At 40.8% G+C, this 72,089-nt stretch overlaps 2 protein-coding genes across 4 annotated transcripts; both read right to left on the bottom strand.

Moving 5' to 3' along the window:
* Nucleotides 1-34,658: 34,658 nt before the first annotated feature.
* On the bottom strand, nt 34,659-42,417 carry SOD2 (superoxide dismutase 2). 2 transcript variants are annotated; one of them, XM_058836771.1, is made up of 5 exons: nt 42,259-42,417; nt 41,004-41,206; nt 37,285-37,401; nt 36,515-36,694; nt 34,659-35,170 (listed from the first exon to the last, which is right to left on the bottom strand). In XM_058836771.1, the coding sequence occupies exons 1-5, from the start codon at nt 42,285-42,287 to the stop codon at nt 35,025-35,027; spliced, it is 675 nt and encodes a 224-aa protein (XP_058692754.1). In that variant the 5' UTR covers nt 42,288-42,417; the 3' UTR covers nt 34,659-35,024. The 2 variants fall into 2 exon arrangements, with proteins under 2 accessions (XP_058692754.1, XP_058692756.1); XM_058836773.1 differs by having other exon boundaries at nt 41,004-41,203; nt 42,259-42,375.
* A 3,043-nt stretch (nt 42,418-45,460) lies between these two features.
* WTAP (WT1 associated protein) lies at nt 45,461-70,919 on the bottom strand. 2 transcript variants are annotated; one of them, XM_058836769.1, is made up of 8 exons: nt 70,777-70,913; nt 66,607-66,644; nt 66,464-66,519; nt 61,644-61,702; nt 59,847-59,974; nt 53,384-53,562; nt 48,497-48,651; nt 45,461-46,680 (listed from the first exon to the last, which is right to left on the bottom strand). In XM_058836769.1, exons 2-8 carry the CDS (start codon nt 66,634-66,636, stop codon nt 46,097-46,099), a joined length of 1,191 nt encoding a protein of 396 aa, XP_058692752.1. In that variant the 5' UTR covers nt 66,637-66,644; nt 70,777-70,913; the 3' UTR covers nt 45,461-46,096. The 2 variants fall into 2 exon arrangements, with proteins under 2 accessions (XP_058692752.1, XP_058692753.1); XM_058836770.1 differs by lacking the exons at nt 45,461-46,680; nt 48,497-48,651 and adding an exon at nt 49,481-53,173 and having other exon boundaries at nt 70,777-70,919.
* Between the last annotated feature and the right edge of the window lie 1,170 nt (nt 70,920-72,089).

Below are 72,089 nucleotides of genomic sequence, written 5' to 3'. Positions count from 1 at the left end.
CTACATATCAGCTACTCTTTCAAAGATGAATCCAAGCGTTATTCTTAGTTTTCCATTACTATTTCTTGCCCTCCCAATGGGTTTCAAAAGTTAATAGAGCTTCTTCAAAATGACGATAGTGTTCCTTTTTCTTGAATAACAGGAAAATCTGATACTCACAGTAATGATTTATTTGAAAAATCTTTCCACTCACCTGCAGTTATGAGTAATACTAAAACATACTGTAAGATCATCAGTCTGAGACATCTGAACGAAAATATTCTTCTTTCTATGATATTTTGCAATCCAACTAATGGGGCTAATGGGATTTAATAAAGACATTTATACAAAGTGAGCAGTGTTGGAGGAGAGTGTAAGAGCACTTTACAGGTGCAAAATATCTGTCACCTGGTCACCCTTTCAGCAGATGCAGGTGGGTGGCTCCAGGGATGGAAATGCTTATAAATACAGCACTCTCATTTCCTGAGAGTCAGAAAAAAGCAGGGGTCCATTGCCTTCCTCTCAGGCATTTTTCTTGTAGTTGTTAATTTCCTTTTTGTTTCTTGCGAGTTATTGAAATAACACATTTAATCTGGAGTCAGAAGTGGTATTTTCTGCCATACTATGGAGGCTTAGTTTGATTCTGCTTCATTGGGTGAGAAACCAGACTTCCTTTTTTACACTAATTCATTCCAAAGCCAAATAATTTTTTCCCTTCATCTGGGAAATCTTGACATAACCTCATGAAGAACAAAAAGCCCAGCCATGCCCCACATCACCAACAGTTCAAGTGCAAGGGGAGAGGCAGGAGATGAGCACAACCCTCTTGACTCCTCCTGTCTTTGAAGAAGTGACAAGAGTAGACAAGTCTGTCCTAGTCCCCCAGATTTATGGCAAGGACTGCTGTTCCAAATGCTGCTTGCCTTGGGCTTATCTCATCCTTTATTCTATGATGAACCTTTGTGTGGTGTCTGACATCTCATGGGCACCTGGGATGAGACCATCCCTTTTCAGATATGCCAGAGACCAAAACAAAACTGGAATACTGACTGAAATAAAGAGGATCTTGGTAGTAGTTAACAAGTTTCTTACATCTCAGATGGCTGCCCTCCATCATCTCCATACCTTGGCATTTAACCCCACCACTAGTTGTTTCTCCCTTACAAGTGAAACACATCAATCTCAAATTACAAGGATGTTTCTCTGGTGCTTTGATGAGGAAGATACATCTCACACAAATACACAGCAGCATTACTTGCTGCTCAGCAGGTCTTGGTGTCCCAATCCCCTCAGGAGCTCCAACCACCCCAGTCTGCAAGGAGAACAGCCTCCACAATGAGCAGGAGGAACCACAGTGGCAGCATCCTCCTGCCAACCCTGGTCTTCATTCCAATTAGCTTGTGGGTATGTCTGCCCTGGCACAGGTACCCTGGTGTGGGCAGGTAAAACAGCAACTTCCTCTCTTGTGCTGCACATCTGGAAGCATCACTACAACCACCTCAGCTGGCACTGCAATCTCCTCCAGGCTGCTCAGGAGCAACACAGCCTTGTAGCCTGTGCTTAAGTGCAGGCATATCATATAGGGGGGCAAAAGCAATTTCCATGACAGTAGCCTGTCTTTTCTCTCCAGGGGAAATCTTCCCAAAATGCCTGTCTCAGGGTCTGAGTGCTTGGGATTTTGGTAGAGGGTGTGTAATTGATACTGAAGAGGTACAGTCAGTGAATCAAATGCTTGTGGCTAGAAGGGCAAATGGTTTGGCTGAGGCAATCCCCAGTAATTCTAGAGATCGCTGTAATTAGGAGGTTAGTTCTGTCCCAGGAGCCTGGAAAAGGAGCTGTCTTCCTGTAAGGATCAGCAAGGAATTTCCCCTGCCATTCCTCACCATGCAGCACTGCTTGTTCCAGGGGATGTGCTGACAGACATCCCAGCCTCCAGTCTGGGAATCTGGAAATTCACAAATTTCACATGAAATTCACAATTTTTACATGAAAAACAGCAAATGACCAGTGCTGAGCTCCAGCCCTCAAGGGAAGCATCACAAACTTGAGACATTTCCATGGAAATGAACCATGGAAAACCTTTGTCTTACACTAGAAACCACAGCCATGCCATTACAGAGCATTATCTGGGCTGTTCCAGCAGTGACCATCACAGCATCCTGCTGTGGCTGCCATATGGATCAGCATTGCTTGGCTTGTGGTGCATCAGTGCCCCAATCCTCTTTGCAAAGTCACTCTGATTTACCCAAACAGCAATTCCAAAATCCTCCTCTCCTTCTCTTCCTCTGGCCCTGCAGCAAGGCAGAATTTGGGGAAAGTGCAGCTGAGGCAGGAGATGTTTGTCCTACAGCTGCACAGGTTGGACTCGATGATCTTGAAGGTCTCTTCCAACCTGGTCATTCTGTGATTCTGTGGCAGGCTCAGGCAACAAAGACAGACCTGAAGACAAAGGTTTTGTTCATGGCTCTCCAGCTTACCAAGAGCTGTTTTTGGGGTGGGAGATGACAGTGAGGAGGATAGCAAGAGTTATCTGCAGGACTTCCTAGTCAAGTATAGAGCTATAAGCATGGGCAGATATGCTTGATTATACAGAAATCGTATATGTGTATATATAAATATATCTATATGTATGTAAATATATCTGTGTGTATGTAGAAGACATCTCTATACATGGCAAATCCATCAGTGAGCACTCCTACTGTTTGAGCATGCTAATTCCTTGGCTCAGATCACATTATCTATAAAGAAGTAGAACATTATTTTTCCAACCTGTAGGCTGAGGTGACAGGCTGGGTTTTCCTCCTTCAGCTGAAAAATACTGAAATATTCACCCTTCACGTGAAGGGTAAATGTGCCGAATCCATTAACTTCCTCAATCATTGTCACAGCATCACCATGAAAACACATTTGTCCAGAGGCAAATTTTTCCCTAATGGGATAAACAGAAGTGTCTGTATGAAGTATTGTGCCCCTTGCTCCCCCCACAGAAAGCTACATGAGAAACCAGCAAGGATGGGAATCTAATGAATCCAAAAGAGCCCAGTAACAAAAGCAAAGGTGATGCTGGTGGCCTGGACCCAGCCAAAACCTTCCAGCTGTTCAGTTTACTTTCAGCAAGCACAAACCTGGCAAGTAAAAATAGAGAAACGTCTTGGGAGTTGTTGCTTCGAGTTCAGGTCTTCCCTTCCTCATGCCCCTCATTCCTTGGGGGCACACCAACAGAGCTTTTGCTTTTTCCTGCAAGCCACCACCAGGCTCCATGGATAGGAGACAGCAGACAGCTCTCTGAATTAAAATGACAAGCAGAGTCTTCCAACCATGCTCCTAAATGCCCTTTTTTCGGTGCAATTCCTTCAATTCCTCTTATTAAATTATCTGTCTGCTGCAGCTAATCAAACAGAATAATGTTTTCTCTGTGAGTCAGGGAAGAGTCTGGTTTTGGTAACAATGGAAGATGACAAACCCACATTTTGCCTTTGGTAATTCAAGATGATACAGCCCAGAGCACCAGTGAAATTTTTAACCTGCCTGACAGTTACAGTCCAAATCTTCAACTGGGACTCTTAAAAAATGTGGGGACAAAATTCCGTTCAGAAAACATCATCAGTGGAATTGATGATCAATCCCACACTGTGAGATTGCTGCAGTATTACTCTCCAAACAGAAAATGGAAAAAAAAAAAAAAAAGCTGAAGTTGCTGAGAACCAATGGACACATGGTGAGATTTTACCAGAAAAGATCTGAGGGATAAATACAGAGGGATGAAGAGAACCTGCTTCAGGAGTAGCAGACGTACCACAGAGGTTCATGTTAAATGAAAATAAGTTGCAAGGTGAACAGTGGTGGAAAAGACAACACACAGTCTCCAAGGGGAGGCAGGTGGAAGAGGCTAATAACAGGACTTCAAAATATCCATATCAGGACTTAATGATATTCATATTTCTGAATTCCTGTTTCAGACACTGAGCATAGTTGTAAAATGTCTGTCAGCACATGCTCTAAGTCAAAAAATACATCTCATTCCAACACTTTGGCAGCACGTTACAAACAAGTTTGTTGTGTCAATGACACACATTCATGTTCAAATGTTTTATTTAATCTAAAGTTCACCTTTTACCCTCAAACAGGGATTAGAGTTTGAGCACTTTTAAACCTCTATAATAAAACCTTTTCCTAGAAACATATAAGTCCATTGCCCGACTGAACTTTCAGCTAAGCCTCAGCCAACCCAATAAAAGAAGTTATTGGCCTGTCACTAATGTTGATAGGAAATGTTTCAGGCAAAGCAGGTTCCCTTGATGATTTTGAAAAAAGAAAGCCCTAGAAATCCAGTTGCTTGCTGAGGTGTTCTCACCCCCACACTGCTGTGTCTCCAAAGAAGACATTGTCTCTGCAGAAGTGCCACGTTTTCAGAAATACAGCTAAGAAACTTCTTGGGCTTTCCTAAGTCTCTTATGTTTTGAAGCAAGAGGAATAATTTTTCTTGGCAAGCATTCTGTCCAAAATGTGCAGATAGTTCCTATACAGTAAAAATGAAAGATAAAATTGCACTGTACAAGAGGAAAACTTATAAAACAGACTTTCCTGAGAGGAGCCAAACTAAATGTGTCTAGCAGTCTTCAGGAACCTGCTCTGCTTCAGCTCCTGTTGCCCAAACCACAGGGTTTGGCAAGCGCTGGGCTTGGCAAAACCCCGAATGCTTATGCTGTTTACCTGGGGATCCTAGGAGTCTGCACTCCCTCCAGATGCACTTGGAAGCCAGCACCATCCTCTTTTCTGTGACAGGGCCAGAGGCTGCCCCCATCACACAGATTTGCTTGTAGAGCAGCGCTTCTGTACATCTCCAGGCTCATAATCTTTGTTTATTTCTAAAGTATCTCATGTCCTTTCTCTGAACAATTTATTCTCTTCCTTATTGTCCTTATGGGTCTTCAGATAAAAAAAAAAAATCTTCAAGCTTATCCTCCTTCCCACTTCTCCAGGGAGTCTATGGCTTCTCTCTTTCCTTCTTTCACAGGCCTCCTGCCCACTGTGCCTGTGACTGTATGAGCTCAAACACTGCCCAGGTCTTAGTTGCTCCATCAAAAAACTTCATGATGCACAATCCCTTGTCTGGCTACTGGCAAGTTTATTCCTGTCCTGTTTACTGTGTGGCACATGTCAAATCTGCCAAGGTGCATCTGATTTCATGAACCAGCTGAAACTGCAAGTTTTTCATCATTTTCTCATGCAACCAGCACCAATTTCTCTCACAAAAAGGCTTAAATTTATCCTAAGTATTCAAAGCAGAGCCTTTTAAAGAGTGAAGAGCATGAGGTCACATCAAAAGAGGTGTGACCACCAGGGCAAGGGACAGGATTCTCCACCTGTACTCTGCTCTAGTGAGACCCCATCTGCAGTGCTGTATCCAGCTCTGGGGTCCCCACCACTGGAAGGAGATGGATCTATTGGAATGAGTCCTGAGAAGGGCCATGAAGATGATTAGAGGCCTGGACCACCTCTCCTTTGAAGACAGGCTGACAGATTTGAGATTGTTCATTCTGGAGAAGAAAAGGCTCTAGGGTGACTCTTGAGCAGCCTTCCTGTACTTGAAGGGGGCCTACAGGAGAGCTGGAGAGGGACTATTTACAAGGGTGTGTAGTGACAGGACAAGGGGAATAGCTTTGAACTGAAAACAGACAGGTTTACATCTGATATAGGCAAGAAATTCTCTCCTGTGAGGGTGGTGAGGCACTGGGTTAGGTTGCCCAGTGGAGTTGCGGATGGTCTATTCCTTGAAGTCTTGGGGAGGTCAGGCTGGATTGGATTTCAAGCAACCTGGACTATTGGAAGGGGTCCCTGCCCATGGCTGGGGATTGGAACCAGATGATCCTTAAGGTTCTTTCCAACCCAAACCATTCTATGATTCTGTGAGTCCCATGGCCAGATGTTTCCACTGTTGTAAAGAGGATGGAGGACACACAGCTTGTTGCACAGCTGCAGCTCCATTAAGGCCTGACCCACCTGCTGCTGCACTTTGTGTTAGCAGTCATTGCTGAGTTAATTTGAACCATCTGGCTGCTGCCATCCTCAAACAGCCACACATTTTCTGCATATTTTCTTGTCATTGCACTGCTGTGTTCCGGTGTCTTTGACAAAACATCTGCCCTGAGGATTCCCCTTTTACAATATCTTTAAAATATGTCACCATCTGCTCACTCTTAAAATCTCTTCCTTTATCCCCCCACAAGTAACTGGCCCCTCGGTGACCTCCCATTTCATAGCAAGGTGCTTGAGCAGGAACATTCATTTCTTTTCTTCACAACGTGCAATACTCGGTCAGGTTTTGATCCATTGGTTTGTTCAGTGTATAGCACAGAAATCCCTCTGCCTTAGCAAACATCGCTTCTCTTGACTGTTGTAGGTTTCTCTGCTTCTTGGCATTGGTACAATGTCAGAAAGAAGACCTCCACCCCATCTCCCCCTGAAGCGACCCAACTCCAAGCAGAAATTCTGTTGCTATATTTTATATATTAGTAAAGGCCTGTATGCACAAACCAGCCTTTGAAATAAGTCGTGATATTAAGGGCTAAAGTCCTTGAAACCTTTATGCAGAAGAGAGAGTAAAGCAAAACAATATCCCTGTGTGTAAGAGAAAGAATGTAAACTGTGTGTGTTAACCAATAGTAGCTCACTCTGCCTGCAAACCCTGTAGAACCCTATAAAAGTGTGCTGATAATAGAAATAAACTGGCATTCACGATTACTTCTGTGAAGACTGGTGAACAGCTCGGGGGTTCTTCAATATTTGGCGCTCCGACCAAGGACACCCCTGCAGGCAGAGGGGCTTTGGAGTCAGCGGAGTGGATCTGGGCATTAATCGTCGCGGGCTCGGATCGGCACCAGATAGGCAGCCTGAGCGCGGTGAGACGCGGAGCGGTTAGACGTGGAAGGCAGGCTGCTGGGGGGGGCCCAGAGGCAAGTGCGTGTGAGAGGGATCGCGACCTTCCGACTTGCGGGTGCTGTCGGCATGGAGACAGAATTTGCGACAGCGAAAAAACTGCTTCTCTGCATCCTCGGTAAACGAGGCGAAGCAGCCCAGGAAAGGGACCTGGATATGCTCATTATATGGGCTAATTGTCTTGAGCATTTGCAGTGCTCACTGCTTCTTGCGGGGCAAGAACGGACTGATATATCGGCTCTGATATGGGAAACGGCAATTACGGAAAAGAGCAAGGACACTGTGCTTCTCAGTCGAACTTGGCAGATTGTAATTAATACCTTAAAAAACAGAAAAGTGAGATATGCTGAGGCTGTGAGTTCCATAATTCTACCTGCGTCACAGTGGCAGATGCCTTTACCTCCCACTGCTGGGCAAACTCTCCTATCTATATTGCCCATGGAGAGAGGGAGAGAGAGTTAGGAAAAAGAAAATAATGAGAAAAAAGTTCCACAGGGAACGCTGAAACAACGAACAGAATCTGTTCAGTTATGGCAGGATGTGATACATCCAGAACTATTTGCTTCATTTTTGGAGTCACTTTTAGCACTATAATCTTATTTAAGTTTCATCTTTACCACCCTGGAAGAAAAGAAGCCAGATTTAGACTGGTTTCCACCCGAACCAGGAAGATATGAGGGAGCGAGGTGAGCGCAGAGAACAAAGCCACCCTGAGGGTAGAAGCAGCACAAGAAAAGTTCCAAGGCCACTCTGAACAATTACAAAAAAAAAAAAAAACTGAGCAAAAACAGGTGGCTCAGACAGCTTCAAAGAGAGACAAACTAGTCAAAAAATCTCAAACTATATGGTATCTAGTTCAAAATTCATCCTTGTAATTAGAAGCTGATAAACTGCAATGATCACCGTTGTTAGCACCTGGCCGTGAGAGACTTTTCGTGTAAAATCGCCTGCTTTTGCAAAAGTATGCCTTTTTCCTCTATCAGCAAACAACAAGAGAGATTGAGAGAAAAAACTGCATTTGTTAAAGTTAACTTTGTGAGGTTTTTTTTTTTTCTTTCTCTCCGTTTTTCCTCGCTGCGAGAGTATGTGGAGAATGTGAAGAAAGATAAGAGCAGAGCTGCAGCAGCAGCAGAGTGGGCAGTCCACCCCCCCGCTCCCTCTCTCAGGGGGGGCACTGGGACGGTGCCTGGCTTGTTGCAGGGTTGTGATTTATTGGGTTTTCAAAATGTTTTTATATACCATTGTAGAGTTAATTTTGTGTTTTAAGTAATTATGAGTTTATGCAATTGCAGTTTTTAGGATTTTACTAAAGAAATTATTGTGGTTTTTTAAAAGTTAAGAAAAAAAAAAGAAAAAAAAAAAAAAAGTGTTTAAGGTGAATATTAACAGAAGTTGCCTTGCAATAATTGGTTTTAGAATTCAAGGTTAAAACATGGTATAATTTATAACTTCTAGGAAAACCTTCTTCCAATTAATATTATTTACAGAAAAGATTTGTGGTTTAAAAAATAATTAGTCAAGAGAATTTTACTGTATAAGATAAAGTTAAGTTAAGGTATATATTATCTATTTGCTTATTTTTTCTACAATTTTAATAAGGGAATTTTAATGTGAGTTTTTTGTTATATAAACACATATAACTGCATATTTACCAATTTGGATTTTGGGTTTTAGTTTAAAAACTGGACTTAATGTTTTTGAAAAGTGTTACAAAAGTTAGATGGCAACTTGCCAAATCCCATGTTGTTGTTGTGGTTTTTCTTTAGAAAAACTGCACTTTAACATTCTAACCAATTTAAACATATATTAGGCAAATTTTTTATTATGAATAAGTATTTTTAGTAACATTTGCAGTTATTGTGGGTTATTTTCAAAGCTAGATGACATAGAATTGTGATGGAATTGTTACATTTTTATAATCTTTATAGTGAATTTATGTTATTGTTATATTGTGTTTAAAAGGTATATATTAAACTTTTAGTTGCTTTTTTGTAGTAACAGAATAAGATTAAGTTAAGTTTTCATTTAATATAGATTAAGTGTTAATAGAATTAAGGATAGTCAAATTTTATAATGTTTGGGCTTGAATGCTTTTAAGTTAAGTTTTCTAACTTAGATATTCTTTTAAGGTTAAGTTTGTTATTTCCTTTTGTCATATATAATTATTGTGGAGTTTAGAACAGTTTGCTATGCTGTAAGCATCTCATAGCTGCTACTATTGAGAACCTTGTTTTAGAAATGAGTTAAGAGGCATCTTTCCAGTTTAAAGCCTAAGGCCCTGGCCAAGCCTTGACTTTACCTGGACAGAATGTTTGCCAACAGATTCAGATATTTTTTGTCCCAAATCAGTATTTGAGTCACTTTTTGACTCAGCAATTTGACCCTATTAATATGACAGCTGGATCAATTTTGAAGTGGGCTTGGAGAATCATTTCCGGAGGTGATTACCCAATCCTTCACTGATTTTTTGTTTCTGTTTGTTTGCTAATTATGGAATGCTAGTGCAGTGTTTTAGTAATTAATAGCAGTTTTATATTATATACCCTATTAATAATGTTTAAGATTTAATTGATTTTTAACTAATATAAGTTCTTATTAATTGTGCATAAGGTTTTGTGTTGCTGTTGATGTTTATAATAGAAGTACATCTCATTTTTATTTTTTTTTTTAAGAAAACGGGGGAGATTGATGCCCTAAAAGCATTTATTTAGTGTAATTCATTAACTTCAAGGAGAGAAGTGTCTGTGTTTTGTTGGCAGGTTCAAAAAGGTCACCTGTCCATCTGACCAGACTGTGTGCCTCTGAACACACGAGATCCAGTGAATAGAGATGTCATCACACAGCCGTGGTACTCCAGCCATGGATCAGAAGTGGACCTGTCAGGACACAGTCGTGTCTGAACACTATATAGACAGTTGCCAACAGAAATTCTATGTTGTTATTATGATGTTGTGTCTCTACCAATTTTTCAGGTATCCTTTGTTTTAAGATTTAGAAGGGTTTGAAGAACAACTTGGACATCAAAGCCCTCAGTCACCGATCAACTGCCAGCTGACATCATAGGAGCAGTGAACATTCCAGGACTGAATCGTGCTGGAAAAATTCTGTAGAAGATCTAAGAAGTGTAGAGACTCCATTTAATTGTATATAAGGCAAATTGTAGTTGTGTGTTTACCCTTTCAGCAAATTGCTTTTACGCTTAGACTACATATATACCAGAGCACCTGTGTTAAAAGTAGTTAGATAATAGTTTAAGTGTTTAGCTTGTGTAGTAATTGTTATGTTAGTATAAAGTATAAGCATTCCCCCTTCAAGAGGTAGTGTAAGCATCTTTGAAAGTTCATTTAACAGTTGAAGTTCTAGCTGTGAGTTTGCAAATATGGTGTCATTTACATGGTAAAATGCTTATGGTAATTGTGTTGTGTATAGTCATGACCAACTATCTGCTAACTAACATCCAAAAGTGACAGAATATATGGGTCACTCTGGCACATTGAACTGGCCAAAGGTCAATGTGCTTGAGCCTAGCCACACCTGGAGATCCCCTTCGCACCTGTCTCGTAGGAGTCCCTGAATGGGATCCTCAAGCATTTAAAGTTTAATTAGTAATGAGACTCAAATGAATCGATTGGCAGTGTTGCAAGAGTGCAGTCGCACTGCTGGCTTCACATTAAGACAACTTGAAGCCTGTTAGCAAGCAAAAATTACCAAAGTTCTTAATGTTACAACCCTCAGAAAAATTGGATTTGTTATGTTCCACCAATACCTCAAGTGGATGGATAATGTTTGAACCCCCGACAAAAAGTCATTCTAACAAAGTAATGCAGCACTGGGCTGTAGTCAGCCCTATAGCTGATCTCATTACTACCACTGTAAGTAAAGCCTTTATTCGTGGTGCAATCTCACAAGACAATTACCAAAGCGATTACCTAGTTCCATCTTCCTAATCTGTGGAGATAAAGCATGGAATTAGATTCTTGCTAATCCACATAGAAGACCTTGTTATCTTGGGAAACTCACTTTGTTCCACCCAAGCTTACATCAATTGTTGAATATAGCTAGCAAAATGAAGAACATCAAACAGTCAAAGCGAAGCCTGAATGAATTAAAGTTTAGCCACTCTAAAAAGGCTCGCTTGCTGGACTAGGAAAGAATTAAACTTAACATCCACAATGTTAAGTGAGCTTTCAGCTGATGTGAGTAGTGTGTATCATGCACTATTATGAAATCAAGTTGCAATTGACCTTTTGCTCTTAGCACAAGGACATGGTTGTGGAGAGTTTGAAAGCATGTGCTGCTTGGATCTTACTGATCATTCAGCTTCCATCCATGAGCAACTACAACAGCTACAGGATGGGTTACATGCCCTGAAAGAAGATAGTGATCCCATTGAAAGTTGGTTCGCCAGCTGAGGCATCACTAGATGGTTGAAGTCTCTTATGCTAGAAGGGGGACAGACTTTACTTATAATGTTAATTGGGATGACAGTCTAGGTTGTATGTTATCTTATCCAAAGCCTGGTTTGTGCAAAAAGAGAAAGGGGGATTTGTTGCTATATTTTATATATTAGTAAAGGCCTGTATGCACAAACCAGCCTTTGAAATAAGTCGTGATATTAAGGGCTAAAGTCCTTGAAACCTTTATGCAGAAGAGAGAGTAAAGCAAAACAATATCCCTGTGTGTAAGAGAAAGAATGTAAACTGTGTGTGTTAACCAATAGTAGCTCACTCTGCCTGCAAACCCTGTAGAACCCTATAAAAGTGTGCTGATAATAGAAATAAACTGGCATTCACGATTACTTCTGTGAAGACTGGTGAACAGCTCGGGGGTTCTTCAATAAAATTCCTTTGGTTTTTGTGTTGTAACAAACCATTTTTCTCACTGCCCCAAAACCCATCTGCACCACACAGCAGATACAACCACTCCAGAATCTTCACTGCTTGCTCCTCCCCTTGTCACCTTGTTTCCCCTCTGCTGTGTAGATACCACAACCCTGCTGCTCTCTCTAACAGCCCACCATGTGCTGTGTCCATTTGCTTTACCTGTTTTTATTTTTCTCAAAGAGTAAAATCCAAAATGCACTGCATGTCATGTCCTCTGGACACATCACAGAATGGCTGATTCTTTACACACCCCAGTTGAGTGAGCAGAGTGATTCTTCAATTTCCAATTCTGAAGAGAAAAAAATTATGAAAGTTGATTGTGAGGGCCCAAAAGCTGTTTTCTCATGCCCAGTGGGCTTGGTTCCCCATGTAACTGTTATTTTACAGCCAGTTCCTGATAAAAGCAGCTAATATCTGCTTTAAGATGAAAAAATTATCCCCAGGTTTTCTCCACAGTTCAGCTTTTAGCTGGAATTTTGTAATATTGCACAAAGCAAGCCACAAGGATGGTCACAACTGCTAGACAAATTTCTAGTAGTTTAGCTCCAGACTATCCATATAAAGAAACACAACCTCTTTTTCCATAGATTTGAGAGGCATGAAAATCTATCTTGCTAATCTGTCTTGAAACAGAGAACAAGGAGTAAACCTTCCCTTGCATCTGTCAAAACACATACTTTAAAAAGTGCTAAATGATTTGGTTTGCATGAAAATACAGGAAGATCAGAAAAACAGACTTTGATTTCCTCAAGCAAGTTTATATACTAAAGGCAATTGATTTAGCTAATTTGAAAATGTGAAGAATGGAAAGGATAAAACAGTTCTGTAAGAACATATCCTGGGCAAAAAACAGGGAAGAAGAACTGTCCAAAGAGAAGGATATCATTGACACCAGCAAAAGGGTGTCAAACTGGATTTAGTACAATTAGTTTGCAAACTGGGAGAAATCCCTGGACTGGAGTCCGATGAGGATGAAGGACAGCCCCTAGTCTCTGCTGGGACAAGCAGCTGACACGCAGAGAAGAATCTCCCTGGCTCCCCAAAGGGGTCTGCTCAGGCAGCTGTGACTTCACAGCCTCTCTGGCACCCCTCAGCAGAACCTGGAGCTAATTTGTGGCAGGTGCTGTCTTTCTGCATCTGAGAGCTGAGCCCTACCCCAGCACTCCAGCTGATCCTGGTTAACCAGAACACTGCAGAATGTGAGAGAGAAATTCTAGCATCTCAGAGACCCAGAGGACATCACTGCTGTCATTGGACATTATTTTTGTTTGTTTGAATGCAGCAATCTCGACCATTATCTGTGTTACTGTGAGGATCTGAAACTGGAATCTTTGAGATTAAAAGAAGAAATTGGTTAATTCTTTTCCTTTCCTTTTTTTTTTTTTTTTTTTTTTTTTTTTTTCCCATTTGCTTTTAATTTATTAAAATACTTGTGAATTTTCCTGGAGATTCACCAGGAATAATTCCAGAGGGACTAATACTCATCATTTTTCTGGATCCAATTAAATCTAACATCCACTGCCCTCATCACTAACATATGTTCAACAGAGCTAAATATTTCATCCTATTGTAAATAGCATATAATTTGGCTTCTTTGTTTTTCTTTTGTGGGCACTGATAGCTGTTTTCTGCTCTGAATTTGTCATCAGTAAACCAGAACTCACCCAGAGAGAGCAGTTAACTGCTTGTGTAAAGTAATCTATCAGAAGAGGTTCCCAAAGAATGTTTGTAATGGATATTACAGAGAGCTACAACCATTTCTAAAATGGGGAAAATTTTGCAGTTCCTGCCACTGTTCATTGCACAACTTGTCTTCTAAAAACACTGGCAAACAGAAATACAACACTGCCAACTTTTGCAATTGTATCATAGTTCCTAATACTGAACTTTTTTTATGAAGTCCCTTCCTCTGAAAGCATCTGGATTAGATGAAAATCTAAACTTTCATTTGTTATAAACACACTGTCTTTCTAAAACACACGGTTAGAAAAGCTTGGCAAAACATGGGTGTCATCTCATCTGGATATACTGTCTGTAACTTAAGACACCTCCTCCACTCTACAGTCCGTGAAAGAGGCTGGTACCTGCACAGATCATCCTGCCCTCTCTACTCACTGACAGCTCAAAGTGAGCCTGAGCTCAAAGAGGTGGAAAGCACAGGCTGCTGCACCTCCCCTGTGCTCACTGCCCTGCACTGACCCCCCCAGCAACTTGATTGAGCCCCCAATAACTTGATTTCAAAGGAAATGCAGCAGTGGAAACAAGAAACAAATCCAGGTGGCTGTGTGGCCCCACCATCACCAGCATTCCCTCTCCAAATGGTGGTCTTGGACTGAACCTGAGAATGGTGCTGGGTGTTGCCTGAGCCACAAAAACTACCAGCTGCCCTGGCAGAAAACTGAAAGAAAATAGGGGCGATAGAGCTGTGAGCCAAACTGGTCCCATGGGTGCCAAATCATATAGAAGACAAGAACCACAGAATGTGACTTGGGAGATTTTTCATAATATTAGAAAAAATGTTTTCCTCAGGAGGCAGTGCTGTGCTGGAGCAAGTCCCAGGAACACGGTGTGATTCCCTTCCTTGGGGGTTTCCCAAGGACTATCCTAATCTGCTGTCAGTACAGAGTAGGGCTGAACTAGCAATCTTTAGGGTTTCTCTCCTGCCGGGGTCAGGAGATGTCATGATATCCTCACCCTGAAAGAAGTGGATTTCCTGTGAGTGATTATGCCAGCCCTCCCTAGAGAGAACTTCTGACACACTCCTCAGGTGCTGCTGGGAGTCAGCAGAGAGCCCATTTTGAGAGGCATGAATTGTGCTCCATGTGCTGGAACATGCTCTCTTTTAATTTTTAATGCTCCCCTTTCATCTTCACTTTCTTAGAGCAGCTCTTAAAACATTATAAGACATAATGTTTTAAGAGCTCCCTTCAAAAAATGGTTGTGGCCCTCTCCTCCCCTCTCCTCCCCTCCTGAATGTTTTATAGCCCCAGAAGGCTTGTTTGAGAGTTGAGGATGTTTGATGATGACTGGAAATATTGTGTTAATAGAAGGAAATGCAAGTTCTGTGATGAAAAGTATCGTGTGCTATGCAAATTCAGTAAAAGACTATTTGAAAGACAGTTTATCATAGGTAAAAATTACTTTGAAACAAGTAATGGTTAAGAAAACCTAGCACTTGCTCTCACTTTCTAAGGAAGATTTAAAATTTTTAAAAAGCCCACCAGACAAGCTGGAAAACAAGACGTTTTTCTATGTAAGATATAGCTAGACATGGAAGTTCCTTAAGTATGCTACTGAAAGAGCAGGAAATGCCATGGGAGGAAGAATAGAGTAATTTCACAGTAATTTGAGTTTGAAGCTCAAAAGCTTGTCAACATGGGGAATGCCTCCCCATAGACCAAAAAAATCACTGTATTTCTGCTTCATGAAAACCCTCGATGCTCAAAATACTGTATTTAAAGAAAACCTAGGGAACAAGAAAAATGTCATCACAACACAAGTAGCAGGCATGTCTGGACCCCAGAAGTAGAAAGCAAACCAAGTTCTTTCGGGGATTGGAAGATCAGCTGCACTGGTTTTGGGGTGCAGCATCTGAAACACCATGAAGGATCTGCTGCAGAAACCATGCAAGGCTAGGAATAAAAGGAAGATTTTTTTTTCCAAGTCAAAAATTGGTACCAAAAAAGCAAACACAACCCTGCCCCAGTGGAGCAACAGCCTATCATTGTATGGTCTTACCTCTCACTTGGCATCTCACAGCAGCATTACCTCATCTTGGCTACTTTGGCTGTAGAAGAGCAGAGGCAGAAACATGCTCCTAAGGTCACATGCAGACTTAGAGGTTACATTACAGAGTACCTGCATTGCAGCCAGCAGTAAACAATCTCTGTCCATGTAAGTTTGCTTTCAAGTTGCCATGTGTCCAGCACATGGGGAATGCCCTGGGGGAATCAACACACTTACTGGCAGAATGTGCAGGAACACACACAAGAGAGAAGTGTCAAGAGCAGCGAAAAATTCCCCCTTAATCATCTGTGGTTTTTCCACAGGCTTGAAACAGGGTTTGTAAAAGCAGAACTCCAACACCCCAGCTGTAGCAGGGTCTTGGTGGGACATCCTCCCTCTGAAGAACAACTTCAGAGTGCTGCTGACTTCCTCCCTGCCCACGTCTGTTTGGCCTTGACTAAAATGGCTGGCTCAGTGTTAGCCCATGCTGCCCTGCATGACCAGGCTTTTCCATCTGTGGAAAGGTCATGAACCAAAATGATGACAGGACTTTTACACTCCCAGGTTCCTCACAACACTGCTAACTACAAGACCTGAACTCAGCAGAGAGCAGCACAGGGCAAACACATCCTGGGGCAGCAGGGAATGGTGCCCAGGTTGATGGCTGGGCAGGAAATTAGTTCAACCCTTCATTCCTGAAGCCACAGCATTTGCTCAGGAAAAAATGCCAATGGGATCCAAAAGCCCTTCAGTGGTTCTCATGGTCAGCCAGGACTTGTGACTAGGAAACAGTAATGCTATCCATCTTCAACCACAAAAGAGAGAGCTGCTGCAGCTTTGGGGGCCATTCTCCCCTTCTCAGAGGGATGGGGCAGAGACACCCTCGGGATACTCACATGGACTTTCAGAGAGGAGCAAAGAGGAGGTCAAGCCACTGCTGGACAATGAGTAAAGTGAAGACTGCTTTGAAGGGTAGCTTTGTAATGTTTTTTACATTACTTTGCTGGCTGGACAGCAGCATGGAGCATCTGTTTCCAGCTACAGAACTGCTCATGGAAAATACTCTGGTGATGGCAAAGACTCCCTTCCCTCTCCCCAGAGTCTCCCCCCAAACCACACAGGGCTGGATTGCAGGCCTCACCACTCAGGGCATTTTGCCTGTAATCACTGGCAGTAGATTTAGACATGTAGTCCAATTATGTCCCAAAATTTGTGATTATTACAGAGTGATTAATGCTGCAAATGAGAGAGCTAATGGGTCGCACGACTTGTCTTCTATTGTGTTTCTATTTGTTTCCCTAATGTGGTTTTTTTTTTTTTTCTCTTTCACTTTTGGGGAGCTGGAGTTTGGGTTTTGCTGCTGGTTTGGGCTTTTCCTGCCAGAGGAGCTGTCTCCTCGTGGCTTGACTGTACCAGGCAAGAGAGAGGACACATGCCAGCAGGAAGCAGTGACTCGACATGTCTTGTACAGTTAATTGGTTTTAATTTATGAGCTGCAGGCAGATGGTGGCTGCAGCACATTAAAGCTTCTTTGGGAAATGACACATAGATTTTTCCCTCCGGTGCCTTTAAATTTTGCATCCTGAATAAAAAGTTTGAGACTACACAGCCCAGCATCAGCACTGTGGTAGCACCTGTGTACAGCTGATGAGCCTTGGGCTCCGTTGTTTTCCAGGGTTTTTGTTGCATGAAGGCAGCTAAAGAAAAGTACCAGAGCTCAAACAAAATCAGAAAAGCTGATGACAACAGATTCTTGCTCCCTCTCACCCTGTGCAGCACTGTCTTTGTATCTATTTATCTTCCCTGAACTGGTGAGAAACCTCAAAGGAAAAAGAACAAAGTAAAAGCAAACAGAATCTTGGAAGAGAAGAAGAGCTGCTGCTATTAATAAAGGATGCCAGATGGGAAAATCACGGCACAGAAATGCAGTATGAATCACCACAGAAAGAAATATGGCTCTTCTGGCATACCTGGACCACTGAAGGCAGACGTAGTTGCAGACACCGTGTGTCAGAAGCTTGGCATATACTATTACTATTACTAAATATTTCATCACAGGCCACTTGGAACATCTGGTTATAGAAAATGTTTGCAAGAAGACTGAGCAGCCCTCTGGATCTCACTGCTGACAACTGTAGAAAGGCAGACAAAACCTTTAATTCTGCTCATGACATGAGGACTCTGCCATCAATATCTTTTCACCCCAAACAAACTTAGCATGGGATGCTGCAGGTAAGAAAGACTACTTAGGTTCAAGTGACAACTTTACACATTCATGAGCCAGAAATTCATCAAGAGCTATTACATACTCACTTCTAGCTTATACACAAATTTCTGGAGGATAGAGAAGCATCCCTGTGCATTTGCCCCAGTCTTACATATTCCCTGGCTTTGAGTGTGAGTAATGGCAGGGCTCGTCTTGCTGGGCTGCGTGAACCTCTGTTCTGACCACTTGGTTGGTCTTATGCTCCTGTAAGATGCATTTTATGGCAAGTCTGGCCAATTATTGGCAGATCATTTCCACCCCTGCTGTAAGATCTTCCTTCCATGAAAGAGCATGTTACCTACACAGTAGTTTCCATCGGTGTGGTAGCTATTAAGTGTTTTAATGAATCTGACTGAGCCAATGAAAGCTTATACACAGGCACAAAGTGCTGTAATACTCTAACTTTGAACTTTTTTATTTTTAATTATTTTCATCAAATGAACAGAAATCAGAATAAGCCACTCCTTACCCCAGTAGCCTACACCTGTGCTGTCCTATACAGCCACACCAGCTAAAATATTCAGTGTTAATTAATCCCTGATATTTTGCACGGAGAACAGGCCTTTCTTGCAGTTCCTTTGTTCAGCACCATGAATTTGGACATGAATTTTTGAGAGAACATGCAGAGGTGATACAATGTTAGGGTCTGTCTAGCGTGCCACTCTGCATGCCTCAGGGTTCCAGCAAGCCCCTCCCTGGTTGTTGGGGGTTGAAATACTGCAGCATCAACACTCTGCACTTACGCCCCAGATTTGAGGAAGTGGAGAGACATCTTTCCTCTGGAAAGGCTGCTTGGAGTAACAGAATGCCTTCAAGGCATCCAGTCCCCATATGGGATGAGCACTTTGTTCCACTGCAGTGAGGAGAGCAAACCTAACTTGGATTTTGGACTGTTTTAGAATACAAGTATAAATAGGAATTATACCCAACACATACTTCACTCTTTGTAGTGACAGAATGTGCTTAAAATTGTTCTTTCCATTTGTCTGTCCCTGTTTCCAGTAAAACGATTCAAGCTTGCACACCATTCAGAGCTTGAACCTTGTGGGGGTTATTTTACGTGCACGTGTTTGCAGAGGTGAGAAACTCTTCTGGCCATAGGGCCTTACTTCATGTTTGAAACAAAATCATATGGAAAATATATTGCAAAGAACCATATTGGGAATCTTAAAGCTTAAAAAAGACAGTATTTAAAGCAGCTGACTGCTATTGAAGGACAGTGCAGAAGAAGTTGGTAAAGACTCATGTCCCAGACAAATCTTCAAACAGAAGACAACTCCCTTCATAATCCCAGTTTGGTGTTAACCAGACTCCTAACACTACCAGCAATATGTACCCTAAGGTCAAAGCAACCAATTTAACAGGTCAACACGTTCAAGCTGCCCTTGTGCTCAAGAAAAGAAAGCATTGAAAGTCTCCTGGGCTCATCATAAAGAGCAGGATTGTGCCAATCCACACCATCAACGAAGTGGAGCAAGAGCACAGTTTTTGTTGGCACCACTTTGCGTAACTCACAGCTCAGTGCCTGCTGCTCCAGAGCACGAGCACAGCCTCTGTGGGCAGGCTGCTGGGAGCCCGCTGGTGCCAAGGGGTGGTGCTTCTACCCACTGGCAGCATAGATCCATCCATGTCCTTGTCACCTGCAGGTGGCACAGCGGCCTTGGCCTCCCCCAGGCCGCAGCTCTAAGCAGTGGGGCAGGAGCTGGCGGAGGCTGAGCTGTGTCCCTGCCCTGGGCACAGGGAGAGGGGAGCAGAGCCTGGGAGTCCCTTTCCCACGGGCTGGGTTTCCGGGAGCAGTGCGGTCCCCATCCAGTGGCTCCTGCCAGCACCGCTGTTTTCTTTCTGGGCTCCTCTTGGCTTCATCCTGTGCAGCTGCGCTCTCCACATCAGAAGGGACTTTTCACAGAAAAGGGAAATTAGCAAAAATAAAGATAGTTGAATGCATTTTGTGGTTAGCAAATAGACATGAAATGTTATAACATAATTTCTAACAGTACCCTATAGGGATGACTTGTCTGTTAAATATGAAATAAAACTGGCAGGAAACCACCATATTGACTTAATAAGGCATAACACTAACTGACACCAAAAAGCAACTTAGTTAAGAACTAGAAAACTTTACAACCTCAGTTATTTGAAAAATACAGAGGTAGCCCAGCAATTAAATTGAAAGTGATCATTAGGGTAATTTGCACTATTCAGTACACTGCAATTAAATATGATGCCATGAATGCAGTGGGTTGCATTCTTTGACTCCATTATTCTTCTGACTAGTCCTGATCAAAAAAACATTAAAATACTAACTGCCAGTCGAAAACCATACATTGTTTGGCAATATTCATTTAGAGATATTTCTAGCTGAGCCAGTTAAGGCTTCAGAGTTTATGAAGCACACATCTTCCCAGTCCATAATGGTACATACATTCTTGACATACTCTGTGTCTGACAATGGGTAACTAGAGATACTGCCTGGGTCTAAGTGAGGCCCTGGAAGCAAGTATTGTTAATCCTTTCCGTCTTTTAACTGGGATTTTGCAGGAACATTTGTGCCCCAAAAAAAGTGAGAAAATATATTAAGATGCTAAGCTAGAAGATAGTTTCTAGTTCATACCTATGCTTCTGTACTGTGTTCACCCTGATCCTGATTTAACTCCTTGTGCCATGGGGCCCAGAAGAGCCTCACATTCTCTGCTGTTCTGCCTGTCATGAGTAGCTTCTTGTAAAATCACAGGATGCTCAAATGGTTGGTGAGGTGGGATCAGTGTGAAATCACAGAGAGGTAAACACCACTTTTTCATGCTGCGAGCAAGCCCTTGTGACAGTGCAGCTGTTACTATTTTAATTGCAATACTACAGTCCCAATTCCTGATTGTTTTGGGAATCTAGGGTACCAGATCATCTCCTGATGACTGTCAGCAAAGGGCTGGTATAACTTTACCTTGAGGTGGTACATAATCTCAAAGTATACCATAAGGGCGTATCCTATAACTGGATGGGCCCTGACCCTATTCCTCTCTATTCTCCCCACTGTCTGAGGTGTCTCCTTTTTATCACATCTCCTCTAATAGCACAGTCATTTGTTCACTTTTAGATGTACAGCTTCCCTGAGAGAGTCAGCAATTACCCCTTTTTTTGCTAAAGACAAGCACAACCCATGTTGGGGTGTCAGGGTTGCTTCCAGCTGCCTCGTTGCAGGGCTGATGCAATAATTCAAACACCCCTGGTGTGAAACAAGAAATACAGCTACTGTAAACATTTTCCCAGTACCTAGACAGCCACAGAAAGAGAGGAAGGTGAGAGTATTTTGGTAGCTGTGTGTGCTTAAAGAGTGTCTAGTACCATGGATTATAGCAAATACCTAAGTGGTACTTCCTAAGTGGTAAAATATTATAAGGAAATTAATTAGGAGAGCAAAGGAATTATAGGGAATAAATGTGTAAGAGCAATTGATTCAGCTTTCCTCCTTAAACTCTAGAGTTGTGGTGCCACTTGTCTAAAGATAGAAGACTTCAAATGCCAACACGCAAAGTTTTAATATGCTTTTCCCCTAAGGCTAAACTAAAGAAAAATTGGCTGCATTTTCCTGGAGTTAACAGGTCACATTTATCATGCTGCCACTTATGTTCAAGAACTAGCAACTTAATTGTTCCTAACTGGCTTGGTTCAGCCCTCCTGAAACTGGAGATGGGCTGAAGTTTTTATGCAATCTTATCTGCTGGAAGTGACTAATATTAGAATAACACAGGACTACAATCTTGGCATGCCGGAAAACTGGTGAGATCCTATCCCAAAATTCTCCTTAAATACTGCTGCTAATTTCAGCAGTGTTTGTGTTATTACTATGATTTATATATATATAGGTCCCAGATAAGTTAACCACGAAGGAAAAGATAATTGAGAAATTCTCCACTAGTCTTCTGAGTTGTTTTTTCCTCTGCTAGGATCAAAATTTCTTTAGAAAAAAGATGATTATTCTCTCCCCGCAGCTATAAATTCCTCAGCCAGCTCCTCTGTTACCATGCAGTCTGCTGGGCATATTCCAGAATTATTTCTGAAGTTTTCTCAAACTTCCATATAAGTCCAAAAATTCCATAGTCCTGCTCCATGCCAGCATGACAGTCGACCCTCACTGCTTGGTATAAATTCTTGAAACACTCAGTTCCACTGATGCGGAGCAGCCAGTTAAATTAAGGACACAAAATCCACATAGCACTTTGGGAAAGTGCTGCCACAATAATCACATCCATCTCTCCAGAAGCTTCAGTTCTTTGTTGCAAACCAACCTGCCCTAGAAACCATGGGGACAGAAAGCATCCAGCCATCACCACACAGTCTAACACCGATCACAGCCAGAGGAAGAGGTGTTGGGGGACATTTATAAAAAAGAGTGAGGGAAGACGCCTGATATCTGTGCAAAAATACACAAGTAGTACAAAACAAAATAACACTTCTCCAGTGGAGGCAAATAAATCACACCCAGGCTACAAGTCAGGCATGACTTGAAGCACTTTATGAAAATAAATGCAGCATTCTCAGCATGGTGGCATCCACAGTGAGGGCTTCCTACCAGAGCCTGGTGTCTCAGGCATGGTGTAGCTCCCACGCCTGCCACAGGCTGGATGTGCAAGGCCAGTGTCTGCTCATGGCCTGTGCATCCCTGTTCCCTGCTAAAAGAGCAAGTTAGCCAACAATAACAGTGTTTGTTTTGTTGCCATCTCAGTAGACGCTCTAATAGAGCTAATAGGAAAAAGAAACCTCACCAGAGAAGGGAAAGGTCAGAAGGCTAATAAAATAAATGCAGCTATTGTGCGATCCCTTGGCAATTCATAAGGGAGTGTAATTTTCTCTTTTTTTATCCTCAGCAGCATGAGAATCTTCTAATGAATCCAAAATGAAATTTCAGCTTTCATGCAAAGTTCAAGACACAAAGTCACACCATTGCAGAATTAGGAATATTAGAGATTTAGGTTTATACTTGTTAGATTACCCCCTCATTGAGTTTTTCTTCCAGTCAGCTTTGGCTATCAAAGAGAAGTACTGTCACACATGGCAAAATGTTGGCCAAAAAGGTTATTTTACCAAGAGTCCTGTGTTGTCCTCGAAGGGCACAGCTGGCCAGCTGCTGCCCTTTTAGCAGAACTGCTCATCTAGGTAATTCATGTTTGGTTGCTCTTTAATCTAGCAAGTGTTCCTCCTTTTATAATCAAATACCTGCTGAAGTGCTTGGCTGTTCTAGGGCTTTGAGTCAACAAAACATAGTTTGATAAATGGTCTTCTTCCAAGCACACTCATCTCCAGCACTACGTTGGCACCACAGCACTGCTGGATTCAGGGACTGCCATTCTTGAGTGTCTAATTGTACATACACACCTATGTCCTGTGTCCCTGAGAGTCACAAGCGACACACACAGCTGGAATTTGAACCTCATAGCAGTAGCAAAATCACTATGGCGCTGGAAAAGATGTCCCCGTGGATAAGGGATTTAAATGCAGCTGCTGCCCCTTCTCTAGGAAGGATGTCCCTGTGCTCCTCTGCCTTCCAAGAGGAGTCAGCAACAGCAGCCTGGGGCTATGGATGAGTGGGCACCTAGAGAAGGTCTAACTGGTACCCTAGTGCCTGCCCTGCGTCCAGGCAGGACACAAAACCAAGGCAACAAATCCTGCAGCACTGCCAGCCTTTGGCTTGTCTCATATCCTGTGGAGAGGGACAGACTTCAAAGCAAGGCAGCTGCTGTAAGGGATCTGAACACAGGCCATGGTATTAAAAATAACACAGCACAAGCTCGGGGAGAAGGTAGCCTGAAAGGCTGTAAAATAATTTTCATGGCCTCACTGAAGGAGGTTTGTTCCCAGGAACCACAAGAGGAGGCCACCTGCTGCAATGAAATTCTCACAGATCTGCAGAAGGATGCACTCAGGCCAGCCCTCTTCCCTGCTATGGACTCCTACAGAGCCATCAGCTGAATCAGCAGCATCTGCAACTTCCCTAACAGACCAAAGACATTGCCTAGTATAAAAACCTATCAAACACAGGAGAAGGCTATGTTCTGGCTTCTTGTATGGCAAGCTGATGCAAAAAAACACCCAGGCCCCATGTCCTGGGGTGGAAGGAGGGTAGTTTTTTGGTGTGATACAGTTCCCTTGCCAACATACTAGAGGAGAAATTCACTGTGCTAGAGAGGAAAATACACCTGTCATTTCAGCCATCCCTCTACAGCAGTGGGGCCTTTTCCTAGGCAATGTTTGTTACTTTAAAGGATCCACTTCATGGCTTTTCACATCAATCATCACTGAAGTTATGCCAAGATCACAAAAAAAACTACATTTGTATTCTCATCTGGTATGCATGCTTCACAGGTAACAATATATCTTGCCTCAACTTAACTTTACTTCTTTTCTCTATAAAAACAGTAGTCTGAGATTCTCCACAGAGTTAATGGGATGCTGTGATAAATTAACAGAGTATTAAGCATCACTCAGAGGTGCTTTTACCCTCTGCACACAGCTCTGGTGAAGACAGGACAAGGAGAGATGTAAGCAGAAGGCTGATAACCATTCATTCAAAGGGATGCTGAAAATAAAGCAGGTTCATAGGTCTGCTACAATAAAAATCTCATCTTGGTTGGAGTCCATGTTCATACAATTGGTGACAGAACGTGAAGAGAGCTCAGTTTAACAAAGCAAAGCATGGGAACACAAAACCGGTTTGTGAACATTTTAAGTTTTAGTCCACATAAAAACTTATTGCTCATCATGTATAACCTATCCTCTTGGTAATCCAGGTCTCTTGCCTACATTAGTAGTACAGTTCCTTAGTTCTTCCTGAAAGTTTCCTAGCCAAACCCTTTCTTCTATGGAAAAAAATAAATTCTATTACATCAGTGTGATTGAGAGGGAGATTAGTTATTGCTACCTCTAAAACAAGAGATCATAATTTCTTTTTGAGGCTCTCTTGTATCACACAGAATTGGCTGGCCTTGGAAAACCTGATTGTTCCATACACTTAGTGCAGAGGCTCAGACTAGCCACAGACATCCTACTCTACCAGGTTACACACATTAGAAAGAGAAAGCAAGGATTTGATCAAAGCTTTCTTCAAGGAAAGAGAACTCAACTTCTCATCAAGGAGAAAACCAGAAAGAGTAAACAAATTATGTAGGAAATGAGAAAGGGAAGATAAATACTGAATTTACAGGCTTTAAAACACAAAGAGACACTGTGATCATCCATTTTGCATAAATTCCTGCATAAGCCAGGCCACAACACGATTGACTATCTCCAAACAAATAGGTGGTTAGTTCCTCTACAGCTGCAATTACAGGTGTTCTCAGAAAAAAAACCATTTACTTGTATGCTAATCAAGAAGTATTTTACCAGCATCACCCATTCACATTTTGGGAATATATTCCTATATCCTGTTCCAGATGCTGGATGTGAACTTATGCAAAAATACCTCAATTAGGATTAATACATTCACTAGAGAATCTCAGAAGAGTATGGGATTTCCCAAACCTCTTTGTTACAGAACATATATTGTTATTCAAACTTCTTCTGAGTCAGCATGCCTCTGAGGAAGAACTGTCTCAGATTTTTCTTCAAGCTCTCATTATCACAGCAATATTTATAGCTGTGCCTCAGGACAGCAAGCAGACAGCTTCATCCATCCCACACGCAGCCAGCAGTTCCTGGACCCTACTACCCTACTTTCACAGACAGTTCTTTTAATACTAATTTTATCTCAGGCCAAGGGTTCAGGCAATGATCTTCTAGACACCACCACAACCCCAGCAATAATTGCTTGGACTGTTATGCCACATTAAATTCCATAACCTTAATTTTCTGAGTGGTACTGAAAGAAGAGTGAGAAGCCACAAGGTCACAGCTGTTCTAATCTATCGCTATCAATCAGACATTCACAGACCATTGTCATGCTGCTAGGGGTCCTAAGGACTCCATCAGTTCCCAACAAAAAATTACAAAACACTTCTCAAAATACTCAAGCCTTCTCCAAATACAATCTGACGTGTTTTCAGAAAGCAGCAGCATTTTTCCTGGTCTCTGCTGCTTTAGTTTCCTTGTGAAATGTATTGATGTCCTATGTCTTAAGGAAATCACAGTTGGAGTTTCCTGTAGGACTTGTTAAGAATTAAAGTTTTATGTGCTGAGAATGCAGGACAAGACCAGCAGGCATGACCTCAAGGACTTCTGCAGCTTTAGAGATGTGTTGAAACTTGCCTGATAGAGAGGTCCCTGAAATGCAGCAGGCTTGTTACTCCATGGCATTCTTGGCTATGAACACCACATGTGAACAATTTAACATAAATCAGAAAGGAATATATTCAGAATTTAGACCTCTACACACTGACATATGAGTGACCACAAGAAGCAGATTGGGTTACCATTGTCTGTTCTCTCTTTTGCCACATGGCAAAGAAAGTGACATAAAATGAATTATTTTGTTTCTATGGAAATAAATAGCATCTCCTGCTGGAAGTGCTCTTCTCTGCCTGTGTAGATCATGGATTAACATACAGCTGTCTGATGGATTCATCCAGATGCCTGTTCTGCTTGAGACATGAGGATCTGGGCTGTATGAGCGCTGTCACTCAGGAAAGGTGGATATTGGAAGCTGGAATGTCGACACATCAGACAATAAACCCCACAAGCAGCTACAGGCTCTTCTGGGAGCTTTTCCTTTGGTGATAAGGAGCTAAAGAGAGAAGAGGGTCCCAACACACATTAATGCTGCCTAGTTTCACCTTAGTTCAATTTGAGAGTGAAAAAAATGTGACAATAGGATATCATGTGGTCTAAGTGGGGCCTCTCTGTTATTCGACATATTTTTCTTAAAGATTCTTTCTGACAGGGCCGGGGCATGCTTGATGATCCTTAACTGCAACCTGAGAATTTGACACATGATGGCAATGGAGGTGACGGGTTGTTTTGAGTGGATGGTGGTGATACTACTAACTTCTGTGGGCAGCTTTAAATCTTCACCAAAAATACCCTATAACAGATAACCAACTAACTGGCTTTCTACAAGCACCTTTTTTTTTTTCTTTCTTTTTTGGGTTTTGTTGTTTTCCAGTTATATTATTTTTCTGATTCCTTCATTTGGGCTTTTTTCTCAGAAGAGTTTAACAAATTTTTCACCATTGTCAAGAACTTTGTAAATTAGCATGTAAGACAAAAACAGAGCCTTCTTCCTCTTCCTGTCTTTTCCACTGCATTTATTTTTCTGGTCAAGGTGAAGGATAAAACCTGATTGTTTCTCCAACAGAAGGTGAGGCTATGTGGCTTCAAAAAAGAAAATTATTATTGCAGTTTTCAGGCTACAGGTTTGAAAAAATCCCCAAACTATAAAAAAGCTAGTGTTGGGATTTTCCAATAATTTTCTCCCTTTGATCTGCAGTCTGACAGGTAGTTCTTTCTTCTCTTTCACTTATTTTTCATGTCACTGGCTTCTACTTTCTGCTAAATTTAATTTTGCACTATATTTAATTTTGTTCTCATTAACATAACCCAAATGTCACTGCCAACTGCCACCAAGGCAGTCATTTTGACTTGAGATGAACAAATTCGTTATGAATTCCTTTGGAAAAAAAAAAGACATTCCACAGCCTGAATGTCTATGGAAGATGGAGCCTAAATTTAATTGTGACAAAAATCAGTAAATCAGAGTTCTTGTTTAGCTGCTGTTACATGTTCTCTGACTCAGTCAACGAATTTATTTCATTCCTCTTCCCCTTTCAAGCCAATAGAAAATAGTTTCATGCAACTGAAAAATGCTTTGGGCAAGACTGGGAAAGCAAATAACTTATTTACTGAATATGGGGTGTTGACTGATTCAAAATGTCTCGCCAATTCATCCGAAGTCACCAAATGCTTGGACTGGAAAGAGGATGTAGGGCTCAGTTTGTGGAAGGAGATCATGCTGAGAGCAGATTGCTCCCCTTAAGCAGTCAGGATACCGCCCACAGTATTTTTTTGATGTCCAGATTCTCCTCACTGGGGCAGTACCTTGGGCACTGGTCTGGAGGGGGTCACATTTGCCTGACTACCTCAGCTTACAAGCATTTCAGTCATTTTGGCTGCAGGAATTCAAAATACCTCACCTCTGAAATGCTCCTGCCATGGCAGACAGGGTACACCAGTGAGAGATACATGTTCAGGCCCAGGTCAGCAGTGAATTCCATGCTGCTCTCCTGAATTTTGGAGTGCCTGAAGTGCCTACACAGACAGCAGAGGCAACACTCCAGCACCCACATCCTCCTTCTTTGCATGAACCGCAGTCATCCCATCTTTTTCATTCATCCACAAATAAACTGAAGACGCAAGAAACAAGGTCTCATTTCCTTGCATGTTTGTGTGTGGTGTGTAAGGAAAGCAAAGTGTATTTTTCCTGAATTTCAGTTCAGAGGCTAACTGGAAGCATTCACTTTATTCACTTTATTCACTCATAGTGCAAGACTGACATTTCACCCCTACAATATATATGGGCAACTGCAAGCACAGCTCCAGCCCAAGCAAGAGCTTTTTAAGGCCAAGGTTTTAGTGATGAAGCACTGTGAGAACCATGCACATATACTGCCACTTGGATTACCCTGGAAACACTTCCATGTTAACAAAGTTTAATGGTGGATACCTTCTGCCCTTCCAACACATTGTCAGATCACACTTTGCCACGAGGGACGAGTTCCTCTGCAGCACTCAGTGGTAGTGAGGAATCAAAGTATGGAAACCACATGAGCAGAGATTACACAGCCTCTCAAATCTGGCAGCCAGATGTTGGCTTGCAAGAGTGAGTGCAACCAGATGGCTTTTCTGCCATTTTTTTCTCCAAACATTCAGAAGAGGTCAACAGAATGACACACACAGAGATAAGTTTGTTATCATATTTGTATATTTAGACACATACACATATTAGCCCCCTAAAACTATAATCCCTAAGGATTACAGGCAGGACTAGGATTTTCAGAAGCCAGGTCCAGCTCAGACTCAACAAGAAGCTCCAAGTGAGTAACAGCCAGACTAGGACTTCTCCATGTTGCTTCCCTGATGTCAGGATCAGCCCAAGGGTGTTATCCAGAGAATCCCTTTGCAACCACTTAAAAAACATGCTCCTGGATGCAGTACATAGGGACAGCTCATCAGCTGGACATGGGCAGCTTTTCTTTTTTCTACCCATGCAAAACTCTTTACAGTGAACTTCTTGGGATTTGGAACGAAAAAATACAGCAGGAAGATCACTGCATTGTTGTGACATACTGGCTGCTGATGCAAAATGCTCAGGCAAAGGCAAGAAGGCTTTGATGTGATAGTCCTAAATCCCAACATGATCTAGCTGTTGGATACTTCTCTGGGACTATAGAAACATGCTACTTTCTAATGAAGCTGACATCAGAGCTCACTGGAGAGAAATTTGGGCAGGTCAGCTCAGAATCAGCAGATGCAGATGTTAATTTCAAGGATCAGTTCAAGGCTGAGCCCTCATCACTAGCCCACACCTCTATCCGTTCCACAATGTCTATGCCAGACAGCCACGTCTGAAACAAAAACATTTTGTTCCACTTAATATCCTGTGCTTTTCCCTATACAAGACATGGGTTTGCCACTCACATACTCCATGTGCACTGCACAGTCTCACACAAGCTGGAGAAAATGCATTTGGGACAGCAAGGACCATCAGCAGATGGACAAAAACCAACACTTAACTGCTATGACTTATATTCTAATAAAACAAAATCCAGGAACAGCTCTTAGTTCCCAGATAGGTAACACAGAAAAGCAGCAATTCTGGCCCTGTGCTGCTTGTAACTGACCTCGACCTCATGAAGGCAAGTGAAAACTCCCATTGGAGCATTTGACCCTCAGACAGGCTAATTCCAGCTGATTGTTCCCATTTTATTTAGTTATGAAAACAAGCACCAAGTCCTACACTTAAGCTCTTAAAAATAATATCCCTTCATCCCCAAAAGTCTTTATGTAGCAAGTTCCTCTCAGTGACTCGGGAAACAAAGACTGCATTTCCTCTCCTCCCTACAGCCTCTTAACACTATTCTGCTAGAGGGATGAGAGTGGCTGGAAATACCCCAGTGAAGCATTTAGTCAGAAGACAGACACATAGAGAGACAGAGAGCTTTCTTAAACAATACCTTTATGTGCCTAAAGTGTTTTGTTTGAAACAGCTGTATGTGAATGACCTTTGGAGAAGCCTGAGGCTTGAAGCCCACAACAGCTGCCCTGACAGACAAGACACCAGACTTCCCTGACAGCTGTAGGGCCTGGGGAGCTTCTGGATTCCTGGAAACACTGACAAGTTGTCAATTCGATCCAGTTTTGACCACAGCCGAATTTCAAAATTCCTGAAAACTGGGAGCCCTTGCTTTTAGCTACCTCAGGTCTGAATTTCTAGAGGCAAAACAAGGGTTGCAACATCACCATTTCCTGTTAAGTTCAAGTATTGAAAAGTACAAATTAGTCCTTCTCAGAATTGTGAGATTACCTCCAAATCTTGACACTTGAATGAACAGATGTTCTTTGCTCTTGCCTTCTCATTTGCAGACCTCTGATGTGTCAGTGGTATTTTTTTTGCAGGAACTGCATAAAAAATTTTAACTTTCTCTTACAAAAACAAGGCAAAACTGAAATTCCTGTCCAATAATCTTCTGAGTGTTGCAAATGTTATGGATAAAAGTAGCTGTGTTACCATGCTACTTGCTTCTAGATCTGACCTTTTAGAGCTACAGCTTAGTGCCAGTAGCATAAAGGACAAACCCTTAAGATGCAGTGGTATGGAGCAGCTGGTGAGAAGGAACACAGCTGCAAGGAACAGAACTGCAGAGCACACTCCAGAGGAAGTGGAACTCAGTAAGGGACCTCAGGAGAGGTAGGGAGAAGCCAGGGAAGTACAGACTTGGTTCCTCCTCAGAAAAAAATGTGATAAAAACAAGAAAGGACTAAGGAATCGTAATCTAACTGAAGACAGACCTGGACTTTTCAAAGTTTTTACTTTTTCAACTGGGACAAAACACCCTCACAGGAAGCCAGATTCTGAAAGCCTCCAACCTGTCTGCAAATACCACATGCAATAACCAGCAACTTTTGTATGCTTGCACAGAGTTCCACAGAAATTAGTATTTTCAGAAAACTCTCATTTCCTCTTCAAATTCATATGCAACAGGAGCCCACAGCTATGGAGATTGCCAGTCACTTCACATATCCCTCATGTCAAGACTTCCCAAGTACTGTGCTGTAGGGAGTTCTCTGAACTCCAGGGATTTCCCATCAGTCCAGACATGTGTTACAACACTACAGTAGGACACATGTCAAATCTGCTTCTGTGGTGTCACAAGGCTGTGTGGGTCCACCACCAGCAGCTCCAGCAGGTCCAGGCAGCAGGTTCACCAACTTGTGCTAATGGCTCTATCCATCTCTTTAGGTGAGAAGATCCAGTGAAAAGCTGCTATAAAGCAGCACAGTTGTAACTGCAAAGCTCCGGGCCTCAGGTTGTGTACTCCCTGCAGACTTGGCTTAATTACAGCAACGTGACTGTCTACATCCCCTGCAGTTAAATCTGTGGTCTCTGGACTTGAAAGACCATTCAGGATGTCACATACAGCATGTTCCTACACAGACACACTTAGGACCCAATGAGGCAGATGGGAGCCCTAGAAGCATCTTCATTTTAGTTAGGAATACCTCCCTCTAGCCTCTGCCTGCCTGGCTCTAGTTACAGTAAATTCTGTATTTGACTGTATGTATTACTATAAACTGCCTTCTCCACAGCAGCATTGTCTCCTCCCCACATACTATTCACTGAAGGGGGTCACGTTAATTATTTAGAAAGTGGAAATCCAAACAGATCCCCTCCTGAGCAGTGAGAACATCCAGCCAGGTTCCTAACCTGACTCTTGGAAATTCAACTCAGAAGCCCGAAGTCAACGGAGTAAGACAGACAGACACTCCCACCTAGTGGGGAAGGCACAGCTCTGAGTCTCTGGCACTGGAGCTCCTTCAGCTCTGCAGGCTCACACACTCCTCCTACAGAACCCTTTGCTTTTTGAATCAACAAGAGTAACAGCTATGACAAAACCTGAGAGCATTACTTTTAATTATTAAGCAGAAGAAAAAGGCAGGTTAAGCCTACCAAGTTACCAGTATTTTATCTCCTCGGTATTAGACATGACTGCAAATACAACTCTTTCACTTTACAGGAGTGTAATGATTAACTGCTGCAAGGTCAATGCAACAGGCGTGTAAAATATTAGCAGAAGGGCACAGTGGCATTTTAAACCTACTTTGCTACACTAGAGAGAACTAAATTCTTGAATGCAAAATAAAGACAAGTCACTCATCAGTAAATAAAGAGGCTTTAATATCTAGGAGAGCATACCAGCTCACAAGCTGTGTCACTGTATCTTCTGGAGACAGTTTAGGGCTTTACTACTTTGGGGGTTCTTTAATACATGCTGTAGATAAAGGTAAAATAAAAAATTCTAAGGTGGCAATTAGAAGCTGGAGAGAACAAGCCTCTTTGATCTATTTCCATTTCTGCATGCTCAGTAAAGACATCCACAGACCCCTCATTCCCCAGCAGGATGAAGGTGCCATCCTGAGGGCTCACCAGGACTGGCCATGGCATCACCTGCCATGGGGGTGGTAGAAAGGCTGCAAGAGCTCAGTTTGGCTGGCCTCGAATTACTTTAATCTGTTCTGGAACAGAATGAGATACACACACTTTGTGATTCATATTAGCCTTCAAATGTCTTTTTATAGGTCAGCAAAAAGTCACAAACGTGCACTTGCATTTCCCAGCAGCGTATTGCCCTTTTGGAACCAGTTGCATATTTCTAAAAAACATTCAGTCACCACAATCTGCAGTATGCAGAGACACAAAGTCTCTGTGTGCAGCAGCTTTGTCACCTGCAAGTATTTATCACGGGGTCACCCTGATGCACCCTATTCTTTCAGCCCATGACACACTATCATTTCCCAGGTTTTGGGTTAGGTACTGCACTTTGTTCCCCTCTTGAAAATTATTCCAAGATTTTATTTAAACACAGTGTGGCCTACACACATTTTAACACAATAAACTGTGTCTACAAATGGCATCTTCATCAGCGACATGGCTAAGCCCCAGGGTCTGTCAGGATGCAGTTTTGCAATTCTTCTGTTTAGTCCAGGTCAAAGACTAATCCAGCACTGAAATTTGCAAACTCATTGCTCCCGTCATGCAGATCAAGTCTGCAAGTAATTCCATGCTCACTGGTGACACTCTGCACAGATCAGGTTGGAGATGACTTTACACAAATACTATTACCACTGGGGTTAGGAAGGTCTAGGCAGAACAAATTGTTAATTTCAAGTTTGACTAACAGGTCTCACACTTATCCAGACAGGGCATTTGAGATCAGCTGTAAGGTTTTCCCTTCCTGCTTCTCCATTCATGTAGGAAGAGACAGACCTGCCCATCTCCACAGCAACCACTGTAACACAAAGTGCTAGTTCTCAGCAGCAATTCTAAGTTTACCGACTAACACAATTAGTAAGAGGTTTACACACTTTCACTGCCCAGTCAACAGCTTTGCTAGCACACTTGCTAAATTACAGGCACATACTCCACCTCATAGTGCCACAAGAACCACTTTTTCCAGACTGCACAGCAGTACGAAATTAGACAGCTTAACCAAGCCCTAACTTCAAATGAATCACAAAGAAACCTTTGTCCTTTACAGCTGCCCACCAGAACAAGCATTAAATAATTTTCACTGCTTCACTGTCCCTATTTGCCTTCAACAGCTGTTAAGTTCTCATCTTCCTATTCCACAGGCATTGCTTTTTGTATAGAGCCGAGGACTTTCCACATTCAGACCCAGACAGGACACAAGGTAGCAGGACTGACCAGCTGACTGAAAGCAGGACACCAGTGGAACTTTTTCTCAACCTCCTGCACAGCAGAAACTGAGCCTTACCAGCACTGCTGGGTCTCACACTACTGCCTTTAGAGCCTCAGCAAATGTTGGCTGTGCCTGAGGAGCTCTCCATGGTTTAAAGCCTCACCACCTGGAGCCAACTCAAGCTTCCTCCATAGCTTAAGCACTCCTTTCCAGAGCTCCAGTCTACAGGCGTATTTACCTCCTGTTCCTTTGGTGTGGAGTACCAGGATGTCTGGCACACACATTACAGCACTCACCAACAAATCCCTGCCTCAGCAGTCACTCATATCAAGGAGCACTCCACCAGTTTGTTTTTCACCTCTGCTATGTGGTATCTCAGCGCACGTAATAAAGAACAGAAGAAAACTCCAGTTTCTTCACCTTCAAGCAGACACCAAGCACAACATGCCAACCATTTCTTTTTCAAGAACATGGGCATGCTCTGTTACATCACACAGGTCACTTCATCCCTGATTCACACATCAAGTTTAATTTGTTATTACTGCTTCACCAACATGGCTGTGCAGAGACTGGTATGTGCATGGAATCAGTCCTTTCAGTTTAAGCACGGTCTAAGACATACCTGAACAGTCAGCATGAAATGAGTGTCACATGCTGACATTCAGGCCCTAGATGAACAACTTGCGTGATCCAGTACTGTAATCTCTTGCCCAAAGTAATGCTTCCAACACGCATCAGTGTGATACACAAAGTTCTCATGTAAGGGATGCAGGAAGGGATAGGGATGACTGAAAACAATCAATTCAGGCAGGCAGAGCAGCAGCTATTTCCCCTTCCACTTATCTTTTCAAACTTCATGAAAGCTCTGCAGTCTGTAATACAACAAAAAGGCATTTATCTCTTACAATTGCTTAAAAATCAAGTAACTAGACCATATATTTCTAAAAATGAGTCTCTTGTAGACAGTTATAGAAGATTCTTCTTTTGAGTTTTATTTGTTTATAGCAACAGTAGCACATATTTCCACTTAGGTATTTTAGTGCAACAAGGAAATCCATTAAGCTTCAGCAAGGTGACCTATGTTTCTATATGCAATGGAACAGATTAAAGTGTCTCCCTTTGTTGCACAAGTTTAAAGCTTCAGAACTCTAAGTAAATACCTTTCACAGAATTAAACAAGCAGACACTTTGCTTGATTATGAAATGCTTTTGTTGGATGAGTGAAGTGCTTTCTGCAGTAGAACAATTCATTTGTAAGCCACAAGCACTACTACAAGAGTGGTATCAGAGTAGAACTGGTGACATTTTAGTAGTCTGTGCAAGAATTCCACTCTACTTTTTGGAAGCTGCATATCTTGAAGATACATTCTCCCAGTTGATCACATTCCAGATGGCTTTCAAATAATCAGGTCGAACATTTTTATATTGAAGATAATAAGCATGTTCCCATACGTCAATGCCTAGCAAAGGAATGAGACCTGTGAAAAAAGAGGATAAACTCTGTAAATGTATGAAAACACACCTTACATGTAAAGTTTTATACTGCATCCCCAAATTGTACCCAGTTTCTGAGTCTTAATCTGCAGGAAGACAAAGAACTCTGCAGCATACTGGTGCTTATTGCAGTATTTTACAAAACAGTGCTCACACTCACATACACACACACACACAGCATAAACTCAAAGAGCTGATTTGGGTAAATACATTGATAAATATTCTGGAACTGCCTTGAAGACATAACCAAAACCAGATGAAGTAATTTTTGAAAGGTTTCTATCTTTTGCACAGTTATGCAAGCACTTTAATGAAAAATTACATTATAAAGGTTTCTTGCTATGCCAGCTTGTTTCCAATGCTTTAATTACAGTCAATTTGTTAAGTGCCTAATTACCTCCTTGTTTTTGTGCTAAAATACCCCTGTCACTGAATTTTTAATGGTAAATTTTCACAGGAGGGAGGGTGAAATTTACCCCCATTATAATCTATGTCCCTATACTAAATCTGTAATTTCATTTCATCCTACTGATAGGCAATACACAGACTGCTGGCAATACATGAAATTCCTTGCCATTCTCTATGAATTCTGCAGAACATATTTTAAATGTATCTGCAAAATGCTTTGGACAAACTGACAGTGCAGGCAAATTCTCACTGGTCATGACCTCCTCTCTGTGAAGGGTGTCCAGCCTGCCATTAACACTTCTGTGTCTCTGTAAGGAAGAATATTGTGGAAAAAGACCACTGCCAGTACTGTGCTGCTTATCCAGCTGTAACATTTAACCACACATTATGGTTAATAATTTGGTTAATACTCATTACTCTTTGTCAATATAAAGGAAGCAAATTATAAAGCTCAATTTTAAACCCAGTCTAGATAGGAAAAAGAGTTCATCTTCCTCTCTCCTGCTGTCTGGCCTCCACTGAGAGTGCTGTGAATAGCTCCTCTGCCAGAGACAAAAAGATCTGAAGGCAAGAGGCTTAATGCTGCTTGCTAAGTGCAAGTTACTCCAGTTACTCAAAAATCCAAGGAAGCTGAAACTAAAATATTCAAAATATGCAAAAAGCACTATCACAATATGGCCCATCTATTTTCCCTTGGACTAGAAGGACACTTAATCCTTCTCCTCTTCACAGTTTTTAAGTCCTGCTTCACAAATGCTGCTCTAAAAACTGCATTTTCACTTCTCCTAGAAGAGACATTTGGTTCTTCTGATCTATTTATCCATCAATTTCTTCTCAACACTGTCCACAAACCACTTTTCAGATGTCATACACCTGCCTATCAAATCTACAGAAGCAGAGGGTAAGGAAAGAAACCTGACCTGTTGTTCCTTGCAAAGGGTCTTGATTTGCACAAGCCGCTATCTGTAGGCGGCCCTGCTCCTTGTTATAGCCAAGCCACCCCCAGCCTGATCCTTGAACACCAACTGATACAGCTGTCAGCTTCTCCTTGAAGTTTGCAAAGGAACCAAAGTCACGCTTGATGGCTTCCATCAATTCTCCTTTAACACAAAAAAGCACAGAAATTTCACAGGCATATAAATCTCAATCAAAACCTCTCAAGTTTATCACAACAGCTTTTGTAAGATCTGTACTAAAGGGCCTTTACATTTAATTGCAGGTCACTTTAGGTAATCAGTACTCTATCCTGCCCAAGGGGATGTCTTTCTTTAGGCTTTAACTGCTAAACTATCCCTATCCAAACTGAAGCATAACTCCAGCCACTAGACTGGACAGATCTGCAGCACATTTCTTCCCTTTCTGTGAACCGAGTATATATGGCAATTTAATTAGCACATCTTTGTATAACTATTTTCTCTTATGAAGGTGGAAAGGATATACACAGCAGTTGCCAAGTATTTTGCATAATCAGCTTTATAAATTAAAAATACTTTGTACATGTAGTTTTTTATACTTATGGCTTACATCCAAAAACCCCCTGAATACCTCAGAATTTTGGAAATTGTCACATAGAAAGGTGAATTAACTCTGAAAAACAAAGATCCTTTAGACTCCTTCAAAGAGAAAAATGATCATCAATTCTACCTGTTAATTAATACTGATGCAATAAACCACTGCAGCACGCACTAACCTTTAGGCTCTCCTCCTCCATTAGGGGAAAGGTTTGTCCAGAAGATGGTGTGATTGATATGACCCCCACCATTGAACTTCAGTGCAGGTTGAAGCGACACCTGAGTTGTAACATCACCTAAGGATACAGAAAATAAAAATACATAAATAAAAACATTATCATCAACACAACAGGCAGTAAGTTTCTACTAGGCCTCCACTGATCTCCCAAATCTTTCTACAAGCATCTAACTCATCAATGGAAAACGTAAGGTTTGTACTGTTATCCATGTTTTAGACAGTCACAGACAAACTCTATTAAAGATTTATTATCTTTGACCTTTTTTCATGCATGTATTGTAGTGATCTGCAATATTGCAACTATCAGGCAGCCCACGTAAGACCTACAGCCATTCTACAGCAGAATAAAACAATGAGCACAGCCAGAACTCTTTGAGGACCCAGCATTTGTAAATTCCTCAGTATCATCATTACAAGGAAAGAATATTACTCACCCATTACCTCACTGATTCGCAAACTATGCGTTTTTAAACTTTTTAAAACAATTTACAGGACTAACAGCTTGTGCTTGAGTAAAGTCATAAAGCACAACGAGCACATATGCAAAATGTTCTTCTTCCTATCTTTTGTTTCATTCGGGGTTTTTTGGAGGGAGGTACTCACAGAAAAGTGACTCAAATAATTTTACCATACATGACAGAATCCTGCATCTGAAATCAATACCAAACAACTCTGTACTTCCTCTCTCTCCACAAAATTCTGTATTCCTTGAAGAATAATTCACTGGTGCCTTGTGTCTCTGAACAGTGTTGCACCACTTCAATACAAGTGTTTTCATTACTATTTTGGCTTTTGAAAACACTGAAGCATTTCAAAGGTTTTTAAAGCTTTTTTCCACCACTCCAAAACATTTTTTAGAAAGGAATCAGTGGGGGAGCTGTTTCCTCCACTCTCAAGACTGAGTAGTAGAAATTTCCTGAGTCACCTCAGCAACAAAGACATGAAGACAAGCCTCAAAGCAGAAGTACATCTTTTACTAAGGCTTTAACTCAGGATTCTATGTTCTCAGCGTTTCCTCACAACCTTCACAGAGAGGTACAGCACTGAAACAAAGCATCCAATGCAGTGTGTAAAAACACTGTTTGCTGGATTTAGGTATCAGGTTAAGGATAAGAAGTCACTCTTTGCCACTTAGATGGCATCTCTGGAACATTTTTCCTGAATTTGGCATGCCTTAATGATACTTTCATTAAGTTCATCCAGAGCATACAATATATAGCAAGCCAGAAATCAAAAAGTAACTTAGAATGCCTTTAATGTGTTCATCACTCTTTATTCCACCATTTCTTAAAAGAACCCACTCCTCAGGACCAGAAATGGCATTTCACTGTTGTCCTTAAAAAAACAGTATTTGTGCTGCTGAGTTCTGCACTGGGGAGAAAAAAAAAAAAAAAAAAAAGCAACTGAAAAAGGGTAACTGGCCCTTAAGTTACAGCAGAAGTATACTGGAGTTTATTGGTATAGAATCCATGGACAATTCAGTAAACCAAGACAAGAAGCTCAAAGATGCTCAAGAGAGTAGTCAGCTCAGTTTCTCAGCCTAAGTAATTTATTTCCTTGTAAGACTGCAATCACAGGTCGCATGACGGTCAAAGAAGAGCAGGGAAAACTACAGTAGGAGCAAGTTTCCAATGAAAATAAGGTTCAAGTTAATATCCTTCAATTAGCAAATCTGACACATTTTGATGGGCCAGCAGTCAGGACCAGTTTATGTTGAAACAAAGTCCTGCGCTGACACAGAAGTGCACATTCATTTTTTAAGTGAACTGACAACATAAACCAACAGGATGGCTTTGAGTTTTCTACACAGATATAGATAAATGAAGAACATGATAATCTGAGAATACTTTACTTTCTACTGCTGAGTAGGAGACCCTGACAAGGTTCTGCTGTCCAGAAAAATTATTAGATAGTGATCAGATGTGCTACGTAACCCAACGCTGATACACAGCCCAGAAACATTTTTGATTGTGCTCAGTTTTAACATGAAAAAATAATGACAATATTGACAGAATGTGGTAGCAGTTCAGATTTTGCCCCAGTCTTAGAATTTTTCCTAATGAGGGTCAAAATGCTGCACATAGTATACTGAGATACCAACTAGGAAAAAAAACTAACTAACAAACTGCACAATCACAAATATCCTGAGTAATTATTTGTCTGCTTTGGTGTGCATCACCACAACCAATATGTAATCCATCTGGAAAATAATCTCTGCAGAATCCTTAAGGAAAAATTAATTTCCACCTCTAAGTAAAACATTTCAACAGCAAGTGATGAGATGTTATCAAAAGCTGTAATTTCTAAAAAAATAACTCGAAGTATCCACAACACTGCGGATGCTTCTGATAACCAGAAATTCTGCCTCCAGTAGTGGCTGAAGCTTTTGTCATTTAACAGCATCAGTAACAGCAGCAGCAGACATCCTGTCTTCTTACACTTCAGGTTCCCTCCACAGTTGTGTTTGCACTAATTACATCTCCAGAATCCACCCTTCCTGGATCTGCCACTGGCAGGGCAAAGCAGCAGTCAGTCTTGATCACCTGATTCTTAATCGAATCTCATTAGTTCATTAATTCAGACTGTGCAAGTTATTTTTAGGCTCACTTAGGTACTTGAAAAGCCCCATTCTCTATTCAAATACACTTGTAATTAATTATCAAGGGATGCATGGTTCAGGTTTACTCAGATATCAGCAATTCTCACTTTCACCCAAGTCCAAGCAGTTAAATTCCACTGTGAAGCCACCTAGCAAGCCGACAGAAGTCTATACAGTAACCATTTATTTGAGGTAAACTGATACCTTTAAAGAAGATCATCACAACTGCAAAAAAAAACCCAGAAAATATTCCACCTTCTTAAAAAGGTGGAATAAAGGTATAAAAGGTATAAAAAGGTATTATTAAAAAGGTATACCTGTTATTTCACACACTTTCATCAGTCCAACTGAAAGATTCAAAGTCTAGAAAAAATGCATCTCATGTTTTAGTATAGCTCTGGCACACTTTTGTGAAGTTTTCACAAAAGGCAACGTTATCTCAAATTTTGAGATCGTAACAAAAAATTCCATGATGGTTTCCTGCATATTTTGGAGTCTCACACGGGCTTGTGACCTACACAACTCCTTAATTTGACCCAGTGATGTAACTGACACCCAAATTCAGGTCTCTACACTGCCTGTTGTATACATTAACTGCATGTTTGTCTTACCTCCACTTGTAGGCAACTGACGTTATTTACCAAGACTGAGCAGAGCATCTGATGTGAAAACTATCAAGGCAGACAAACTTTCCTTTGTCTAACTTTGCTACTAACCTTTTATTGCAAAGTACTTTTTCAGCAGAATGACTGCAATTTCCTACTGACTCAGTGCTTATTCAGTTCAAGTTACTAATGGAGTATGGACTAAACCCGCAAGAATCAATACATTTTCTAGTTTTACAGCACTAGAGAGAACAGAATTCATGCTTTTTACCTACATTTGATTTCCAATTATCAGTACTACTGAAGTGACAATAAAAGATTCTCCCCTAACAATACTGCAATGACATAATCCAAAACTTTTAGAAGAAAATATTTCCCTTTTTTTTTTTTTTGGTTCTCCTGTATCATCTACACCAATAAGCTTCCATCTCACCTGTTGACTGTGAATATACAAACCTTTTGCCAGTGCCTCTTTGTACTTCTCCTCGGCAACGTTCAGGTTGTTCACGTAGGTGGCATGATGCTTGCTGTGGTGCAGCTGCATGATCTCTGCATTAATATGAGGCTCCAGTGCAGCATAGTCATATGGTAAGTCAGGAAGAGTGTGCTTTTGCCTAGAAACCAAGCACCCCAAGGGTGCTACCAACTTGGCACTGCTTCTAGGGAAGAAAAAAAAAGAGGGAAGTAGTCTTATTCAGTAAAACTTAGGTTTTATCAGTGAAATAGACTGAATACACTGTTGTTGATCAGCTGCTTTAAGTACCTGGGGTGATATCTTAGCCAAAGAAACCAAATTTCCATTTCTCAAGAGTTTAAAGCAAGCATACCTTGCAGCTTAACTGCAAAGATGAATTCACACAAAGGTCACATACACAGGGCTTTGCACTGTGAAGATGTTGCTTCTCAAACCGAGCCTCCAGGCCACTGCAAAGACTCATGTACCTTCCCAAGTATGCACGTGATGGAAATGCAGGGATAGCAATAAAAAGCCAGTAGTAACCTGATGACATTCAATGCTTCACCTAATCTTTATTCATTAAAAATAGAAGCAAAGATGTCACCGAAATGTCCTTTCCCTCCAGCATTCACATGGACACGAGTTTCCCTGTCCCCAGAGGGGTAGCGGGACACCACACGGGGCGTCACGGCCGCGACGCCCGGCACAGACACGACGCAGATTGTGCTACCCTTCCCCAATTTAACACCTCGCACTTATCATGCGACACGACGAGAGGAGAACGGCCGGGCCGGCAGGACGGTCAGCTCTGAGGCCCGCAGCTGTATCGCTGGTGACCTTGACACAAGCCAGGGACACACCGCGAGCAAAGCCCTCGGGACCCGAAGAGCGGCCGAGGGCGGCGACCCCGGCCAGCAAAACCGGGAGGGTCTGGCAACACCGTGTCAGGCCGCCAGAGCTCCTCGGCGGACGGCGCGGGCAGAACCGGAGAGCGCTCAAGGACGAGCGCCAGCAGCCCCCGCCCGGGCCGGCGCCGAGCCGGCGGAGCAGCCGGCAGCAGCGCGACCTCCCTGCGCGCGAAATGGCGGGGGGCAGACACCGAGGGGCGAGAAGACGACCCTCCCGCCGCCTCCTCCCCCGCTGCCGCCCTCCCGTCCCCGGTTCGGCGGCGGAGGCGAGGGCGGTTCGGCCGCCGCCTCTCGACGCAGGGCTCTGCCCAGCCCCGCGCTTTCCCCGGCGCGGCGCGGCTCTCACCTGCCCGCGGCGGCGAAGCGGCACAACATGGCGGCGTCTGGGGCCCGGCGCGACTCTCACGGCGCAGCCGCGGCCCGCCCGCCCTCCGCCCCAGCAGCGGGGGCTGAGCTCGGCCGAGCCGCAGGTGACACACCCCGCGGCCACCCCCGTCCTTCGAATTCGGGCAAATGGCATTTCTTAGCAGTGGGAGTAGCTCGTCGTTACGAACGGACCCGCTCCTAGACTCGTTATCTTAAAACTCAGGCCCGATAAAATGCAACCTGGTGCCTGTGGCCCCGGGAGGATAGAGCAGCACAGCGCTTTGCAAACCTGCCGCGCCAAGACGTGGTTACGGCAGGTTCGTGACGGCACCGGCAGCGCTAACGCTACCGTTTCGGCTTTTTTGTCTACGACTTACTTTTGTTGGTTCACTTATGTTCTTTTACCCATTTTTTGGGTATCTTGTTTTCACCAACAGCTGCTTTCCTGCACGCAGCAATTCAGCGGCCTGTGGTGCTTATGAAAATCCTTTACCCAATTACCTTAACCCCCCCAGCTAAAATAATGGGTAATGTTTATGCAAACGAGTCAAAAGTTAAAAACTGGCTCTCAACCGAGGTCAGGGAGGAGAAGCGCATCCCTCACAGTTAGAAGGCAGTCTGCAGACAAGACAAACGTTAGGTAAAACTAAAATTGTATGGAATTAATCTCTGCTACCGCAAAACCTTCGATCTTTGTATTTTGTCTTTTTAAATAAATACATATAACGTTAAGATCCTACAGCACCTACATTTACCAGACTATAAAAACTCAAATTACAAAAATGCAGTGGGGGCTAAGCCTGAACAATTTTGTTGAGAATAAATAACCTCATCTTGCCAGTCGCAAAGAAATCCACCTGGAACGACCCACAGAGGGAATCCCAGCCCAATGGAAGACACAGAGCTTCCATCCCTCACTTCTCGAGGCATCCTAGAAAAGGACAATAATTCAGTTTCTCTTAGTTTAATTTGTGCATTTACCTGTTAGGTACTTCAAGCTTTTGGGTTGTTTTTTGGTTTTTTTTTGTAATCGTTATTAAAGTGCTCTTGTGGGAATCTGAGCAGTGAAAATAGCTGCTTTCGCGGTAGATATAAGGCAAATTGTCCAAAATCAGCAAGCTCGCTCTTGGTCCCTGACTACTGAAAATACATACAGTAAGATACAGGTTCGATACAATTTTAAAGAGGAATTTGTTGTGTTTATTGGATCAATAAAATGTCATTTTTTGTTAAAATGAACCAACTACATTCAGGATTATTAAATGTCGTAATGCAGGCACTAATAGCCAGGCAAACCATGAATATTACAGGCTTTAGCATTCATATATGTAGTAATTACACTGCAGTTCACTAATGCTTGTAGCAAGTGTTCCATGAAAGCAAGTCAATTATGTAATTATATTATTAATTTTATTATTAACTGGCACAGTTGCTGGGTTGCTTTCATTTTGGAAGAATAAAAACATCACACAAAGAACCTCAGCCTACTTATTTAGAAGATACCTTCTAAGCAGATGATGACAAAGGGAATGGCTTGTCTTACACAATTTTTTTTTCAACAAGTTAACTTGAAGTCTAATGGTGTAATTTGTATTTCTGATTTTTTTTAACATTTATTATTACTATTTGTTACTCTTGAGAAAATAAAAACCTTCTATAAAGATGATTGTAAAGTAATGAATGTCCTGTAATACCTGACTGATTTAAATAAATTCATCACCACCTGAGAGCTATGCCTTTTTTTTTAACCACAGATTTCCTCACAAGGCTCTTTACCATCTGATCACATAAAGCCTGATTACTATATTGTGTTATAAGCATGTGAAGCTTCTTACAAATATTGCATTTTACCATGTACAGGACCCAGGATGTACATATATACATATGCTACATAAGCAAGCAGTATGATGCCAAGATCAAATAAAATTCATCATCAGGGACCTCTGTCATCTAAAAATTCTTTTGGGTGCCAAATGTCAGTACCATTTCTGTATAGATATTTGTTGCTTCCCTTTCATGCATTTATTGTTATTTTTCAGGCAATCAGGCCTGAAGCAACATTCAAAAAGCAACGAGTTATCAGCAGTAGAATTTATACTTCCAGTTACCACTACCCAAGTGATTTAGAACATTGATGTGAACCCTATGAAATTAAAATAGCAGTGGTAGGCTGCTATGGACTAGCATGTTTTGATACAGACAAGTGCAGCTGGGTAGCATTTTAATTACATCCATTTGTCTTGGACTGCAAGACACTAATTTACACCACTTAAAAATGCTACCACAGATGTCCTTCTACAGCCTAAGAATTTACTGCAACTGTAAATTTCAACAAAGTGCTCTAGAACTTTTGAGAAATACTTCTTTCAAACAAGTCTTGTTTCCACAGTGAATTGCAGAACAGTAAAGCTATTTCTTATATAGTAACTACATATGCATTCATTTTATTAATTGTCTGGTAATTACAAGACTCACACGTAGAAAAAAGGTTGAAACTACACTTAACCCCACCCTAAAATAAACCACTAAGTACTTCTGTCTTACCTTGAACAGTGCATTTTCATCTTCTTGCTCATGTGCTACCAACACTAAACTAATAGATGGAAAATGAACACCAGAAATCCAGGTTATGAAATTCATAGCTCATTGCTGAGCAATAAAAGTATACCTGAGCAATACTGAGCAATAAAAGTATGTTTAATTAAAGGGAATTCTGTCATTCTCTGCACCTCTTAAGAAATCAATTTCCTCAGGCAGGCATTTAAAAACAAAATTATCCAGTTCAAAAGGCTGAATTGCTAATTCCTTAATTTTTTTAGTTTAATTTGTGCATTTACCTGTTAGGTACTTCAAGCTTTTGCGTTTGGGTTGTTTTTTGGTTTTTTTAATAATCGTTAATAAAACCAGGTTCAAACTCTACAGTTTACTTTCATTAACTTCTCCTTTCCACCTCCCCCCCACCCCCACCCTTTTTCTGCCAGTAAGGACAAAACCTGTGGAACAAGCACTATCAGGCTGTCTGAAATTAGCACTAGCACACACCTAAAACTTCATGTATCTGGCATACACTGTATCAGATATGATTGACACAGATACAAATTCAAAATTCAATTCAAAAGCAAGGACTATAAAAACACCACATACAAGTAAACCACGTAAGCGAATGCAGAACGATGAGGAAATTACATTATTAAAAGTTTTTATTTAGGTTTGGTCAGTACAGGTAAGATAATATTGGAGTCACAGAGCAATATGCATCAACAGGATACAACAGTTCTTTAAAACTGAGTAACTATGCACACAATTCATAAACATTCGGTCACCTAAGGAGAAAATGCACAGATGTATGGTGGGAAAAACTGTAATTAACACTGAAACTACTACAGGACTCCTTCAGTAAGTCCATCTTTTTAGTGATAAAACTACTGTACTGGGCAAACTTGGCAGTCATAAACCCACAGCTATTATGACAAATCTTGAAGGTGGTGTTAACAGTATGAGTAAGAATGCCCTTACACAGCACAGGTTCTAGATATACACAGATTTGTACAGACATCATTTATGTTATATTTTATGGAAATAATTTCCATTTCAACTTCACATTAACTCATATAAAAATAACTTGAGCTACACAAACGTCCTTTTAGCAACATTCAACGTAATTAACTGTTAAAATTTCCAAAGTGGCAGAGGTATTGAAGCAAAAAGAAACCCACAAAAAGGCAAAATTGTGACAAGTATGCACTAATTTAAACGGCTCCTGGACAGTATCCTCTCCCAATTTCAATGACACTGTATAAAAATTTTGCAGAAAAATGTTACAAAACTGAACCCTGCACATTTACACTGGAGTCCAAACCATTCTGGACATGACGAGAACCCACAGTTCTGTTACCTTTCATGCTCACTGTTTTCTCCTCTTGAGGATCATGATTGGAGTCTGTGTCATTTGAGTGGTGAGTGAGAGAGTTTTCACTGCCAGTGGGAGAGTCTACACTTTCATACCCAGTACTGAGCTGGTTTATGTAGCTACCACTTCCTCTACCAGTTCTATCTTCAGAGTGGTTGGACAGCTTATTACCATTCCCTGGAGAAGCTGGGAAGTCATCCTCCGTGCCGCTACCCTCCCTATAAAATCCAGGCCCAGACGTCCGCTGATGGGAGGAGCTGCCATTGCTTGGTCCGTTTGCCAGGCGGCTGCAGTCTTTGCCCACGGCCTCTCCCTGCTCCGTGGGCTCAGAGGATGGAGTCCTGCTGGTACCTGGGTTGGAGGCCTGGGACTGCTGCTGCTGGTACTGTGCCAACTGCTGGCGAGTCTCCTTCAACTGCTGCTGAAGAACTAGAATGGTACTCTGCATACCCTCTACCTCCTCATCAAGCTGGATGATGAAGTCATTCAATTCTATGTAAAGAAAACACATTTGTTGCAAACACTTAATAGCCCATATACACCTTGAATCTCAGACAAGAAATTAAAATCCCATAACTCAACATTTTATGCTGAAATTTTTCAATGAACTATTTCTCAGACATCAGGTATGCACTGGTTTTGATACTCTGCCTCTGAAGGAGAAAATGCTTAACAACTGTGGTATCTACTTATTTTCTATACTGCTACTGAAAATATGTGAGAAAAATTTAATTTCTGGGCAAGAAAGCAAGATATTCAGAAAAAAGCTCAATGAAAACAATATTTTGCAAGCAGATACTAATGTGTCTACTTTTATTCAAATATAAATCCCTGGCAGAAATACTGTAAAAGTGACCATGAACCATATCTATACATAACAGATCTGATTAACTACAAAATCCTATTAAGTAGCCATAAGCATTATTTTTTCATCATATTTCAAGGAAGTTTCAATTCTTACTGTGTTTGATCCTTTAAATCCCTCAAGAGAGGACACAAAAAGACCTTCTTACAAACAAGAGTGTTAACTAATTACACGAGGTGTTTTAATATTTATGTACCAGAAAAAGGTTTTTACAATTAGTACTGCATTCTGGAACAAAACAAATTTCGTCTCATAACAGTGTAAGAAACACTGACTCAGTCTTCAATTCAACTGCAACATCAGTATGACAGAGAAAATAAAATGCAAAATGCTTACTATTGTAAAAATAATTTTAAAAAAGTGTTCTTGCTGCTATGGAGAACAATCATTAGGAAAACTGTTATTGCAGGAATATCATCTTGATTCATCTATGGGGAAGAGGCAACTCAATGCTGGTAATTACCACATTCAAAAGCAGCAGTCTAAAGAATGTCTACACTTGTTTCAATTATGTACTTGGTAAATTTTGTTGAAGTGTGTTATCAAAACAGTAGTTACTACTCCCAGAAAATTACATTATACAATCATTTACCTTAAGAGTGCTAGTTATTTTATACTGCTACTTTCTCCAAGAGATGAAAATATGACTGGGGGAAGATCTAGTCTTAAAAATGCAGGACATCTCAGACTTAGATGCGGTGCCGTATCAAGTTTCTGGTATCTTACAATCTTCAGATGTTAAATAAACAAAAAAGATCCTCAGGTCTATGTGCTGTCTAGATAGGTTATATCCCCAAACTTCAGAAAGCCTAATTTAACATTCTGTGAAGAGCCACTGACACTACACAGAATGCAAGACCGAAGACCTTTAAACCTGCATTTTCTCCTCCATTTAAATTATGCAAGAGGTCAGAGTTTTTAGATAATTTCAATTTAGGTTTTCAGTGTCGCAAAATTTAGACTATAAACATGATGAGACATTTTCATTAATCTGAGTTAAAGGGGAAAAAAAAATCAGTTTTTCATATTCTTAGGTATTGTTGAAAAGTTGGTCATCTTTTAAAATAAATTCTAAATGAGTTAGTTAACAAAAAGCTGTTCTCAGTGGATGCCTAGGCCTCATGTAATGTTAACAGCTTTCATCTTGCCAATTCACCAGTAGTGTGTGCAGTCTAAACATTCCCTATTAAGTAGCAAGACTTATAGTAAATATCTCGATTTCAAACATTGCATTACTAGAGCTGAGGATCCCACCAGTTCCCCCAAACTTAAGGATTTTGTTTGTTTTTAACTAAGACTATCAGTTAATACTTACGACTGTCATATTTTACTCAGTACAGCCCTTTCATTCTAACAAAGATGGTTTTGTATTATGTATATCATCACAAAATTAAACTTGCAGAAGTGCAAAGCAACTTCTATTTTTGTTAAAAAATCCCTTACCATCCTGACTGCTTTTAAGTTCCTCACTATATTTCTTCTGTAAAGCCAATTCTGCCTCAAGCTGTGCAATACGGCCTTGGGACAGCTGCCTTCCAAGCTCTTGATTCTCCTGGATAAGCATTCGACACTTCGCCATTAACTTTTTCCCTGTTTGGCTGCAAAGGAAAGAGCCATCTATCACAAAATGAATATAAAACCTTTAGTTATCTTCCTCAATCACAATTACAGACAAAAAGGAGATGCAATTTCTGCATGTCACAATTCAAGGAACATTATGCCTCAACATAATTGTCATAGCAGAAAGTCTCCCTATAGTTACCACGTGCTGTTCCAACGCCAGTTGATCTTCAGTCGCTGTCCCACAAAGTGGAAGGCAAGTTTTATTACTGAAAATATGAATAAGCATATTGTACTTTTTTCATACCAACATCTGGATTATCAGTATGCACAATCTTGCATGTGCCAATTCTTAACGAAGTTAAATATTTGATTAAAGATGTGTTTTGCAATTCAAAAGATCAAGGACTGCACAGAAACTACATGAGCAAATTATAAGCACAATCATTGCCCATTTGTTGCACTAATGAAATGCAATAGCTGAATTTGGGTGAAGGAAGTTGCTTGGGGGAAATAATAAATCTCACGTTCATTTTTCATACTGACAACCATTTTTCCTTAAAAGGTTTAAGCATTTATTTAAATGCTATCCAGGTACTCTTGTTTAAAAAATGAGGTGTCTATTTTTCAACGCTACTTGTATGTTTGACAGTCACATGCAGAGTCTGCTTCATGATTTCTATGGTCAGCATCTCTTAAGTACATCTTGTATGAAGGGGAATACAAGTGTAGCTGAACATTGGAAGGACATCAAGGAAGGGGTATATTATCTACTTCCTTTAAAATGACAGATTTCAGATTGTAAATAATGATCATCAGGACATTCAGTTTCTGAAAGAAATGTGAAACAGGTAGGAACTGACAAGATTTTCTTTACTAAATTGGTAACATTACACATCTTTAATCTTCATGATAAAAATCTCATGGTAAAGCATTATAGGAAGTAGTATGCAAATTAATATATAGGCAATACAGCTGACTCCATGAAAGAAAAATTAAAGTCCTTTAGGACTCTTAGTCTGCCAGGTCAGGATAGCATCCCCAAACAGTTCTTTTAATAGGCTCAGCACCATAACGAAGCTGTCTTCTTTTGTATAGAAGTGTAAGCTCTGCCAAAACCCCCAAACTTAAACAGTTTTATTGTGAATTCAATAGCAAGACTTGCGTTACTTTTCAAGACCAAGAAGGTCATTTAATTTTTTATATGCTTTTAAACAAGTGACAAATACTGAAAAGAAATTGAGGATTAAAAAAATAGAACAGGAAATTTCTGCTACAATCACAGCCACAGTTCTCTCCTGCAACCAAAATACCCAACCAGAAGAATTTAAAACAGCAATTTCCTTATCAACTACCTTCTGAGCACTCAAATCTTAGACAACTTTTAAGTTCTCTGCCAACTCTGCCCCATTTAACATTTTTCAACTGACTTTCCCAAATCTTTCAGATGGGCTGCTCCAGAAGGAATCTGTCTGTGTAAAGTCCTGGAGGCCTGAAAATCTGCTAAAGGCAGCAGCCTGTTTTCTTTCTTGATGTGATGTCCAATGCCAGGTCCTTGAAGTTTAAATTGTGCCGACCTAATACAGTCCAAGTCGCACATTTAAGATGCAAGTTTTCCTTAGAGATGTTCATTCTGTGCAAAGCAGGACCACTTTGGAGATAACCAATGTGACAGATCCCAAAATTATTAGGCAGACATGATTTTTAGCCATTGGCAAATTCCTGTTACTGTATTCATCATTACTGCAAGCAGAAAAAGTTTACAATGCTTAAGTCATTTAACGTTTTTCTCTTCACAAACCAACATCAACTGCAGAATCAGGAAGTACCAGTTACCTTGGAATTGGGACAAATTTAGAATCCCATTAATATCTTCAGGTTAACTCCTGCCAAAATGTAAAATATTTATTACCTGTATAGAAATTTGCATAGTTACCTATAATGCTATTTCTTCCCATCAGAATTTTTCCAGATGTTCTGAACTAGCAGAGAATAACCCTTGCAATTTACAAAAAGGACAATATATTCAAGAATATTAAATTCATTAACTATTAAAATAATTCCTATGAACTGTAAAACTAAGTTCAGCATTGTTTTCACAAATCCTCTTGAACATACATGCAACAAAACCTGTAAGAATATAAGTGGTTAAATTTCAGAAGACTAAAGTTTGTTGTACTAGGCTTACTCCAAAATGACATTTCAACTAATTTTTTCCATACCTATACTCTGCTTAATGATGGTTAAAATGGCTTAGCATAACCATTCCTTTGATTACATGCCCTTTCATTTCCCCCTTCAGACATCAGCAATGTTTATGCTGCACAGCCTTATCTACACTAAGGTCCAGAACTAACTCTGCTTAGGGCTGCAGTTAACATGTTATCCACCCCAAGGACATCAGTTTAGGATCTGAATAAGGCCATTGCCTCTTCCAAAAACTAGGCCAGATGCCATGAAGTGAGTAATTGTGTACAAGGATGGACAATTAAAGCAATTAAGGGGAAGGGGGGCAAGATGCAAAGAGAATAAAAAAAAAACTACAAATATTTTACATGAGCCTATTTCTTCACCTTTCAAGAAATGAAAAGCAGTAAAATCTTAACCCATTTAACAAAGCCTCAATAATTTACCAGGAAATAACTATAACTTTCTATATTCCAGCCACTGCATGTATGAATTATGCACATTCACACCACTGACTTAAAATTGTATAATGTAAATTAGGGTATGTTGCAGCTACAGAAATAACATTTTCTTTTGACACTTGGGTTTGAAAGGAAGTAGCAAGTTACTCATCTCTCCTCAGCTGTACTCACACATTCAGAGCCTGAGGACTTGAGAAAACAATCAACCTGCATCTAAATGTATTAAATTATTTTCTGAATTCCAAGTTAGAAATAAGCAATCTGCATGGCATGCCTCTTTCAACACATTATAGCAAGCTTTACAAATGCCTTGGTAACACATTAATGATTTATTAATATAAGTCTTACCTCTGTTTTGATGCTAGATCAATAAAATCTTAGATACTGCTATAGCAAAAGCATTCCGGATGTATCACTTTTAAAAAGGTAAAATTTTTCTGTGGATTTTTCTTTTGCTGTTAAGTCATTACTCATGCAAAAAAAAATAAACCTGCGTAAGTATGCTACTCTTTGATCCCATATTAATCACCTGAAGCACAAACAGTTAAAGATACTTCCAAGTCAAAATTATGTTATGGCACCTTAATAAAAGTCATCAAAACAGTTAGAATACATCACCTTCTGTGACAGCCGAATGTCTCTTTTTAATTTAAAAATTAATTTTTTAAACTGAGTCATGAAATGTTGCCCAACTGTTTTGAAAAATCAAAACCTCGGATTACTAAATAGACCTCTATTTGCTACGGGAGAAAACAAACACACAAATGCTACACCAAATCTACATTTTGCTTTACAGACCTCAGAGGTGCACTCCCAACTGTCCCAGATTGCTACTCTTACAAGTAACTTGGGACAACAGAACAGAGGCATCAATAGAGCAGCAAAAACTCCTTCACTGAATCCACCAACAAAAATGCATGCATTTAAGGTTTTTTTGGTTTGTTAAAATACTGATTTTGTTTGCAGCGAACGAGACAATGCAGAAATAACAACCTGTTCAATTCTCGTTCATCCCAGGAGTTTCACGATACAACAGTATATCCAGAAGTGTTCCTTGAACTACGTATTACAACTATTTCAAGGCACATTTTATAGAGAAGCACAATACAAAAAAACCCAGGTGTACAACGGAATAAAAACACCCCACCAACACTGAAGACAGTTGCCATCTTGTGCCTTCTGTATTAAGCATTTGAGATCAGTTCTTAGTATGAAGATCGAAAAATTCTCATTTCTGCATGAAAACATGCAGTGAAATTCTTATCACAACCAGTTTTTCTTATACATGCTAGTTGTGATCAAATATATGTTGCTTCAGACAATTTTAAACCTGCATTTAGATGGAATGTACATTTTTGTACAGTTCTAATTTTGAGGCGTCCACAATATTACCAACCATCCAGGAAACAGTTCATTATTTAGCAACAGTGACTTAAGGCTGCATCAAGTGCTAGAGCCCAAAGGCTAAACAGTCAAATGTGTACACTACCACTGTTGTGATATCAAATAGCACTCTTGTGGCTATTCAAAACTGGTTATCAAGTAAACTCTTTAATGCAAAATTCACCTCATCGAGTTTTGACCCAGCAGTTCAGTGAACAAGCAGGAAGTCCACAGTCTTATTGGCAAAACTGACTTACAGTGTCTCTAAGTCACTAGGCTCAAGGTTAAGAGCGAAGCATATTCCACTTCTACATTTTACGGGAATTTTACATGTTCAATTCATGATTTATAATCTCTAGGTTCTCTCTCCTCCAAACTGTCTGTAGACACAGTGTGCCACAGACTTAAGACTTCTGTTTCTCCCTCTATTTTCTTCAAATAGAACAATTTTGCAAATGTCTACATGTTCTAGAAAAGATTTTTTTCGAAGATGGCCATTTCTTCAGAATAGTCCGACGCTGTCAGGCCTCTGAAGCAAAGGGGAGAAAAAAGCTGAAACACAAGGTTCATCTGGTAAGTTTTACATTAAGCATTACAAGCTGGACAGTATAAGAATGTGGCTTTTGCCTCAAAACGTCTGAGTCTTGGTGTGGAAACGAGTACTTGGCTGTCCCACCATAGCATTCTCGTAGTGGGACTGTCAGGGAAGTCTTGACTGGGGAGTATTTGTTTTGTTTACCTATCAGGCGTAAATTTCCAGGCACTCAGTTCATTTTGGGCTTGTTCCAGTTTGTCTTTAGTCTGTTCCAGTTCACCTTTCATTTTTAGGAAAAACAAGTTGATGGCTGGGTCCACCATTGTTGATCGCAGTTGGGCAACACTAGGCTGCTGGACTTGCTTGAGGTACTGAATCTGATTCTGCATAAAATAAGAAAAAAATACTGTTATTCATACAATATTAAAGAAGAACTGCAAGTCATTTCAATACAAATCATTACCCCAAAGTTATCAAGGCAGCTTGCCTTCTTTCATGCTGCAACTCAAAAAACACAGGATAAAAAAATCACTTGTGCACACCTCGCACCCTTGTCCATGTACCTGCTCACCCAAGCCCCCATCCTAAGCACCTGCCGTGTTTAACCTTTCACAGCAGATTTCCCTCCAGACCCCGATTATTGTATACGTGTCAATTTACATTAGAGCAGTATCTGGATTAGAAGCAATTAGAATGCTCCCTTTCTTTTGTATCTGCCTGCACTCCTTCTGGAGAACAAAGAACATACAGAAATAATTATCTGCTTTATACAGACAGTCAATTCCCACTTCAGTGGAAGTTATTAAGGAACATCACAGCTTGACAAGAAATATTTACAAGCAAATAATGAAGGTTTTTAGAAACTTCTAAAGTTTTTGCAACTGCAATAGTCACTTATGATACAAGACTGTGTTTTTTTAAACAAAATAATTTAGAAATATTAACAACAATTAAAACAGATTTTGGTTGGACTTTATTCCCTTGCATGGACCACAAGCCAAAGGAGATACAAGTTAGTATGTTTAGAACACTTGTAATAGTGAAAATTTCAGCAGTAATAGAAAACAGAGGTTTTCTTTTAAATACAGTATTTATTATTCAAAATTTGAATGTAAATAAATTATTAACTTTATTAACTTTTTTATTAACTTTTTATTAACTTCAGATTAATAGTTTCTTCAATTTTAATCCCATCACTTAAACGGTACTAAAAGTACGTGTCTAGAACCCTGCTAATCACTAATATCACATCAGCCTGCACAGAATGTGTTGATTCTTAAATTCAATTTATTATGCTCCCTGTATCACACACATTTCCTCATGAGCAAGAGGTGAACAGACTCACACAATGTTAAAAGACATTAACTGGAAGTCAGATGGTTTGTTTCCATGCAGGCAGTCCTGCAACCAGACTTGAGAGCAGAGAGTTTCACTGACAAACCCTAAAGGTCCAGAGCCTCCCTGCACTCTTGTTTCCTTGGGACACACCATGTTCCTGTACATGCAGTTACTCTCTTATGGGGTCTTTACACAGCAGTGGTGAAGAGGAAGCACAGAAGTCTTATGTACATTCAGTGTGCAGGAGCAACCTCAGTCACTTCTAATTGAGTATAACATGTTTTAATTCACATATAGTTAAGTAGGAAAAACTCCTGGATTTTATTTCAAGTAAGTGGTTTCAAAGTGGTTTACTAGAATAACTGAAGTATTGCCTTTGTCACATTAATTTGATATTATAAAAATACTTAGCTACTTAAAAAACTGAAATCATCGTACTTTAAATTTTAAATAGACAAAGTTCTATGTATGCAAAAAGAAATATAAAGGGAATAAAGCACTGCATATAAATGTTTTCAGGAAATAAAGCACTCAAGAACCCATATACAAACACTATCTAGAAACAGGAAATGCAGATTAAGACAATGCTAACAATTCTTGGATGGCATTTTACCTCTCGGTTCCTTTGCCTCACTGAATGCACAATACATCGCTCACTGAGTAAGGATCAATTTTATTCATTGTTACTGATGTGTATTTGATGTTCCTTGTCTTCCCACGGCCCACATTCCTCCCTCTTCCACTGTAAATCTAAAAATTGTAACAGATTCCTTGGATCACTAGCACACAGAATTGCTGCCACTGCTCCTCAGTCACACCAGAAATCCACTTTAACACTCTGGAGGACCCAGCCAGTGCTGCGCAGCGCCAGTTATTTGACAATTTCATGGGCGTCTCTCCAGCTCACACTCCTGAGCCCAGCAGATGGCACCTGTACAGGACTTCAGCTCATAATTTCTAAAGCAATTGTGTAGAAAATTTATTTAAGCTTAACAACCCTTGCTCATTCCCTCCCCAAACTTAAAAAAAAAAAACAAACCATTCTCTTCCTCTATATTTTTTCCAACTCAAATTTTCTTAATCCCTCCACAAAAGTGCTTTCTCCAGTAGTTAACTCCAGAGTTCCCACCTGTCAGGCTCTTCATCCATGAAGACCTAGCAACCTCCTCCAGTATGACCTGCTCCCAAAGCAAGCCCAAATGTCTTTCCTTGTCTGCCGATTTCCTAATTTTGTCATCCTGCTTAGCCAGTCCAAACCTCACATTCTTGCTCCCTCTAACCACTTTCTAGTATGAGTCACCTCCCATTGATATTCCAGGTGGTAAGGGTTAGGGAGCAGGAGAGTTTGTTTGCCTGCTGCCTTCAGGCTACAGCTGAACATACAGGAATAGTCACGTCCAGTGCTAAACCCCAGGGAATGCCCACTCTAACACCTGAAATGCCTACAGACTGTTCATATTCCCAGACATGAAAGCATACACTAGCTAGTATTTTTCAAAAGCCCATCAGATAGACAAGTAGAGGTAATTTTCACAAACACAAAAATCTTGGTATGAGCTTTCTCTGTGTTTCAACCCAATGCAGGAGAGCACTGAAAGCAGTCTATTTAGAGGACATCAGGCTGTGTGAGGTTTTGTTTATGTGCATTTTTATCTTTTAGTTAAAGACAGACAATAACATTTCCAATCCCTCTAGTTCTCACATTCTTGGAAACAGTTGCATGCCTTCAGCTGAAATCATCATTCAAAGCCAGCTACAAAGAACAGACTCTAAACATGAAGAATTACAAAACATATTACAGGTGCCTGAGACAAAGTGCAAGCAATCTAAGTCAGATCAACATTACATCCTTCTTACAAGGACAGAGTAGGAAGGAATGAAGTGCACAACTAAGAAGAGAAAAAACACAACAGAGCCGTAACCTAAGCCACAAGAGTAATGACTACCTAGTGCTACAGTCCAACTGCACCAAAAGAAAGTTCCACCCATTGTCATCTCTTGTAGATCTTTTCCATGAAAAACATATTTGAGCAGCAAGTATTTCCAAATTTCTGCCCACTTACTGACTCTCAATAACTGTGCAGTAGCCTGGAATGAGATTAAGGCCCTTGCCTGAAGTAGCATTAACTTTACCATCACCTCTGACAGAAATAAAGCTTTATTGTAGAAACCATAGCCAATATCTTACCCACACTTCCCTAAAAGGAGCAACCTCTTCTAGGGGGTTGTTCCTGCTGGGGGAAGGTTGCTTGAGGCTGCTGCTGAAAACAGGGCACACAAGATGTTAAATGCCTGAACTTCAAGGTAGCCGTTAGGCAGCCTAAAACCACAGAGAAACATTTACTAAGCTGATGGCTCTGAAGAAATCCATATATTCCCTTGCTAGACTCAGCACAGAGCACTAGAGAGAATGGAGTTATACCCTCCCCTCGCATCTTGTCTTTTCAAAAACAGCACCAACAGAGTAAGGGCAATGATTCCGCTACTGCTACTCTGACATGCACACCTACACTTTAAAGATGACAGCTGGTGACTTTCATAAACTGAAAGCACACTAAAAAGCTACTATTTTAAAAAAGGGTGAAAACTGAAACACCAAAATAGAGTTCATCACACCCTATTTTAAAACAGAGCTAGTGTACTTCAGTAAGCAAGGTGTTCTAACACAAGTAATCAGAAAACTCCGTATTTTCCAACTACTACCAGCTGAATGTGGTACAGTATTAAGTTTTTAACCATTTAAATTTGAAAGCGGTAAATTTGAAAGCAAATGTCCCAAAAACACATCTGTAGTTTTCAAGAAACTAGACATCATAAATGCCCAGTCCTTCTGAGCAGAATGTGACAGGGAACATTGAAGGCTTACATATAAATGTTACTGATGTACTTTACATGTAAGTGTGGACTATAAAAAAAACTAACTAATAAAAATATGGAAAAATTATTTTATGGATTAAAATCAGGCATGTCAAATGGCATCACATGATGAATAGTTTACTACATGATTAAGCAACCTGTATCTTAGTTTTGCATCTTATCCAACATAATGTATTTTTCTACTGTTACTGTAGTGGAAAAAACACTCTCCAGTAAAGCCTAGTCCTTCACGCCTTCTTAAAACTATGTGCATTTTTAAACTTCAAAATATATAAAGGTGAAAATGTCTCTATTATACACCTCCAGTGTATCCATTTTACATCTCTTTTTCAAGGATCTTCCTACCTCCATATACTATGGAGATTACATCCTTGGTGTAATTCTTGAGTCAGGAGCAGGAGAAATCTAAGCCACATGAGTGTGTGGGCACTTGTCTGTTTTTTGTTTCTTTTTGGCAAGTTGTTACCCACCCTTTTTTCTTTTTTAAAGTACACTGAAAATCAAGGCTCTTCAGAAGTTCTTCTAAACAGATATTCTGGAAAGATTATGCAGCTATAAACATCTAACAAAGTGCAGCCAAAAACCCCTATAGTTCTCATGATATTGTCAAATTCAAAGCATTAAATACTTGAAGTTTATGACTTCAAGGGAGGAAGAAAGGAAAATATAGTACACACAAATTTGTTTTGGTGAAAAACTTACATTTCTTTTTATTTATTTATTTTTAGTACTTATTGCTTTAGGTATATGCTTAGAAGGTCAAAAGAAAAAAAACCAAACTGTTATTACTGTTGTTCCACATAGCAGAATTTATCAGTAAAACTTCACAATTGGAGCAGGACCAATACTGTAGCCTTACAACTAGGGAAGTGCTGCAGTACAGATCTTCACTGGCATCCTGGGCCACATTAACAGGAGTGCTGCCAAGAGGCTGAGGGAGGAGATCCTTCCTCTTACTTAGCACTGGTGAGGTATCTGGGGTACTGGGTCCCTATCTTGACACCCCCGCACAAGAAAGACACAGATATATGAGGGTGAGGCCAGTGAAGGGCCATGAGGGGTTGGAGCATGTGACATACAAGCAGAGGCTGAGCGTTAGGGCTGCTCCATCTGGAGAAGAGAAGGTTTGGAGGATGTTAGAGATGTGTATAAATACCTGATGGGGAGTAAAGCAAGAAAAGCCAGTGGTGCCCACTGAAAGCACAGAAGGTGATGGGCACAAACTGAAGCACAGGGAATTCCACTTAAACATAAGGAAACACATTCTACTGTGTCAGCAGTTCAACACTGGCACAGGTCACCAAAGAATTTTGGAGTCTCCATTTTAGGAGATGCTTAAAAGCCAATAGTGCAGAGTCCTGAGTAACCTGGTCCAACAGACCTTGCTGTGAACAAGCAGGCTGGACTAGAAACTGCAAGTCTTTGCCAACCTCAGCGATTCTGGGCTTCATTTTTTGCCACTGCAAAGTAAGCATAATCCCCTTTATATTTTTCCTGTTTATAATACTATTTACTGTGAACTAAAGTGATCTTATGGTCACTTAAGAACAATGAAAATACTGTGTACAGAGCTCAGTCATACTACTATACCTATACCTGACAGCTCTGAAAAACTCCAGGTAAAAAAGAAAGGAAGACTTAAAAAGCAAAGGAAAGCTACAACACTAGTTATTAGTTCTGCACAGAGCCTGTATTTTTCATAAGAGAAGCTCTGAAGAGTATATTACCAAAACTAGCAATAAGCTTTTTATAATCCTCTCAGAAACTGGCAGATTCTAGCAGAATGAAAATTACATTAAGGTAATCCAAAATGAGACAGTTTCCAAGAAATCAAAAATAAATACAGATGTAAAAGTCACAAAAAATGGCCAGAAATAAAGAATAAAGATCGACAAAATACGTAACCAGAACACTACAAATTAAGCAGATCTGCCGAAGTTCAAAAGTAGCAACTTTACCTATCCAGCCAGCTTACAAATACCTTGTTATCCAAAGGCAATGTAAGTATCAGCCTAAAACCTCCTAAATGAAACCAAGTAAACTCAGTCATATCCTTACATTTTTATTTGTTCCTGACTCTATAATGACACTCAGAAGTAACATTTTTGTTAGATATATAGATATGATGTAGATATATACCGTAGATAAATGCTAAAAGAGAATATATGCAAGAATTAGCTTGAAGTAAAAGCCCTTCCAATCACAACTGCTACTGAAAATCAACAGAACTAATTTTAATTATTTTTTTTAATCAACTAACTAATATTAAAAAATCCCCAAACTTTAAGAAGTGATCTTCATTAATTCAATGGAAGCTAAAGTACCCTGCCATGTCTTTAAACAGAAAATGTAATTGTGTTGATACAAAAAAAACCACAGCACATCAGCACTGGATCAACAGCTGATATTGCTGCAACTGTCTGAACACATTTATCCCTTTCTAAATACTTACAGTACACTCTTGCATCTCCTGTTCCTTAGTTGCCAGCCTCATCACCAGAATATTTTCTCTTCGGGCAGACTCTTGCTGTTGCTGTTTCAACTTCTCTTCAGATTCTCTCAGCCCCGTCACATCATTAGCTGACACGTGCAAGAACATAGAGAAAGCATGTTTTAGCGTACCCTTTTATAGGAAGATTTTAAAAGACAGCATAAAGAACCTAAAAACCAAATATCATTAAGTATTAGAAAAGCTTGACAACAAGTGGCTTTAAATCCATATTCCTGGTCCTTCTTTAAGACTTACTAAAATTTTGAAGATGTTTATATAGCAAATCACTTCTGAACTGCTTGCTTAACCAAATATTATTACAACCTGCAGTCTGAAACTTGGGAAGCTGGAACTGTCCAGATACACACAAGAAAAGCTGAGGCTAAGGTGGTGGAGGAATAAAGTCTGTACTCTCACAAAAACCAATCTGCAGTCTGTAAAACAGTGCTGTTTATAGCAATCCTCAAACTGGTCTCAACACTCCATGAGCAAACAGTAAGACATTTGAGAACATTCTGTCACAACTAGAATTCTGATCCATGGACATTTATGAAAATTTATATATGAAATACAAGAGACGGCAGCACATTTCCAAATTACTCAAACAAAAACATATGCAAGTAACCTGATACCAACTGTATACATTCACTCTGCTATTTGCCACATGGAAAACAATGAAAAATTTTAATAATATAGATTTTCACTTTTTTTTCTAATTTCTTGAGAATAATCAGACGTGAATATAACCTGAACATCACAAATTGCTTCAGGACAATGGTTTCTAAATAAACCTTTGCAGATAATTCATTAACACTTATTACTACAGCCTGTACTGTATCCAAGATCAAGAAACTAGGAATGCTGAAACAACTTATTTATCCATGTTTAGACAGTTTGAGACGTGAATGGAATCATCTGTTTCCACATTTGCTATATTTTAGTCTCTCCAAAACCCAAAACATTATAAGACAGCAGTAGAAGGATGTAACAACAGCAAAAGAGAAGACATCCATTTGGACTGACAGAAAAATACCCTTCAAACTCAGTGGTACTGTATCTCTGAATATTTAGACTGTGTCTTGGTCTTCAGGAACGACTGAAAAGGTGAAAACAGGAAATATACCCTCTCTAGCTGCCAACATAACTTTTAAAAGTGACTTAGGATGGGCTGTTCAGTCACTCCCAGAATGTATTCATATTTTCTCATTTCAGAGTAGTATATTTTCCCCATGTTATCTTCCAAAAGTTCAAGTTTTAATGACCATATAAGAATGACAATCAAATTTGCCTGATCAGATCAAATAATCCTTGGGGACTCATTTTACACATTTACCTCTAAGCACTATTTCCCCTCCCAGTCTTATAGTCCTGGAATATTACCAAAGGCACAGACATTCCTGGAGTATTCCAGTAGATAAAGTTTCCTTTTCTAATGGTAAAGTTCTGAAAGTACACCTATTTATGGGGTTATGCTTTGAAGCTTTCCCTTGCCCACAGTCTGTGTCCTATAGATGCAAAAATAAAGAATTTTTAGATGGTGGGATAAATTTGCAACTGCAAAAGAAGTTGGTAACAAAGCTGGGAGAGACTGAAAACTTAGAAATGTAGAAAAATCAGGGTCTTTTTTCCTGACAAGTAACTGACATAACAGATCATTATCTCTCATTTCTAGGACCTTTAGAAAGCACATATATTACTTGATCACTCTGCTTTATACATTCTGATAATCTGCACCATTTTGAAACCCAGCTAACTTACAATTAAGGTCTGTGTACTTGCCCTCCAGTGCTTGCACGTATGCTTCATATTGTTTCCACCTGTTGCAGATACAAAGAGAAAAAAAAAGAAGCTCTGTTTACTAAATCAGGGCATCTCATTCCTAAGCTTTCAGAGCTCACACTGATACCATAATCAGAAAATGTCAAGATGGAATTACACAACTGCACAAAAGACAATTCCAGTTTTAAAAAATGAGCTTTTAATGGTGGGAATAGTTCAATCTGCTTTGCATCTCAGATGAATAAAATGGTAGCTGTGCATTACAACACATGAAATTGACATCTTAAAAATCACTATTTTAGACAAATATTAGGATGAAACACTACTTATTTTGTGATTTTTGTGAAGTACTCTATATACATCTTATTCTCACAGCAGAGCAATTCAAACAAAATTCTGTAACAAACTGATACAAATACAACATTAAGTATGTTACCAAGTGAACAGGACAAGCAAAAGTGTATTGTAACACTAGAAATAGCAGCCTAGGTTAAGCCTTGTATCACCTCATTCAGGTTAAGATCATTCCTTGATTATATTCGTATCCGTAAGCCAAACAGTTTAATAACTCTTTGAAAACATGTTATTTAGGCAATTCATCTACAGTCAAAAAACATCACTTAAAAACAGCATTGAATTTTATACAAACTACCAAATCAGTAGCAAATATCGCAATGATTTACAGCTGTAAAGTTTAGCATAAAATGCTTTACAAAAAAAAGTTCACAGCAGTGTTTTGGGATTTTAAAATAGCACTCTGTACCTAACTGTGTGTTCCCCATGATGGTACAACTGCACGTTTTAAAGAAAACTAATCTAACAGCTTATCACTACAGAAAAAGGTGTTTGTTCCCTCCTCCCAATTACCCTCTCTCCCTGAGATGTATTTTATGCCAGACTCATCACAACTCCTCTATTTTAACTCTGTAACCTACACTATTACTTTAATTGAAACTATAAAATCTACCTCAAGGTAATTTGGACCATTTAGTGAATTCAAACAGCACATTAAAGGACCTAAAAAGCGTCAGGGATCTGCAACAGCAAGCAAGATCACATTATGGAGAATGAGACCTCTTCCTTCAAGCAACAACAAAACTTTTACAACACTTCAGCTAAACATGGCAACAGCATGAACAAACTCTCAAAGCTCTGTAAAAGAGAGCAGTAGTATTCATACTTAATCCTTAAATTTGACCATTAAAAATTTATGTTAGTTCAGGAGATTTCAATCTCCCAGAAGTAAAACTGAAATGGTCTACTGAACAGCTAATCTAGAAAGAGAGAACCTAATTTTACATTAGAAAATTACATGCAGTAAACAGTTTGTCTTCAAATATACAGGACTACCTGACTTTTAAGTTACAGCTCACAGCCCAAACCCAGTAATTCTATCAAAATCGTGACACACTCACACTCCCTCAACAGGAGCACTATACAAAGGAAGCGAATTGAGGACATGAAACACAAGTTAAGTAGGTGCGCCAGACCATTAACTGAAAAAAAAACCAACCAAAAAAAAAAACCCAAAAAAACCACCAAAATAACCACCCACAAGCAAACCACGTAGCCCATGGTCACCAAGAATGTTGTAGACCTCTAAGTCACCTCTCAACAACTGCTAGTATTTAGGCAAGAACTAAACTCCTGGAAAAGAAAATCTAGATGGCACTAGGCCATGTCATCGATTTCAAGTCTTATGCCTACCAACACTTCTAGAAAACGTAACTATTCAGATCTGGCATTTTGTCAAAAACCTGGTAACCCTTGCAGTCGAAGCAACTTTTACTGGGTCTGGCAGAGATGATTTTCCCCACAGCAGCCCCTGTAGTGCTGTGCTTTGCACTCATAGCTAGAATGGTGCTGGTGACACACCAGTGTCTCAGCCACTGCTGGAAGAGCTCATGCATCATCAAGGCACGTTTTCTACCATTCCTCCCTCACCAGTAGGCCAGGAATGGGTAAGATCTTGCGAGGGAACATAACCAGACCCTTGACTTCCTTGCCCCAGATCATGCCTTCCAGCACACCTGTAGCAGACTAAAGGAGCTCATCAGTGAATCTGAGTGGCAGAAGAATGACAAAGGCTAAAAGCTAGATTTTTCTCTCCCATCAGTTTGCTTTCTACTCAATATGGTAGCTTATGTTCATAATCTGATGGTTCAAAATTAATAACCTGAAGAGTTTCATTGAAGTTCTACTTGGAAAGGCATTCAAAAACAGACAGGAGAACTCAGAAGATACTTTTGAACCTGTTCTGCATTCATGGGATCACTTACAGTTTCACAAGAACTGGAAGGTAACTGAACAGCATTGTCAGTTACTTAATTCCCTTCATTCTCTAAAAATATTAAGCAGTCTTTATAGAAGTAATCTGAAGTGACAAAGTCCTAAATACTTTTTCCTGAAGCACCCATTTTTTATGCTGAGCTTTGGGGTTTGCAGTAAATGATAAGCAATTAGCGGTTAAGACACACACTGTACCCAGGCCATTCCAAAAATGACTGGCTCTAAGTCCCTGTCAACTGAAGTTTAGTAAAAGCACTGTATTTCCTCAGAAATGCTTGTGTATATTGGAGTGCTTCAGTGTTTTACCAGCTAACTGCACAGCTAAATGATCAGGGAAATACTGATCAGATTTTTAGCTATGATCCACAGAGTATTTCTTCACCATGTTCCTGGCTCTTCTTTCTCTCAGAAGCTCCTACAGTCAAGCTAAGTAACTACTGCATTAGAGTGGGGAAAGTCTAAGATGAGTCCACAGCAATAAGTCATGAGACAAGCAGAAATTCAAGGTCAGATCTAAAGCCTCTGTGTTAGTCCTGCTCATGGTTAGTCAACGAAAGTTAAGATGAGCAAACCTGAATTATGTATTTCACAGAAAAGAAGAGTAAAATTTGGACTCATGGCACAGAAACTGACAAAAAAAGAGAATAATCTTTTCTACCTATGTATTTCATCGCTGTAACTGTACAGCAGTGATGATTTACTACCTAAAAGACTAAAAGATGATTACACATCTGTCTCAAAAAGCATTTGCCTCACCGAGGCATGGACCAAAAGAATACATTCCAAATCTTAAGACAATCTAGAGGTCAACACATGCTTTTCTATGTCTCAAAGTAACAGAAATGACATTCACTAAAATATATGTGTAATAATAATATTTCATTCCAGCCTACAAATGAAGCCAGAAGTTAGTGTAATAATTGTTAGTTTTATGTGAAATCACAATTAGAGGTGAACTTAGTAGAAATCCATCAATCTGCCCCCAGACAAAAAAAGTGTTTGGAAGACTAATCAATGCAAACTAGTAAAATGGACACGACCAAAATGCAATTTAAATTTCCTTTTCTGGGTATATTGAAGAGTTATTCTCCTTAAATCCATCAAGTGCTCTTTTTGAGAGCATGTCAGTTTTTATACACACTAAGATGATTATTCAATAGCAACACAGCTGTCATTAGCAAATTCCCTTCTTCCTCGTCATTAACACAGGTGAGCTGCTGGCATATTTTACCTCCTTGGGTGTATTACACCCCATTCTCTCCTGAATATGTGCTGGAAATTCATCTCTCCTATGGCAGCAACTAATCATTGCAAGTTACAGAAACTGATTACAACTGACAGACATTTTTTGTTGTCACATTATCAGTTAGAAAGTGTCACAGAATCTATGCTTTGGTATTTTCACATGAATTTTATTGCAGGAAGTAAGGGCACAGCTTTGGAGACTCAGGAGTTTACTACTGCCAAATTTTGAGTATAGAAACTTTTATAAAAAGGGTCACAAGGCCAAAAGCACTTATGAAAGAAGCACTTTTTCTGTTTAAATACATTTTTGTTTACAACCCAAAAGTCTGGATACTCAGAGGCAGACAGACACCAGTTTTAAACATATGGAGATAGACTGCGTTTACTCCCTGGAAAAGACTGTCAACCCAAAAGCAGCTGGCAGGATAGCTTGTCCAGAAGGGAGGGTAGTTGATCACCACATATACGAAGTGGTGTATATGCAACCCTGTGTTCCTAAACAGTTTAGTCTTTGTTCTATGAAAAAGCAAAATTTACCTTGAGACCCTAACAAATGCTAATAACTCGGTGTACAAGAAGCCAAGAACTAATGTTTACCAAAATGCACAGACTACTCCAGCAGATAAACAAATGCCCCACAGATGGCTAATTTGGATAGCTCCTGGTTTACAAATCTGGAAATTCAGGCATACAGAGACAAGTGGATTGGGGTGGCTTCTTTAAGCAGGTGGTCTGTGCAACAGAATTCCCTGCAACTGTTTCCATGATTACACTGAAGCTTTCTAAAGTGAAAAGATGGCCAGGTTCTTTCTTATCAAAGTTCTAGGCGATGAAAACTTCAGTAACATTTTTCTGTTAATATCTGAATATGCTGAAAAGACAACTGCAGGGACTGATTAAATGTAAAAAGTACTGGAGAAGTAAAGAGTTGACATTTTTCCGATGTTTAAAATAACTTGCTATCTATCAAGGAATGTAAGCAATTGTATCTTCTATAGTTATGAGTGAATAAAAAAACCCACTCACACTCATGTTTTACAAACTACCAGTAAAGATTTTGCCTCTTGTGAAAAAGTGTTCCCTCCCAAACTACAAACAAAAATACTTGAGACAAGAGGAGAACTTTACAGAAGAGATGTATCATGAAACAAGTAAAACTGTTTTTCAGAACAAGGATGTTAAAAGACAATGGAAGAGTAAATTCACACATCTTCCACTGGAAGTTCACTAAAATGTTGAGATAGAAAAAACACTTTTTACGTTACCTTAGGATAAGCTCATCTCTAGGTAAAACCTTAAAATCTGCTTCACTAAGGCGAACCTATGAAGCAAAAAGAAAAGCGTAACTTATCAAGCTGTCCTGATAACCCGGAAGAGTGAGGCCATAAGTAATTTTAAAAACACATACCTTCTTTGGGAGAGGTTCTTCATTCGTCATTGTGAACTCTGAAGGGAGAGGAAAAAAAGGAGTTTTATTTAGTGTAGTTTCTAGTGTAAAAGGAACACTGAACAAGTCAGAAACTTGTACTTCTAGCCTTAATTGTTTTAATTTGCAATATTACACCACTGAAATATTGGTTTCACACAATGCAGCACCAGAGTACAAAACAACACTAGGACATGTTTGCTCCTGTAATCTAGATATAGTCAGATGCATTTTTCTAAAAGCTACCTCAAACTTTCTACTTATGTCTAAAAAGCCAACCTGTAATCAATTCTTCCTATTTAGCTAATCAAAACCATCCAACTTTGTATCAAACTGACATTTAGTATATGTCTACATCTACGGAGCATTTTATTTTACAAAGTAAAGGATAATCAAAATCTGAGGAAAGCAATTTATACTACTGCACCTCCTCTTTGGAATAAAATAGGATCATCTGTGAACATTACAACATGTTCTTGCAAGTACTTACTCTCGTAAGATTCTAATAAACAGGAAGTACTGTTATTTTAAAACCCATGTGAATATTTTCAGGAAAAGTAAGATGCAAAATAAATGGCTTTGATAGGCCATCAAACTGAATTCCTCTAGTGCATACAGAGCATAAGAGTACTGTATTTTGCTATTTTAAATATTCACACTGCCCTGACTTACAGGACATGCTTCCTTATCTCAAAAGAGTAATACACAGTATTTTCTACAATTATGATTATGTAAAAAATACTGAGTTCCTGAATCTTACAGGCATTCAAGTAACAATAAATGCAAGGTTTGCTGGAGGCATGTATATTTGCAGTATGCTTTCCACTGGAAAAGTTGCATATAATATTAAGAGTTGATAAGCTTGTAAAACTGCTACCATACATATACCAGGGAAAGGATGTGTCAACTCTTTGGTTGTGAACACTTTAGCTTTAAAGAAACAGTGCTCTTAGGGAGAAGATATTCTATTTTCCCAATGATTTTTATGGATTACCTTAGTATTTTCACAATGACATGCAATGAAACAATTTAACTTTTCCAAATCCCAAACTGTTGGTTAGTAAGACAAGCAAATACTTTCCAACAAAGCAGAGCCTTTTCAACCTGCACTAACTAACACCATTGACAACTACACAGCACCCTACCAAACAAGGTCCTGGTTAACAACATGCAAAACAATCAACACTCACACTCCCTTCCTATAATAAATACTGACATTAGAACCCACAGAAAGAAAACATTCAGTAGAGGCATCTCACTAACGAATGGCAGCTTCCTGTTGCTAGGCTTAGTAACGCACAGGCACATACGTGCTTCCCTAAACTAGGAGGTCCCCTCCACTCCCACCCCCTTCTCCTTCCACTCACAAGAAGTTACTCAAGCACTTTGCTTGAACTTCTGCATGCAGCTCCTTATTTGAGACTGTTTTACCAAAAATATATCTTAAATATAAAATACAAGTGTAAGAGGCATGTGATAGAAATTGCCAGTGCCCAACTCAGTCATTCAGAGTAACTTGAGATTAGAGAGGGAATGCTTGTGACCCCTGTATTTAGGCTGCCTACCTTCCCCACTGTAATTTTCCCCAAGATTTTTAGACTTTTTAACTCCTTTGGAATCTGGAAGTAGTCTTGAAGATCTCAGCTGGTGTTAAATTCCTGACAGAGAGAAACATGCTTTTCAGATGTCACACAACTACAGCTAACACTGACTAAATGGTGCACACATGTCAAGTCATTACATGTGTGCTCCTCAAAAAAGTACCAGAAGCACACAAATGCCAAAAAAGTTGAATTTTCCCCAAAGACCTGGCTTGTAACCACTGCTGCAGCATACAGCAATTATAAATATGTGATTGCTGTCACAGTCATGACTACAAGAAAGCAAAGGTTGATCCTCCATCCAAAGGTAGTCGACACTGCATCTCCAGACCTCACACAAAATTCCAGCACCAGACCAGGCTACTCTAACCTCCACACCCAGCACATCACCATTTACAAAACTACCTCCTGCTTTCAGACAAGAGCATGAAAGATTGAAGTTATGGGCCACTGCATCACAGAAGTTACTGCCTTACTGCCACTTATTATTACTTGCCACGACAGAACCACACACTATAAAATAAAAACACACTAGCTAAAAATATTCTGTAGGTTACTCTGGAAAAGTTAGGTTAATAATATCTATATATAAACACTTAGTGCTCTTTCCACATTTACGAATTTCATCTTGCAACAGATTTTTGAGAACCCAGAGTAACTTAACAGAAGCTTACACATTTATTACTGTTGTATACTGCTATCATTGTGCTCAGAAACTGCTCCGTTTCGCAAAGATATCAGCAGTGCCAGGCTGGCTACAGCAACTGTCACAGTGATTTGCCTTAATTTTCTGTTAATGAGCAGGTCAATCTGTATGCTACAGACAGCAACTGCAACTGAAACGTTCATTCTTTTAATCTAATTCAGTAACTTCTCCAGCACTGTGCATTAAGAGATGCTTCTTATCACTTGGAACTCCTCTAAGAGATCATCTCTCTCCTACCCCTATCAGAAGTATCTTGCAAGACCATGATGAAGTGTCACTTTTTGCAATAAAAAGAATCAATGTAAACAACATTCCTGCATAACTGACTGGAATTAACACGACTGTATTTTGTGAATTATATTATGAACAGCTTAACTGTACTATCCTAACTAAGCACTTTCATGATTTTGCAGAAACAGTGGCTGCCACACTCCTGCATATCTGCTCCTGGCAGCAAGCAACATAAAAACATATTCCATACTTAGAATAACACTGCCACAGGCACCAAAAGAATTTTTAGGAAAATTCTAGGTTTTAGGATTCTACAGCAGCTTCAATTAAAAGGGATGTGAAATGGGGAAAGCATATTTTTATTTTAGTAACTCTGGAAGAAGCCTACACACCTTTTTCTACAACGTTTATAAAACACACGATTTAAAAACTTTTTAAAAAAAACCTCAGTGAACAAAAGTAATTGAATCAGGTATGCAGCTTTACTTGTTATACCCGAATCTAGTTATTTTAATGATATGAAGAATGAGTTCCATAGGGAAAACCCCAGTATGGGCTCCCAGCTCCCAAAGCATGTATATGTTTGCATATATATAAACATATAATTTACAGAATCACAGAATCGTTAAGGTTGGAAGGAACCTCTGGGGATTATACAGACCACCCCCACTTCACTACCAAGGCAAGTTCACCTAGAGCAGGTAACACAGGAACATGTCCAGGTGGGTTCTGAACGTCTCCAGAAAGGGAGACTCCACGACCTGCCTGGGCAGATGTCCTGAATGAGTGTACTTGAGATTGCTCAAAAATTTCTCAGATCACACTGTAGCCTAGAAAGGAGTTAAGGGGGAATGCACCACCACAGCAGTCTGTTCCAGTGCTCTACCGCCCTCAACGTAAACAAGTTCTTCCTCATGTTGAGGTGAAACTTCTTGCTTTATTAGTTTAGGGCCATTGACCCTCGTCCCGCCGCTGGGTACCACTGAAAGATTCTGGCACCGTTCACTTTATGATATCACCCGCCTTTAGGATATTTGTATGTATCGATGAAAGCATCTTCTCCTTTTAGAGTAAACAGGCCCAGTTCACGCAATCTCTCCTCACAACAGAAATATTCCAGACCCCAAATCATCTTTGCAGCCCTCCCCTGGACCCCTTCCAGCAACTCCTCTTTCTCGTATTGAGGAGCCATTTGATGTTTAAAAAGAAAAGCCTCACAGTAGCGCCGTAACCGGTCAGCCCTCACACTCGCCTCAACAACCGCGGGGGTCCCGCCCCCCCGCCCCGCAGCCGCAGGTGTTTGACAGACCCAGCTGCTGCGGCCGCCCCTCGGCCCAGGCAGTGCCCGCCCCGCCGCCCTCGCTCCTCTTCCACAAGGAAAGCGACAAACACGGGTCCCGCAGCCGGGGCGCGGCGGCAGCCCAAGGCTGGGGGAGGAAGATCCCGGCCGCGCAGCCAGGCCGGGCTTCGGGGCCTCGAACAAAATGGCTCTAAGTGCTTCCGCTCCTCCCCCCCGCGCCTGAGGTGAGGGATGAAGACGCCGCTGAGGGTCGGCACCCCGGGCTGCCCTGTCCGTCCGTCCCGCCGGGGCGGAGCGCTCGCACGGCCACTCACCTCCCGCCCGCGGCGCGGAGGCCCCGCGCCCCTCGCACGCCGCTTGCCTGGGCCGCGCTCCGCCTCACATCGAGCGGAGCCGAAACGCCGCCACCTCCGCGCCTGCCGCCACCAGCTCCGCGGGCGCCGCCGCCCCCAGCTCCGCGGCCGGGACCGCCGCGTCCCCCCCCCGCCCGAGCTCCCCCGCGCGCCGCTCCCGCCCGCTCTTTATTTGCGGGTTGTCTGCGCTACAAAATGGCGCCCAGGGAGGAAATGAGCGCCCGCCCCGCCCCGCGGGCGGCGGCTGCGCGCGCACCCGGCGCGGGGCGGCGGCGACAGCGGGAGGTACCGCAGCGGTGCCGGGCCGGAGCGCGGGTCCCTCGGCCCGGTACCTCGGCCCGCTTATGGGGTGGTCGCCGCGGGGGGATCGTTGCTCGCCCCGCCGGGAAGCGGCGGCTCCCGCGGGTTGTTAGAGCGCCGATTTGAAGCCCGTCGGCCGAACGGGCCGCGCAGCGCTCGTATCCGTGGGGTGCCGCGCGGCCTCCTGCCGGCAGGGGGCGCCACTGTCCGGCGGGATGGGGCGAGCGGCGCCCGTCTCCCGCCAAACCGGCTGAGGGGAGCGGGACCCGGCGCCTCCTGGGAAAGGGGCTTGGCGCCTTCCCGGAAGGCTGGCGGAGAAGATGGGATATCTGGGAAGGAAAACTGCACGCAGCCCTAAATAAAGTGCAAGATGGGCGCCCGGCTTCTCGGCGTGACTGCCAGGGCTGCTTTCACACCGGCCGCCGCTCGGCGGCCTCGGTGCGAGCCAGTGTCCTCAGCCAGCAATGAAAGATAAAGGACTTCCAGCCGCTTCCGAAGAAGTTAAACATCAGTTTCCGCGTTTGAGAATAAAAACCAATAATGTGAAGTTTGCCCTTCATTGCGGTCTAGCACCGAGTTGGTGCTTTTGAATAAAGTTTATCCTTCCTACTATCCGTGACTTCGCACGCTGTGATGTTGGGCAAATACTTTCGCCGGCAAAGTCGTAAAACTGCTGCGGGCTAAATTAGTCTGTCACCTGGGGTTGCACTAATTAAATCGATCGTCACTCGCTATGTCAGTGTTGAAGGTGCTCCAGAAATCTCTCCTGGCTCTTACTGGTAGCAGGAAGAATATAATCGCTACAGAATAGAACGCAGTGCACGTGGTCCCGCATCCACATCTGTGTGTGTATATGAATACACAGATTTTTCAGTGAGAGCTTAAAACGTTTAAAAACCACGCTGCAAGTGATTTGATGTAGCTACCACAGGAGAAAGGACCTGAATAAGTGCCTTTGAAACCTTATTTAAAAG

Source organism: Poecile atricapillus, chromosome 3, assembly GCF_030490865.1.
Source record: "Poecile atricapillus isolate bPoeAtr1 chromosome 3, bPoeAtr1.hap1, whole genome shotgun sequence".
In the NCBI taxonomy this organism is placed as follows: domain Eukaryota; kingdom Metazoa; phylum Chordata; class Aves; order Passeriformes; family Paridae; genus Poecile; species Poecile atricapillus.
This window is presented reverse-complemented; position numbering and strand designations above follow the sequence as displayed.

Bases quoted from the DNA above. Each gene is read 5' to 3' on its own strand.
- WTAP (XM_058836769.1), bottom strand. From the start codon at position 66,636: ATGACGAATGAAGAACCTCTCCCAAAGAAG. The intron at 61,703-66,463 runs GTAACGTAAAAA...TATCTGCAACAG, and splicing joins AGAGATGAGCTTATCCTAAG to GTGGAAACAATATGAAGCAT. The intron at 53,563-59,846 runs GTAAGTATTTAG...TATTTTATGCAG, and splicing joins AGGAGATGCAAGAGTGTACT to AATCAGATTCAGTACCTCAA.
- SOD2 (XM_058836771.1), bottom strand. From the start codon at position 42,287: ATGTTGTGCCGCTTCGCCGCCGCGGGCAG. The intron at 41,207-42,258 runs GTGAGAGCCGCG...TTTCTTCCCTAG, and splicing joins CGCTTCGCCGCCGCGGGCAG to AAGCAGTGCCAAGTTGGTAG. The intron at 36,695-37,284 runs GTTAGTGCGTGC...TTTGTGTTAAAG, and splicing joins TGGAGGAGGAGAGCCTAAAG to GAGAATTGATGGAAGCCATC.